Source organism: Somniosus microcephalus, unplaced genomic scaffold (genome assembly GCF_052327205.1).
Source record: "Somniosus microcephalus isolate GS21.2 unplaced genomic scaffold, FLI_Smic_1.0 unresolved_chr2, whole genome shotgun sequence".
NCBI lineage: Eukaryota > Metazoa > Chordata > Chondrichthyes > Squaliformes > Somniosidae > Somniosus > Somniosus microcephalus.
In genome coordinates this window covers 12,316,525-12,388,353 of record NW_028225180.1, presented here as the reverse complement: position 1 = coordinate 12,388,353, position 71,829 = coordinate 12,316,525, and the positions used below count along the sequence as shown (strand labels likewise).

Genomic DNA, 71,829 nt, shown 5'->3' with positions numbered 1-71,829 from the left:
CAGCCCTGCAACCCTCACTATCTCTGTAACCTCCTCCAGCCCCTACAACCCTCCCTATCTCTGTCACCTCCTCCAGCCCCTACAACCCTCCCTATCTCTGTAACCTCCTCCTGACCTACAACCCTCCCTATCTCTGTAACCTCCACCAGCCCTACAACCCACCCTATCTCTGTAACCTCCTCCAGCCCTACAACCCACCCCATCTCTGTAACCTCCTCCAGCCCCTACAACCCAGCCTATCTCTGTAACCTCCTCCAGCCCTACAAACCTCCCTATCTCTGTAACCTCCTCCAGCCCCTACAACCTTCCCTATCTCTGTAATCTCCTCCAGCCCTACAACCCTCCCTATCTTTTACCTCCTCCAGTCCCTACAACCCTCCCTATCTCTGAAACCTCCTCCAGTCCCTACAACCCTCCTGATCTTTGTAACCTCCTCCAGACACGACAACCCTCCCTATCTCTGTAATCTCCTCCAGCCACGACAACCCTCCCTATCTCTTTAAACTCCTCCAGTCCCTACAATCGTCCGTATCTTTGTAACCTTCTCCAGCCCCTACAACCTTGCCTATCTCTGTAACCTCCTCCAGCCCTACAATCCTCCCTATCTCTTCAACCTCCTCCAGCCCCTACAACCCTCCCTATATCTGTAACCTCCTCCAGCCCCTACAACCCTCCCTATCTCTGTAACCTCCTCCAGCTCTACAAGCTCCCTATTTCTGCAAACTCCTCCAGCCGCTACAACCCCCCAGATCTCTGTAACCTCCAGCCCTACAACCCTCCCTATCTCTGTAACATCCTCCAGCCCCATCAACCCTCCCTATCTCAGTAACCTCCTCCAGCCCCTACAACCCTCCCTATCTCTGTAACCTCCTCCAGCCCAGACAACCCACCCTATCTCTGTAACCTCCTCCAGCCCTACAACCCACCCTATCTCTGTAACCTCCTTCAGCCCTACAACCCTCACTATCTCTGTAACCTCCTCCAGCCCTACAACCCTCCAAATGTTTGTAACCTCCTCCAGCCCTACAACACACCCTATCTCTGTAACCTCCTCCAGCCCTACAACCCTCCCTCTCTCTGTAACCTCCGCCATCCCTACAACCCACACTATCTCTGTAACCTTCTTCAGCCCTACAACCCTCACTATCTCTGTAATCTCCTCCAGCCCTCCAACCCTCCCAATGTCTGTAACCTCCTGCAGCCTCTACAACCCTCCCAGATCTCTGTAACCTTCAGCCCAGATCCCTCCCTACCTCTGTAACCTCCTCCAGCACCTACAAACATCCCTATCTCTGTAACCTCCTCTGGCCCCTACAACCCTCCCTATCTATAACCTCATCCAGCTCCTACAACCCTCCATATCTCTGTAAACTCCTCCAGCCCTACAACCTACCCTATCTCTGTAAACTCCTTCATCCCTACAACCCTCACTATCTCTGTAACCTCCTCCAGCCCTACAACCCTCCCAATCTCTGTAACCTCCTCCAGCATACAACCCTCCCTATCTCAGGAACCTCCTCCAGTCCCTACAACCCTCCCTATCTCTGTAACCTCCTCCAGCCCCTGCAATCCTCCCTATCTCTTTAAACTCCTCCAGTCCCTACAAACCTCCCTATCTTTGTAACCTCCTCCAGCCCCTACAACCCGGCCTATCTCTTTAACCTCCTCCAGCCCTACAATCCGCCCTATCTCTGTAACCTCCTCCAGCCCAGACCACCCTCCCTATCTCTTCAACCTCCTCCAGCCCCTACAACCCTCCCTATATCTGTAACCTCCTCCAGCCCCTACAACCCTCCCTATCTCTGTAACCTCCTCCAGCTCTACAACCTCCCTCTCTCTGCAAACTCCTCCAGCCGCTACAAACCCCCAGATCTCTCTAACCTCCAGCCCTACAACCCTCCCTATCTCTGTAACATCCTCCAGCCCCATCAACCCTCCCTATCTGTAACCTCCGCCAGCCCAGACAACCCTCCTTATCTCTGTAACCTCCTCCAGCCCTACCACCCTCCCTATCTCTGTAACCTCCTCCAGCCCCGACAACCCTACCTACCTACCTCTGTAGCTTCCTCCAGCCCCTACAACCCTCCCTATCTCTGCAACCTCCTCCAGCCTCTACAACACTCCCAGATCTCTGTAACGTTCAGCACCGAACCCTCCCTATCTCTGTAACCTCCTCCAGCCCCTACAACCCTCCCTATCTCTGTAACCTCCTCCGGCCCAGGCAACCCACCCTCTCTCTGTAACCTCCTTCAGCCCTACAACCCTCCCTCTCTCTGTAACCTCCTCCAGCCCTACAACCCACCCTATCTCTGTAACCTCCTTCAGCCCTACAACCCTCACTATCTCTGTAACCTCCTCCAGCCCTACAACCCACCCTATCTCTGTAAACTCCTACAGCCCTACAACCCTCCCTCTCTCTGTAACCTCCTCCAGCCCTACAACCCACCCTATCTCTGTAACCTCCTTCAGCCCTACAACCCTCACTATCTCTGTAACCTCCTCCAGCCCTACAAGCCTCCCAATGTCTGTAACCTCCTCCAGCCCTACAACCCTCCCTATCTCTGTAACCTCGTCCTGACCTACAACTCTCCCTAGCTCTGTAACCTCCTCCAGCATACAACCCTCCCTATCTTTGTAACCACCTCCAGTCCCTACAAACCTCATTATCTCTGTAACCTCCTCCAGCCCCTACAACCCTCCCTATCTCTGTAACCTCCTCCATCCCTACAACCCTCCCTATCTCTGTAACCTCCTCCTGGCCCTACAAACCTCCCTATCTCTGTAACCTCCTCCAGCCTCTACAACCCTCCCTATCTCTGTAACCTCCTCCAGCCCTACAACCCTCCCTATCTCTGTAACCTCCTCCAGCCTCTACAACCCTCCCTATCTCTGTAACCTCCTCCAGCCCTACAACCCTCACTAGCTCTGTAACCTCCTCCAGCCCTACAACCCTCCCTATCTCTAACCTCCTCCAGCCCTACAACCCTCCCTATCTCTGTAACCTCCTTCAGCCCTACAACCCTCACTAGCTCTGTGACCTCCTCCAGCCCTAGAACCCTCCCTATCTCTGTAACCTCCTCCAGCCCTACAACCCTCCCTATCTCTGTAACATCCTCCAGCCCTACAACCCTCCCTATCTCTGTAACATCCTCCAGCCCTACAACCCTCCCTATCTCTTACCTCCTCCAGCCCTACAACCCTCCCTATCTCTGTAACATCCTCCAGCCCTACAATCCACCCTATCTCTGTAACCTCCTCCAGCACTACAACCCACCCTATCTCTGTAACCTCCTCCAGCCCTACAACCCACCCTATCTCTGTAACCTCCTCCAGCCCTACAACCCTCCCTCTCTCTGTAACCTCCTCCAGCCTTACAACGCACCCTATCTCTGTAAACTCCTTCAGCCCTACAACCCTCCCTCTCTCTGTAACATCCTCCAGCTCCTACAACCCTCCCTTTCTCTGTAACCTCCTTCAGCCCTACCACCCTCACTAGCTCTGTAACCTCCTCCAGCCCTACAACCCTCCCAATGTCTGTAACCTCCTCCAGCCCTGCAACCCTCACTATCTCTGTAACCTCCTCCTGATCTACAACTCTCCCTAGCTCTGTAACCTCCTCCAGTCCCTACAACCCTCACTACCTCTGTAACCTCCTCCAGCCCTACAAACCTCATTATCTCTGTAACCTCCTCCAGCCCCTACAACCCTCCCTATCTCTGTAATCTCCTCGAGCCCTACAACCCTCCCTATCTCTGTAACCTCCTCCAGGCCCTACAACCCTCCCTATCTCTGTAACCTCCTCCAGCCCCTACAACCTTCCCTATCTCTGTAACCTCCTCCAGCCCTACAAACCTCCGTATGTCTCTAACCTTCTTCAGCCCTACAACCCTCCCTATCTCTGTAACCTCCTCCAGCCCTACAACCCACCCTATCTCTGTAACCTCCTTCAGCCCTGCAACCCTCACTATCTCTGTAACCTCCTCCAGCCCCTACAACCCTCCCTATCTCTGTAACCTCCTCCAGCCCCTACAACCCTCCCTATCTCTGTAACCTCCTCCTGACCTACAACCTTCCCTAGCTCTGTAACCTCCTCCAGCACACAAACCTCCCTATCTTTATAACCTCCTCCAGACACTACAAACCTCCCTATCTCTGTAACCTCCTCCAGCCCCTACAACCCTCCCTATCTCTTTAACCTCCTCCAGTCCCTACAACCCTCCCTATCTTTGTAACCTCCTCCAGCCCCTACAACCTAGCCTATCTCTGTAACCTCCTCCAGCCCTACAATCCTCCCTATCTCTGTAACCTCCTCCAGCCCAGACAACCCACCCTGTCTCTTTAACCTCCTCCAGCCCCTACAACCCACCCTATATCTGTAACCTCCTCCAGCCCCTACAACCCTCCCTATCTGTGTAACCTCCTCCAGCTCTACAACCCTCCCTTTCTCTGCAACCTCCTCCAGCCGCTACAACCCCCCAGATCTGTGTAACCTCCAGCCCTACAACCCTCCCTGTCTCTGTAACACCCTCCAGCCCCTACAACCCTCCCTATCTCTGTAACCTCCGCCAGCCCAGACAACCCTCCATATCTCTGTAACCTCCTCCAGCCCCTACAACCCTCCGGTTAAGTCTGTGAATGATTGAGACACGGACTAGCAGGTGTGAAAACAAACAAGTCTTTACTGGTGGAAGTCAATCGTGAAAACTAACAAACAGAGGCTCTCTAGCACCTTTTATACAGGGGTGGTCACTGCCGGTACTGCAGTCTGAGACCAGTTATTCTCTTAAAGGTACATACACAACAATTCCTCCCCTTTTAGATAAACAGCACATAACATTCATTTAACAACTGAATGATAATGAATTACAATCACAATTACTGTTGCTAGATACATTGGTTAAGTTTAAGCAATTATAAGTTCAGTCTTTGAGGAGGCTTCCTGATTCTGTCCGGATAACGCCTCTTTGGGGTATCAGGTTCTTCTGGCAATGTTGAGTCGGGATCAATGTCGTTGTTTGGTTCATCTGCTTCCAATATTACTGGTTCTGCGGTAGCTGCAATTGGAACGTCGATTTCATTGTCAGGTGTATCAGATCGTGGTGTGGAGTTGACGCTTTCCAGTGACTCTAGAATCTGGTCAGTATGGCGTCTTACAATGCTCTCCCCAACGTCCACGGTATACATGAGAGGCCCTTGTCGTGTACAAATCGTTCCTGGCTGCCATTTCTCAGTGCGGTAGTCCCGGGCCAAAACTGGTTGACCTATCTTAAAACTCCTGGTCAGCCTTTCATTCATATTCTGAAACTGCCTGTTCTCCACATCTCTTCAGACGTTTGGCTTAACCAAATCCAAGCGGCATCGTAGTCTTCGATTGAAGAACATCATGGCTGGAGTTTGGTTGGTAACCGCATGTGTCTCCGGTAGGCAAACAAGAAGTTGTCCACCTTGTGTTGTCGGGGTATATCTTCATTACACATTGCCTTGATAGCCTTCTTGAAAGTTTGGACAAACCCCTCGGCCAATCCATTAGTGGCTGGATGATATGGGGCAGATGTGTAATGCTTAACACCATTGTTCTTTAAGAACCTCCGGAACTCTTCAGACACAAACTGTGGTCCATTGTCAGAGCAAATCTGTTCAGGCAGCCCATTCCTGGCGAATATGGTTCGCAAAACTGTGATAGTTTTTTCCGTGGTGGTTGAGGACATTTTTCTTACCTCTGGCCACTTTGAATGTGCATCCACCGCAATTAAAAACATCGAGTCCATAAAGGGACCAGCATAATCAATGTGCACCCGTTGCCATGGAGATGAGGGCCACTCCCATGGATGCAGAGGAGTTTGTGGTGGGGCGTTTTGGACCTTCTGGCATCCTGCACAGCTCTTGGTCATCTCTTCGATTTCTCTATCGATTCCCGGCCACCACACAAACGCTCTGGCTAAGTTCTTCATTTTTACCCCACCCAGATGACCCTCATGAAGCTCATTGAGCACTCTATCCGTCAACTTAGGTGGAATTACTACTCTGGATCCACACATCAAGGTCCCTCTGCACACTGACAGCTGTTCTCTTCTTGGCGAGAATGCTGGCAGCAGTGGTTCGCCATGTGCTGGCCATCCCTTCACCGTTAAATCATAGACCCGTGATAGTGTCGGTTCATTCCATGTTTCGTTTTCTATGTTTGCATTCGTCACAGGGAGACATTCGACTATGGTCGAGTGGAATAACTCCATTGGATCCACTGCAAGGTCTTCTTCTTCCACCGTCGGCAACGGTAGGCGTGACAATCCATCAGCATTTCCATGTTGTTTAGTTCCTTTGTACTCGATGTCATATTGGTGTGCCCCTAGGAAAAAGGACCATCTCTGCAGCCGTTGTGCCGTCATTATCGCTACGCCCTTCTGAGGGTTGAAAATGGAGACAAGAGGTTGATGATCGGTTAGTAGAGTAAATTTTTGACCGTGCAGGTAGTGATTGAACTTCTTCACCCCCCACACTAGGCTGAGGGCCTCTCTGTCAATCTGAGCGTAGTTACGCTCGGCAGAAGTTAATGAGCGTGACGCAAAAGCTATCGGCCTCTCTAACCCATCAAGGAACTTATGTGACAGTACCGCCCCAATGCCGTAGGGAGACGCATCACACGCCAGTCTGATTGGCAGTGCTGGGTTGTAGTGAGCCAATACTTCCCTTGAAGTGATTAAGTCCTTACTCTTCTGAAAAGCACGCTTACAATCATCGCTCCATTTCCATGCTACCCCCGTTCGTAGCAGGGCGTTCAGTGGGTGCAGAATTGTCGACAAATTCGGCAAAAACTTATGATAGTAATTCACCAATCTGAGGAATGACCTCAGTTGCGACACATTTTCAGGCGCTGGGGCCTTAACAACCGCTTCAATTTTGTCAGGGGACTTATGTAACCCCTCTTCATCAATCACGTGGCCACAATACGATATCTGTTTCTTAAAAAATTTGCAATTGGGGCGGTTGGCTTGCAGCCCATGTTCCCGTAGTCTAGTGAGCACCTGTTCTAGGTTGTTAAGGTGTTCACTGTCATCTTCACCTGTTACAAGGATGTCGTCCAAGTAACACTGAGTCCCCGGAATCCCTTGCAGGACTTGTTCCATCGCTCTTTGCCATATCGCCGGAGCCGATGCTACTCCGAATACCAATCGATGATACTGGTAAAGACCTTTGTGAGTGTTTATCGTGAGATACTTCCTAGAGGACTCTTCAACCTCCATCTGCAAATATGCTTGTGCTAGGTCAATTTTTGTAAAACGCTTCCCTCCAGACAGTGAGGCGAAGATGTCTTCTATCCTTGGAAGAGGATATTGTACTGTGTGAAGGACAGGGTTCACCGTCACCTTGAAATCCCCACAGATGCGAATCTTCCTTGGCTCTCCGGACTTATTGCTTAACGTTTTCTTCATGACAGGAACGATGGGTGTCGCCCACTCGCTCCAGTCGACCTTAGACAACACGCCCGCCTTCTCCAGATTCTCCAGCTCTGCCTCGGCGGCTGGGCAAATTGCATATGGTACCGGTCTTGCTTTGAAAAACTTGGGAACTGTATTCTCTTCTATTTTTATCGAGGCGGTTACGCCTTTAAGCGTGCCCAGTTCTTGTTGAAATACCTCTTTGGCGTTAGCTAAGATTGTTGACAATCGTCCAGGAGTGACGTCTTCATCTTTTTTACCGTCCACCGTCATTGCACGAATGGAATGCCAATCCAAGTTTATCTTCCTGATCCATTCCCGTCCCAATAACGGTGGTCCACCATTTGGCAGTATGTAGAGATACAATTTCCATATTTTCTTGCCATTTTATTCGACAGGCACCCTTATTTTTCCTCTGGGGTATACTTTTTGCCCCGTATACATCGTCAAGACGATGGATGTCTCTCTCAAGGGTATGTGTGAAAATAGCTGCTCGTAGTCTCGTCGATTCATGACGGTTAGCGCTGATCCTGTATCCAATTCCATTTTAACTTGGGACCCTGCTATCGTGAGGGTGACCCAAATGGTTCGGTGATCCTCTTTTGCGATTACATTGTGAAGTTTGAGACAGCTTAGTCTCCTGTTCTCGGATTCACAATCGCTCATCTGGTCTTCGGAACTACTGTCCATCATCTTTTGTACTTTCTTGTACGGTTCCTTAGTAGCCTTTTTGTTGTCGCTGGTCTTCTTCCCAGACCTGCAAACTCGTGCAATGTGTCCAATCTTCCCGCATTGCCTGCATATTTTGTCTTTGGACCAGCAGTCCTTCTGGTCATGGTTAGTTCTGCCGCAGCGATAACATTTTGCAAATCCCCGTGTTATTTCGTGGGTGCCGTATTCCTGTGGTTTTTGTTGAATTTCTGCAGCTCCCCTGGCTGCTGCTTCATACGATACTGCCACGCTGAAAGCCTTATCTAGCGTCAGCTCTTTTTCTGAGAGTAACTTCTTCTGTGTTCCTTCACTCAGGTGTCCACAGACAAATTTGTCCCGTAGGGTATCTGCCGGTCCTGCTCCGAACTGGCAGTGCTTTGATAGCTTGCGTAGTTCCGTAAGATACTCAGCATTGCTCTCATCTTTGTGCTGAGTTCCAGCAACAATTTCGTTAAAACTCTTCGCCTTCGGTTTGGCTGGAGTAATCAGGTCCCGCAATAGGCCGTACGTTCTAGCGCCCATTAAGTTTAGCAATATCAATGCCTTTTTCCCCTCCGCTATTTCGTTTGCCTCGAAATATACCTCGACTCTTTCCACATACGTGGTCCAGTCCTCTAATGTATTATCAAAAGCAGTGATACAGCCAGTCTTCGGCATCTTGCAAATCTAAAATGGCACCTCCCGCGCTTTGCCTTCTTCCCCGATTTAACAAAATGGCGCCTCCCGCGCTTTGCCTTCTTCCCCGCTGTTGTTAGCGCTGCTTTCCACGGTTTCTTGCATGTTAAATATTGATTCTTTTTCTTTTATTATTTTCCCGTCGTGGAGCGGGCCCTCTGGGACACTTCCCTCCCTCTTCTTAGGTCTGAACGCTGCCCGGCTTCGAAGTACTGGCCGCGCCCTGTGTGCTCCACCCTCTCTCTCTCTCTTTGCCTCCCGACTCGCTGCCCGGCCCCGTTGAAAAGCCACCCGATGGAGCTTCAGCCCGCCGCAGCCCAGGAAGGATCAGAGCACTACCTGCCACCAGCCCGACTAGCTGGGAAACCACAGACTGGTGAACCGAACCTGGCTCTTGACAGTCTCTCCTGCAAGTTTTCAAACCGATGATTGACGGTCGACGCCCGTTTCTCGAGTTTCTTTGGACTCAATTTATTTTTTTTCTTTCTTCTGGCTCCGACCTTCAACAACGTCGTCTGAGGTGCTGCCGAGTTGCAGGTAAGTTTGTTTGTTACTCGTCGCCAGTGTTAAGTCCGTGAATGATTGAGACACGGACTAGCAGGAGTGAAAACAAACAAGTCTTTACTGGTGGAAGTCAATAGTGAAAACTAACAAACAGAGGCTCTCTAGCGCCTTTTCTCCAGGGGTGGTCACTGCCAGTACTGCAGTCTGAGACGAGTTATTCTCTTAAAGGTACATACACAACACCTCCCTATCTCTGTAACCTCCTCCAGTCCCTACAACCCTCCCTATCTTTGTAACCTCCTCCAGCCCTACCACCCTCCCTATCTCTGTAACCTGCTCCAGCCCCTACAACCCCACCTACCTAGCTCTGTAACTTCCTCCATCCTCTACAACCCTCCCTATCTCTGTAACCTCCTCCAGCCCAGACAACCCTCCCTATCTCTGTAACCTCCTCCAGCCCCTACAACCCTCCCTATCTCTGTAAACTCCTTCAGCCCGACAACCCTCACTATCTCTGTAACCTTCTCCAGCCCTACAACCCACCCTATCTCTGTAACCTCCTCCAGCCCTACAACCCTCCCTCTCTCTGTAACCTCCTCTAGCCCTACAACTCACCCTATCTCTGTAACCTCCTTCAGCCCTACAAACCTCACTATCTCTGTAACCTCCTCCAACCCTTGAACCCTCCCTATCTCTAACCTCCTCCAGCCCTACAACCCTCCCTATCTCGGTAACCTCCTTCAGCCCTACAACCCTCACTAGCTCTGTAACCTCCTCCAGCCCTACAACCCCCCCTATCACTGTAACATCCTCCAGGCCCTACAATCCTCTCTATCTCTAACCTCCTCCAGCCCGACAACCCTCCCTATCTCTGTAACATCCTCCAGCCCTACAACCCACCCTATCTCTGTAACCTCCACCAGCCCTACAACCCACCCTATCTCTGTAACCTCCTCCAGCCCTACAACCCACCCTATCTCTGTAACCTCCTCCAGCCCTACAACCCTTCCTCTCTCTGTAACCTCCTCCAGCTCCTACAACCCTCCCTATCTCTGTAACCTCCTTCAGCCCTACAACCCTCACTATCTCTGTAACCTCCTCCAGCCCTACAACCCTCCCAATGTCTGTAACCTCCTCCAGCCCTACAACCCTCACTATCTCTGTAACCTCCTCCTGACCTACAACCCTCCCTAGCTCTGTAACCTCCTCCAGCATACAACCCTCCCTATCTTTGTAACCTCCTCCAGTCCCTACAAACCTCCCTATCTTTGTAACCTCCTCCAGTCCCGACAACCCTCCCTATCTCTGTAACCTCCTCCAGCCCTACAAACCTCATTATCTCTGTAACCTCCTCCAGCCCCTACAACCCTCCCTATCTCTGTAATCTCCTCCAGCCCTACAACCCTCCCTATCTCTGTAACCTCCTCCAGGCCCTACAACCCTCCCTATCTCTGTAACCTCCTCCAGCCCCTACAACCCTCACTATCTCTGTAACCTCCTCCAGCCCTACAACTCTCCGTATGTCTCTAACCTCCTCCAGCCTTACAACCCTCCCTACCTCTTTTACCTCCTCCAGTCCCTACTACACTCCCTATCTCTGTAACCTCCTCCATCCCTACAACCCTCCCTATCTCTGTAACCTCCTCCAGCCCCTACAACCCTCCCTATCTCTGTAACATCCTCCAGCCCTACAACCCTCCCTATGTCTGTAACCTCCTCCAGCCCTACAACCCTCCCTATCTCTGTAACCTCCTCCAGCCCCTACAAACCTCCCTATCTCTGTAACCTCCTCCAGCCCCTACAACCCTCCCTATCTCTGTAACCTCCTCCAGCCCCTACAACGCTCCCTATCTCTGTAACCTCCTTCAGCCCTACAACCCTCACTATCTCTGCAGCCTCCTCCAGCCCTACAACCCACCCTATCTCTGTAACCTCCTTCAGCCCTGCAACCCTCACTATCTCTGTCACCTCCTCCAGCCCTACAACCCTCCCTATCTCTGTAACCTCCTCCAGCCCCTACAACCCTCCCTATCTCTGTAACCTCCTCCAGCCCCTACAACCCTCCCTATCTCTGTAACCTCCTCCTGACCTACAACCTTCCCTAGCTCTGTAACCTCCTCCAGCACACAAACCTCCCTATCTTTATAACCTCCTCCAGACACTACAAACCTCCCTATCTCTGTAACCTCCTCCAGCCCCTACAACCCTCCCTATCTCTTTAACCTCCTCCAGTCCCTACAACCCTCCCTATCTTTGTAACCTCCTCCAGCCCCTACAACCTAGCCTATCTCTGTAACCTCCTCCAGCCCTACAATCCTCCCTATCTCTGTAACCTCCTCCAGCCCAGACAACCCACCCTGTCTCTTTAACCTCCTCCAGCCCCTACAACCCACCCTATATCTGTAACCTCCTCCAGCCCCTACAACCCTCCCTATCTGTGTAACCTCCTCCAGCTCTACAACCCTCCCTTTCTCTGCAACCTCCTCCAGCCGCTACAACCCCCCAGATCTGTGTAACCTCCAGCCCTACAACCCTCCCTGTCTCTGTAACACCCTCCAGCCCCTACAACCCTCCCTATCTCTGTAACCTCCGCCAGCCCAGACAACCCTCCATATCTCTGTAACCTCCTCCAGCCCCTACAACCCTCCGGTTAAGTCTGTGAATGATTGAGACACGGACTAGCAGGAGTGAAAACAAACAAGTCTTTACTGGTGGAAGTCAATCGTGAAAACTAACAAACAGAGGCTCTCTAGCACCTTTTATACAGGGGTGGTCACTGCCGGTACTGCAGTCTGAGACCAGTTATTCTCTTAAAGGTACATACACAACAATTCCTCCCCTTTTAGATAAACAGCACATAACATTCATTTAACAACTGAATGATAATGAATTACAATCACAATTACTGTTGCTCGATACATTGGTTAAGTTTAAGCAATTATAAGTTCAGTCTTTGAGGAGGCTTCCTGATTCTGTCTGGATAACGCCTCTTTGGGGTATCAGGTTCTTCTGGCAATGTTGAGTAGGGATCAATGTCGTTGTTTGGTTCATCTGCTTCCAATATTACTGGTTCTGCGGTAGCTGCAATTGGAACGTCGATTTCATTGTCAGGTGTATCAGATCGTGGTGTGGAGTTGACGCTTTCCAGTGACTCTAGAATCTGGTCAGTATGGCATCTTACAATGCTCTCCCCAACGTCCACGGTATACATGAGAGGCCCTTGTCGTGTACAAATCGTTCCTGGCTGCCATTTCTCAGTGCGGTAGTCCCGGGCCAAAACTGGTTGACCTATCTTAAAACTCCTGGTCAGCCTTTCATTCATATTCTGAAACTGCCTGTTCTCCACATCTCTTCAGACGTTTGGCTTAACCAAATCCAAGCGGCATCGTAGTCTTCGATTGAAGAACATCATGGCTGGAGTTTGGTTGGTAACCGCATGTGTCTCCGGTAGGCAAACAAGAAGTTGTCCACCTTGTGTTGTCGGGGTATATCTTCATTACACATTGCCTTGATAGCCTTCTTGAAAGTTTGGACAAACCCCTCGGCCAATCCATTAGTGGCTGGATGATATGGGGCAGATGTGTAATGCTTAACACCATTGTTCTTTAAGAACCTCCGGAACTCTTCAGACACAAACTGTGGTCCGCTGTCAGAGCAAATCTGTTCAGGCAGCCCATTCCTGGCGAATATGGTTCGCAAAACTGTGATAGTTTTTTCCGTGGTGGTTGAGGACATTTTTATTACCTCTGGCCACTTTGAATGTGCATCCACCGCAATTAAAAACATCGAGTCCATAAAGGGACCAGCATAATCAATGTGCACCCGTTGCCATGGAGATGAGGGCCACTCCCATGGATGCAGAGGAGTTTGTGGTGGGGCGTTTTGGACCTTCTGGCATCCTGCACAGCTCTTGGTCATCTCTTCGATTTCTCTATCGATTCCCGGCCACCACACAAACGCTCTGGCTAAGTTCTTCATTTTTACCCCACCCAGATGACCCTCATGAAGCTCATTGAGCACTCTATCCGTCAACTTAGGTGGAATTACTACTCTGGATCCACACATCAAGGTCCCTCTGCACACTGACAGCTGTTCTCTTCTTGGCGAGAATGCTGGCAGCAGTGGTTCGCCATGTGCTGGCCATCCCTTCACCATTAAATCATAGACCCGTGATAGTGTCGGTTCATTCCATGTTTCGTTTTCTATGTTTGCATTCGTCACAGGGAGACATTCGACTATGGTCGAGTGGAATAACTCCATTGGATCCACTGCAAGGTCTTCTTCTTCCACCGTCGGCAACGGTAGGCGTGACAATCCATCAGCATTTCCATGCTGTTTAGTTCCTTTGTACTCGATGTCATATTGGTGTGCCCCTAGGAAAAAGGACCATCTCTGCAGCCGTTGTGCCGTCATTATCGCTACGCCCTTCTGAGGGTTGAAAATGGAGACAAGAGGTTGATGATCGGTTAGTAGAGTAAATTTTTGACCGTGCAGGTAGTGATTGAACTTCTTCACCCCCCACACTAGGCTGAGGGCCTCTCTGTCAATCTGAGCGTAGTTACGCTCGGCAGAAGTTAATGAGCGTGACGCAAAAGCTATCGGCCTCTCTAACCCATCAAGGAACTTATGTGACAGTACCGCCCCAATGCCGTAGGGAGACGCATCACACGCCAGTCTGATCGGCAGTGCTGGGTTGTAGTGAGCCAATACTTCCCTTGAAGTGATTAAGTCCTTACTCTTCTGAAAAGCACGCTTACAATCATCGCTCCATTTCCATGCTACCCCCGTTCGTAGCAGGGCGTTCAGTGGGTGCAGAATTGTCGACAAATTCGGCAAAAACTTATGATAGTAATTCACCAATCTGAGGAATGACCTCAGTTGCGACACATTTTCAGGCGCTGGGGCCTTAACAACCGCTTCAATTTTGTCAGGGGACTTATGTAACCCCTCTTCATCAATCACGTGGCCACAATACGATATCTGTTTCTTAAAAAATTTGCAATTGGGGCGGTTGGCTTGCAGCCCATGTTCCCGTAGTCTAGTGAGCACCTGTTCTAGGTTGTTAAGGTGCTCACTGTCATCTTCACCTGTTACAAGGATGTCGTCCAAGTAACACTGAGTCCCCGGAATCCCTTGCAGGACTTGTTCCATCGCTCTTTGCCATATCGCCGGAGCCGATGCTACTCCGAATACCAATCGATGATACTGGTAAAGACCTTTGTGAGTGTTTATCGTGAGATACTTCCTAGAGGACTCTTCAACCTCCATCTGCAAATATGCTTGTGCTAGGTCAATTTTTGTAAAACGCTTCCCTCCAGACAGTGAGGCGAAGATGTCTTCTATCCTTGGAAGAGGATATTGTACTGTGTGAAGGACAGGGTTCACCGTCACCTTGAAATCCCCACAGATGCGAATCTTCCTTGGCTCTCCGGACTTATTGCTTAACGTTTTCTTCATGACAGGAACGATGGGTGTCGCCCACTCGCTCCAGTCGACCTTAGACAACACGCCCGCCTTCTCCAGATTCTCCAGCTCTGCCTCGGCGGCTGGGCAAATTGCATATGGTACCGGTCTTGCTTTGAAAAACTTGGGAACTGTATTCTCTTCTATTTTTATCGAGGCGGTTACGCCTTTAAGCGTGCCCAGTTCTTGTTGAAATACCTCTTTGGCGTTAGCTGAGATTGTTGACAATCGTCCAGGAGTGACGTCTTCATCTTTTTTACCGTCCACCGTCATTGCACGAATGGAATGCCAATCCAAGTTTATCTTCCTGATCCATTCCCGTCCCAATAACGGTGGTCCACCATTTGGCAGGATGTAGAGATACAATTTCCATATTTTCTTGCCATTTTATTCGACAGGCACCCTTATTTTTCCTCTGGGGTATACTTTTTGCCCCGTATACGTCGTCAAGACGATGGATGTCTCTCTCAAGGGTATGTGTGAAAATAGCTGCTCGTAGTCTCGTCGATTCATGACGGTTAGCGCTGATCCTGTATCCAATTCCATTTTAACTTGGGACCCTGCTATCGTGAGAGTGACCCAAATGGTTCGGTGATCCTCTTTTGCGATTACATTGTGAAGTTTGAGACAGCTTAGTCTCCTGTTCTCGGATTCACAATCGCTCATCTGGTCTTCGGAACTACTGTCCATCATCTTTTGTACTTTCTTGTACGGTTCCTTAGTAGCCTTTTTGTTGTCGCTGGTCTTCTTCCCAGACCTGCAAACTCGTGCAATGTGTCCAATCTTCCCGCATTGCCTGCATATTTTGTCTTTGGACCAGCAGTCCTTCTGGTCATGGTTAGTTCTGCCGCAGCGATAACATTTTGCAAATCCCCGTGTTATTTCGTGGGTGCCGTATTCCTGTGGTTTTTGTTGAATTTCTGCAGCTCCCCTGGCTGCTGCTTCATACGATACTGCCACGCTGAAAGCCTTATCTAGCGTCAGCTCTTTTTCTGAGAGTAACTTCTTCTGTGTTCCTTCACTCAGGTGTCCACAGACAAATTTGTCCCGTAGGGTATCTGCCGGTCCTGCTCCGAACTGGCAGTGCTTTGATAGCTTGCGTAGTTCCGTAAGATACTCAGCATTGCTCTCATCTTTGTGCTGAGTTCCAGCAACAATTTTGTTAAAACTCTGCGCCTTCGGTTTGGCTGGAGTAATCAGGTCCCGCAATAGGCCGTACGTTCTAGCGCCCATTAAGTTTAGCAATATTGATGCCTTTTTCCCCTCCGCTATTTCGTTTGCCTCGAAATATACCTCGACTCTTTCCACATACGTGGTCCAGTCCTCTAATGTATTATCAAAAGCAGTGATACAGCCAGTCTTCGGCAGCTTGCAAATCTAAAATGGTGCCTCCCGCGCTTTGCCTTCTTCCCCGATTTAACAAAATGGCGCCTCCCACGCTTTGCCTTCTTCCCCGCTGTTGTTAGTGCTGCTTTCCACGGTTTCTTGCGCGTTAAATATTGATTCTTTTTCTTTTATTATTTTCCCGTCGTGGAGCGGACCCTCTGGGACACTTCCCTCCCTCTTCTTAGGTCTGAACGCTGCCCGGCTTCGAAGCACTGGCCGCGCCCTGTGTGCTCCACCCTCTCTCTCTCTCTTTGCCTCCCGACTCGCTGCCCGGCCCCGTTGAAAAGCCACCCGATCGAGCTTCAGCCCGCCGCAGCCCAGGAAGGATCAGAGCACTACCTGCCACCAGCCCGACTAGCTGGGAAACCACAGACTGGTGAACCGAACCTGGCTCTTGACAGTCTCTCCTGCAAGTTTTCAAACCGATGATTGATGGTCGACGCCCGTTTCTCGAGTTTCTTTGGACTCAATTTATTTTTTTTCTTTCTTCTGGCTCCGACCTTCAACAACGTCGTCTGAGGTGCTGCCGAGTTGCAGGTAAGTTTGTTTGTTACTCGTCGCCAGTGTTAAGTCCGTGAATGATTGAGACACGGACTAGCAGGAGTGAAAACAAACAAGTCTTTACTGGTGGAAGTCAATAGTGAAAACTAACAAACAGAGGCTCTCTAGCGCCTTTTCTCCAGGGGTGGTCACTGCCAGTACTGCAGTCTGAGACGAGTTATTCTCTTAAAGGTACATACACAACACCTCCCTATCTCTGTAACCTCCTCCAGTCCCTACAACCCTCCCTATCTTTGTAACCTCCTCCAGCCCTACCACCCTCCCTATCTCTGTAACCTGCTCCAGCCCCTACAACCCCACCTACCTAGCTCTGTAACTTCCTCCATCCTCTACAACCCTCCCTATCTCTGTAACCTCCTCCAGCCCAGACAACCCTCCCTATCTCTGTAACCTCCTCCAGCCCCTACAACCCTCCCTATCTCTGTAAACTCCTTCAGCCCGACAACCCTCCCTCTCTCTCTAACCTCCTCCAGCCCTACAACCCACCCTATCTCTGTAACCTCCTTCAGCCCTACAACCCTCACTATCTCTGTAACCTTCTCCAGCCCTACAACCCACCCTATCTCTGTAACCTCCTCCAGCCCTACAACCCTCCCTCTCTCTGTAACCTCCTCTAGCCCTACAACTCACCCTATCTCTGTAACCTCCTTCAGCCCTACAACCCTCACTATCTCTGTAACCTCCTCCAGCCCTACAACCCTCCCTATCTCTGTAACCTCCTTCAGCCCCTACAACCCTCACTATCTCTGTAACCTCCTCCAACCCTTGAACCCTCCCTATCTCTAACCTCCTCCAGCCCTACAACCCTCCCTATCTCGGTAACCTCCTTCAGCCCTACAACCCTCACTAGCTCTGTAACCTCCTCCAGCCCTACAACCCCCCCTATCACTGTAACATCCTCCAGGCCCTACAATCCTCTCTATCTCTAACCTCCTCCAGCCCGACAACCCTCCCTATCTCTGTAACATCCTCCAGCCCTACAACCCACCCTATCTCTGTAACCTCCACCAGCCCTACAACCCACCCTATCTCTGTAACCTCCTCCAGCCCTACAACCCACCCTATCTCTGTAACCTCCTCCAGCCCTACAACCCTTCCTCTCTCTGTAACCTCCTCCAGCTCCTACAACCCTCCCTATCTCTGTAACCTCCTTCAGCCCTACAACCCTCACTATCTCTGTAACCTCCTCCAGCCCTACAACCCTCCCAATGTCTGTAACCTCCTCCAGCATACAACCCTCCCTATCTTTGTAACCTCCTCCAGTCCCTACAAACCTCCCTATCTTTGTAACCTCCTCCAGTCCCGACAACCCTCCCTATCTCTGTAACCTCCTCCAGCCCTACAAACCTCATTATCTCTGTAACCTCCTCCAGCCCCGACAACCCTCCCTATCTCTGTAATCTCCTCCAGCCCTACAACCCTCCCTATCTTTTACCTCCTCCAGTCCCTACTACATTCCCTATCTCTGTAACCTCCTCCATCCCTACAACCCTCCCTATCTCTGTAACCTCCTCCAGGCCCTACAACCCTCCCTATCTCTGTAACCTCCTCCAGCCCCTACAACCCTCACTATCTCTGTAACCTCCTCCAGCCCTACAACTCTCCGTATGTCTCTAACCTCCTCCAGCCTTACAACCCTCCCTACCTCTTTTACCTCCTCCAGTCCCTACTACACTCCCTATCTCTGTAACCTCCTCCATCCCTACAACCCTCCCTATCTCTGTAACCTCCTCCAGCCCCTACAACCCTCCCTATCTCTGTAACATCCTCCAGCCCTACAACCCTCCCTATGTCTGTAACCTCCTCCAGCCCTACAACCCTCCTTATCTCTGTAACCTCCTCCAGCCCCTACAAACCTCCCTATCTCTGTAACCTCCTCCAGCCCCTACAACCCTCCCTATCTCTGTAACCTCCTCCAGCCCCTACAACGCTCCCTATCTCTGTAACCTCCTTCAGCCCTACAACCCTCACTATCTCTGTAGCCTCCTCCAGCCCTACAACCCACCCTATCTCTGTAACCTCCTTCAGCCCTGCAACCCTCACTATCTCTGTCACCTCCTCCAGCCCTACAACCCTCCCTATCTCTGTAACCTCCTCCAGCCCCTACAACCCTCCCTATCTCTGTAACCTCCTCCAGCCCCTACAACCCTCCCTATCTCTGTAACCTCCTCCAGCCCCTACAACTCTCCCAATCTCTGTTAGCTCCTCCAGCCCTACAACCCTCCCTATCTCTGTAACCTCCTCCTGACCTACAACCTTCCCTAGCTCTGTAACCTCCTCTAGCACACAAACCTCCCTATCTTTGTAACCTCCTCCAGTCCCTACAACCCTCCCTATCTTTGTAACCTCCTCCAGCCCCTACAACCCAGCCTATCTCTGTAACCTCCTCCAGCCCTACAATCCTCCCTATCTCTGTAACCTCCTCCAGCCCAGACAACCCTCCCTATCTCTTTAACCTCCTCCAGCCCCTACAACCCCCCCTATCTCTGTAACTTCCTCCAGCTCTACAACCCTCCCTATCTCTGCAACCTCCCCCAGCCGCTACAACCCCCCAGATCTCTGTAACCTCCAGCCCTACAACCCTCCCTATCTCCAACATCCTCCAGCCCGTACAACCCTCCCTGTCTCTGTAACCTCCGCCAGCCCAGACAACCCTCCCTATCTCTGTAACCTCCTCCAGCTTCTACAACCCTCCCTATCTCTGCAACTTCCTCCAGCCTCTACAACCCTCCCAGATCTCTGTAACCTCCAGCTCTACAACCCTCCCTATCTCTGTAACCTTCTGCAGCCCCTACAACACTCCCTATCTCTGTAACCTCCTCCAGCCCAGACAACCCTCCCTATCTCTGTAACCTCCTCCAGCCCCTACAACACACCCTATCTCTGTAACCTCCTCCAGCCCCTACAACCCTCCCTATCTCTTTAACCTCCTCCAGCCCTACCACCCTCCCTATCTCTGTAACCTCCTCCAGCCCCTACAACCCTACCTACCTACCTCTGTAACTTCCTCAAGCCCCTACAACCCACCCAATCTCTGTAAGCTCCTCCAGCCCTACAACCCTCCCTATCTCTGTAACCTTCTGCAGCCCCTACAACCCTCCCTATCTCAGTAACCTCCTCCAGCCTCTACAACCCTCCCTATCTCTGTAACCTCCTCCAGCCCTACCACCCTCCCTATCTCTGCAACCTCCTCCAGCCCCTACAACCCTACCTACCTACCTCTGTAACTTCCTCAAGCCCCTACAACCCACCCTATCTCTGTAACCTCCTCCAGCCCAGACAGCCCTCCCTATCTCTGTAACCTCCTCCAGCCCCTATAACCCTCCCTATCTCTGTAACCTCCTCCAGCTCTACAAACCTCCCTATCTCTGTAACCTCCTCCAGCCCCTACAACCCTCACTAGCTCTGTAACCTCCTCCAGCCCTACAATCCGCCCTATCTCTGTAAATCTGGCCTCTTGCACATCCCCGGTTTTAATCGCCCCACCATTGGCGGCCGCGCCTTCAGCCGCCTAGGCCACTAAGCTCTGGAAATCCCTAGCTAAACCTCTCCGTCTCTGTCTCTCCTCCTTAAAACCGACCTGTTTGACAAGCTTTTGATCACCTGTCCTAATATCTCCTCATGTGGCTCGGTGTCAAATTTTGTTTGACAATCGCTCCTGTGAAGCACCGTGGGACGTTTTACTACGTTAGAGGCGCTGTTTCAATGCATGTTGTTGTTGTTGTATTCTGAATAAAACACACTGGCCTAGAAATTCAGTTGTTTGCGCCAGCCGCTAGCGCCTTAGGAGGAGATGTGGGGCGCTAGGCGGCTAGCGGACGGGCGCAGCGCGATCTGCGCCTCTCCCCAACTTCAGTGAAGATTTAGCGGTGGCGCAAAGCCTTTGCGCGCGCTCAGCTGCGCGCGCAGATCTTGACGTCATTTCATCGTGCAACGCCCTTTGTGCGCCCCAAACCGGAAATTCAGTGGCACCGGCCTATTGTGCGCCTGGCGCCCCTTGCGACTGGTAGAGGGGAACGGTTCCCAGTCGCTGCGGGGCGAGGGGGGCGCAAATTAAAGGGCACTTCTCCTGCAGTAGAAATGGCAGCCATTTTGCAACACTCCTTCTTTGTGAGAGACGGATCTTTGCAGAGAGACAAAGGTCGAGAGCTTTCTGGTTTGGCTCAACACTCGCACAGGTACTTGTGGCTTCAGGCCACAGCTTTGCACTTGGCTTTAACTTCAGAGCCATAGCATTGATTGGAAACATATAATGGGGGCTGCAATGGGTGCTAACGTTGGCCTTCTCCATAGTCCTGGGCGTTGTACAGATCAAGCAGCAGTGGTCAGGCCTTGCTTCAGGGCTGCAGTGTGCAGGGCGCGGCAGGCAAACAAATCCACCCTCCCCCTTTAAGAGCTCACCGGCGCCAGAGTGTCTGCCGTCAATCAGCAACTCGCCAAACCTGCGCTGCGCCCGCCCTCGGGGGTATCGCCCCGGGCCGCCGGCTTAGCACCTAATGATAGTCGTGCATCGCCTGGTTTAGCGCAGCAGCAACCTCTTGGGGCGATGCCACTGAATATCGGCGAAGGTGGCGCGAAGTTGCGCCGGGCGCAAACTTTAGCGGCCGCCCGGCTGTAGCGCCCCAAAAGTGGCTATACTGAATTTCTAGGCCACTATGTACTTTTCATAAGAGTTTCCATTTGGCTTCCACCTCGATAGAAACATAGAAAAATAGGAGCAGGAGTAGACCATTCGGCCCTTCGAGCCTGCTCCGCCATTCAATATGATCATGGCTGATCCTCTATCTCAATCCCATATTCCCGCTCTCTCCCCATACCCCTTGCTGCCTTTTGTGTCTAGAAATCTATCAATCTCCTTCTTAAATATATTCAGTGACTTGGCCTCCACAGCCTTCTGTGGTAGAGAATTCCACAGGTTCACCACCCTCTGAGTGAAGAAATCTCTCCTCATCTCAGTCCTAAATGTCCTACCCCGTATCCTGAGACTGTGACCCCTCGTTCTAGACCCCCCCAGCCAGGGGAAACAATGGGCTAAAAATTCAGTTGGGCGCCGTTTGGGGCGCCAAGCCCGCCTGGGCGCCGGAATTACCGCTGCGAGCGGAGCCACTTGCGCCATCCCGATATTCAGTTTCTGCACCCCAAACGGAAGCGGGCCGCTACTCGAGGCTCCCCACACCCCGCTTGGGGCGCTCACCCTGAATATCGGCGCGCTAAGGGCCGCAGCACCACACGCTGCGGCACGGCACACTGCGGTACTGCAGGCCTTCCTCTCGCTGTTAAGGGAGAGGTGCCTGCAACAGCGCGATCCCCGCTCGCGAGTGCCGGCAAATGAGCCCGGCACCAAGGAGAAGTGCCGGGCTCTCGGGAAACAGCCGGCAATGCCGCGGGGGGGGGGGGGGAGGGCGGTTTAGGAGGCCGGGGAGGGAGGTGCTGGCAGGCGGCCGCCCCGCACCTCCACCTTAACTAGCGCCACTACCGCCACAGAGGGAGCGCTGCACTGTCGGAGGGGCAGTACTGAGGGAGCACTGCACTGTCGGAGGGGCAGTACTGAGGGAGCACTGCACTGTCGGAGGGGCAGTACTGAGGGAGTGCTGCACTGTCGGAGGGGCAGTACTGAGGGGGCGCTGCACTGTCGGAGGGGCAGTACTGAGGGAGTGCTGCACTGTCGGAGGGGCAGTACTTAAGGAGCACTGCACTGTCGGAGGGGCAGTACTGAGGGAGCACTGCACTGTCGGAGGGGCAGTACTTAAGGAGCACTGCACTGTCGGAGGGGCAGTACTGAGGGAGTGCTGCACTGTCGGAGGGGCAGTACTGAGGGAGCGCCGCACTGTCGGAGGGGCAGTACTGAGGGAGTGCTGCACTGTCGGAGGGGCAGTACTGAGCGAGCGCTGCACTGTCGGAGGGGCAGTACTGAGGGAGCTCTGCACTGTCGGAGGGGCAGTACTTAAGGAGCACTGCACTGTCGGAGGGGCAGTACTGAGGGAGCGCTGCACTGTCAGAGGGTCAGTACTGAGGGAGCGCTGCACTGTCAGAGGGTCAGTACTGAGGGAGTGCTGCACTGTCAGAGGGTCAGTACTGAGGGAGCGCTGCACTGTCGGAGGGGCAGTACTGAGGGAGCGCTGCACTGTCGGAGGGGCAGTACTGAGGGAGCGCTGCACTGTCAGAGGGTCAGTACAGAGGGAGCGCTGCACTGTCGGAGGGGCAGTACTGAGGGAGCGCTGCACTGTCGGAGGGGCAGTACTGATGGAGCGCTGCACTGTCGGAGGGGCGGTACTGAGGGAGCGCTGCACTGTCGGAGGGGCAGTACTGAGGGAGCGCTGCACTGTCGGAGGGCAGTACTGAGGGAGTGCTGCACTGTCGGAGGGGCAGTACTGAGGGAGCGCTGCACTGTCAGAGGGTCAGTACAGAGGGAGCGCTGCACTGTCAGAGGGTCAGTACTGAGGGAGCGTTGCACTGTCAGAGGGTCAGTACTGAGGGAGCGCTGCACTGTCGGAGGGGCAGTACTGAGGGAGCGCTGCACTGTCGGAGGGGCAGTACTGAGGGAGCGCTGCACTGTCAGAGGGTCAGTACAGAGGGAGCGCTGCACTGTCGGAGGGGCAGTACTGAGGGAGCGCTGCACTGTCGGAGGGGCAGTACTGATGGAGCGCTGCACTGTCGGAGGGGCGGTACTGAGGGAGCGCTGCACTGTCGGAGGGGCAGTACTGAGGGAGCGCTGCACTGTCGGAGGGCAGTACTGAGGGAGTGCTGCACTGTCGGAGGGGCAGTACTGAGGGAGCGCTGCACTGTCAGAGGGTCAGTACAGAGGGAGCGCTGCACTGTCAGAGGGTCAGTACTGAGGGAGCGTTGCACTGTCAGAGGGTCAGTACTGAGGGAGCGCTGCACTGTCGGAGGGGCGGTACTGAGGGAGCGATGCACTGTCGGAGGGGCAGTACTGAGGGAGCGCTGCACTGTCGGAGGGCAGTACTGAGGGAGCGATGCACTGTCGGAGGGTCCGTCTTTGGGAATGAGACCCTAAATCAAGGTCTCGTCTGCCTTCTCAGGTGTACGTAAAAGATCCCACGGCCACTATTGGAAGAGTAGGAGAATTCTCCCCGGTGTCCCGGACCTAACATTCATCCATCCACCAACAGCACTAGTACAGATTATCTGGTCATTGTCACAGTTGTGGGAGCTTGCTGTGGGCAGATTGGCTGTAGCGTTTCCTACATTACAACAGTGGCCACACTTCAAAAGGCAGTTCATTGGCTGTGAAAGGGTTTGGGACGTCCTGAGGTCATGAAAGGCGCTATAGAAATGCAAGACTTTTTTTTCGCTATAAATTTAATGCTAATTATATTTGTACATAAGAACAGGGTATTTTACATAAGGTGGAAAACTAGGAAACAAGAACACATTGGTTTAATGCTTTATAATCACAGAGTCTAGAGCCATCTTCTGGTTCTTAACTTGTCCCATTACCATCTCCTTTTGCCTGGCACCATCTCTTAATGTCTCCTAATCTCTCCTGCCTTCCTTCCTATCACAGATGTTGTGTATGTAATATGTGTGCTACTTTGAACCTATGGACAGGACTGCACTACTTGTTGGGCGTAGTGATACGCAGTACCACTCCTGGCCATAGGGGTATAAATAGTACTGTGGGTACTGATCTCCCCTCAGTTCCCGCCTGTGGGCATGAAGTAAAGACCTATGTATAGTCCCTACCTCCAACCAGTAAAGACCTGTTTGAGTTATACGTTTAAGTCTTTGTGTTAATTGTTCAATACAATACACATACTTAACAACAGACTTTCCCTTTTGTTCTCTCCTCCCCTCCCCCCTTTCCCTGCCCCTACACTTTGCTTTATAAACCTGTTCCATCTCCAGCTGTTTCCAGTTCTGACGAAGGGTCATCGACCGGAAACGTTAACTCTGATTCCCGCTCCACAGATGCTGCCTGACCTGCTGAGTATTTCCAGCATTTTCTGTTTTCATTTCAGATTTCCAGCATCCGCAGTATTTTGCTTTTATTATATTGATATAATATCTGATTTTATCCATAGCTGGAGGATTCTGTAGAATTAACTGGACTGATTCCTGGGATGGGGGCGGGGGGGGATTATCCTACGAGGAGAGATTGAGTAAACTGGGCTGATAGTCTCTCGAGTTTAGAAGAATGAGAGGTGATCACATTGAAACAGACAAAATTCTTACAGGGCTTGACAGGGTAGATGCTGAGAGGATGTTTCCCCCTGGCTCCAGAACCAGGGGTCACAGTCTCAGAATAAGGGGTCGGCCATTTCGGACTGAGATGAGGAGAAATTCCTTCACTCGGAGGGTGGTGAATCTTTGGCTGTGGAGGCTCAGTTGTTGAGTATATTCAAGGCTGAGATTGAAAGATTTTGGGGCCCTAAGGGAAACGAGGGATGTGGGATAGAGCGGGAAGGTGGAGTTGAGGTAGAAGTTCAGCTTTGGTCTTTCTGAATGGCGGAGCAGGCTCGAGGGGCAGTATGGCCTTCTCAAGCTCCTATTTCTTATGTTCTTAATTCAGGCCACCACGCTTTAGGAAGGATGTCAAGGCCCTGGAGAGGGTACAGGGGAGGGTTAACAGGATGGTACCAGCACTGAAGGAGTTTATTCACGGGGAGAGACTGGAGAAGCTGGGATTGTTCTCCTTAGAGCAGAGAAGGTTAAGGGGAGATTGACCAGAATGGTACCGGGGATGAGGGACTTCAGTGATGTGGAGAGACTGGAGAAGCTGGGATTGTTCTCCTTAGAGCAGAGAAGGTTAAGGGGAGATTGACCAGAATGGTACCAGGGATGAGGGACTTCAGTTATGTGGAGAGACTGGAGAAGCTGGGATTGTTCTCCTTAGAGCAGAGAAGGTTAAGGGGAGATTGACCAGAATGGTACCAGGGATGAGGGACTTCAGTTATGTGGAGAGACTGGAGAAGCTGGGTTGTTCTCCTTAGAGCAGAGAAGGTTGTGCGGAGACCTAATCGAGGTGTTCAAAATTATGAGGGGTTTTGATAGAGCATGTCGGGAGAAACTCTTTCCTCTGGCAGTTGGGTCAGTAACCAGAGGTCACAGATTTAAAATAATTGGTAAAAGCACCAGAGGGGAAGATGAGGAGAGGTTTCTTCACACATAGGCTCGTTAAGGTCTGGAAGGCGCTACCTGAAAGGGTGGTGGAATCAGATTCAGTAGGAACCTTCAAAAGGCAATTGGACCTGTATTTGAAGAGGACTAGTTTACAGGCTAACAAGGAAAGGGCAGGGAGTGGGACTGATTGGACAGCTCTCTTCAAGGGCCAGCACAGGCACGACAGGCCGAATGGCCTCCTTCTAAGCCGTATGATTTTATATTAAAATCCTGTTATCAACCGTCAGTCCCTGTCAATGTTCCCCATTATATATTCTTATCCCCACATCTATAAGGAGATGACGGCCTAGAAATTGAGTTTTGGCTTAGCCAGGGCTTTAGCGCCGGAAGTTAGTGCCGGCGCTAAGTCCCCCTGCGCGCGCCAAAAATTCAGCAGGGCCGCGCCCAAACGGCTGCCGGCGCTACTGAAGGGTCTTTGCGGCGGTAAATCGGCGCTAACTGCCGTTTCGCGCCGCAATTCCGGCGCTGCGGCACCCGATGCGGTGCGGCAGGCTCGGGAAGTGCAGGCCTCCTCCTTCCCTTAAGGAGGAGCTGCCTGCACCCGATCGCGGCCCGCGAAAATCTTTTAAAAAATGAGCCCGGCACCTCGGACAAGTGCCGGGCTTGCTTCTGTTCCGGGGGGGGGGGGGGGGGGGGGAAGTCCGGGGAGGGAGCTGCGGCCAGGCGGCCGGCGGGAAAGCGGCCGGCCGCCGCGGGGCCTTTAATGCGCCGGCGCAAAGACTCGTAAGACTCTGTTGCCAGAGTCTTAGTTGCGGCTGTCGCGGGCGAGGCGGCCGCAACTGAATTTCGGCGCTGGGGCCCGTCGGCATGGCAACCGGGACGCTGCGCACACCGATGACGTCATCGGTGCCGGCGCAGCGCTACCGGTCTACCGCGGCGTAAGGGCCCCAGGCAATTTCGGCGCCGGGGCCAAATGCAGCGCTAGGCCCTCTAGCGCCGCAAAATCGGCGCTAAGGGCACTCAATTTCTAGGCCGTAGTGTTCATATAACCAAACAAATCACACCACCACTTCCAATCCGCCTTTCCGCAGTGATCCCAGGAGTCTCTTTCCGGATGAACTGAACCGATTCTCTCTCAGTCTGAAAAAGATGAAAGAGGAAATTAACAGATTGCGTTACAGTGTAAGTAACGTGTGTCATAAATCGCAACTTCTACAAGAAGTAACTCAGGGAGTACTACTGAACGGCCAGCTGAGGGCGCCGTCCGAGGAGTATAAATACTCCAGCGTGGGCCCACCTTGGCCAGAGACAATCTGGAAACAGGAAGCTAGTGACTACTAACTAGACCTCCATGTTTTGTTACAAGTCGATTAAAGCCGTGCTTTATGTACAACCAAGTGTGTAGTGAGTCTTTATTACGTCAACGTGTGTCAGCCGTGGCTCAGTGGGTAGCACTCTCGCATCTGAGTCAGAAGGTTGTGGGTTCGAACCTTGAGTACAAAAATCCAGGCTGACGCGCCCTGGTGCCAGTGCTGAGGGAGCGCTGCACTGTCACTCCCTCAGTACTGCCCCTCCGACAGTGCAGCACTCCCTCAGTACTGCCCCTCCCACAGTGCGGCGCTCCCTCAGTACTGCCCCTCCCACAGTGCAGCACTCCCTTAGTACTGCCCCTCCCACAGTGCAGCACTCCCTCAGTACTGCCCCTCCGACAGTGCAGCGCTCCCTCAGTACTGCCCCTCCGACAGTGCAGCGCTCACTCAGTACTGCCCCTCCGACAGTGCGGCGCTCCCTCAGTGCTGCCCCTCCGATAGTGCAGCGCTCCCTCAGTACTGCCCCTCCGACAGTGCGGCGCTCCCTCAGTACTGCCCCTCCCACAGTGCAGCACTCCCTCAGTACTGCCCCTCCCACAGTGCAGCACTCCCTCAGTACTGCCCCTCCCACAGTGCAGCACTCCCTCAGTACTGCCCCTCCCACAGTGCGGCGCTCCCTCAGTACTGCCCCTCCCACAGTGCAGCACTCCCTCAGTACTGCCCCTCCGACAGTGCAGCGCTCCCTCAGTACTGCCCCTCCGACAGTGCGGCGCTCCCTCAGTACTGCCCCTCCGACAGTGCGGCGCTCCCTCAGTGCTGCCCCTCCGATAGTGCAGCGCTCCCTCAGTACTGCCTCTCCGACAGTGCGGCGCTCCCTCAGTACTGCCCCTCCGACAGTGCGGCGCTCCCTCAGTACTGCCCCTCCGACAGTGCGGCGCTCCCTCAGTACTGCCCCTCCGACAGTGCAGAGCTCCCTCAGTACTGCCCCTCCGACAGTGCAGCGCTCCCTCAGTACTGCCCCTCCGACAGTGCAGAGCTCCCTCAGTACCGCCTTTCCAACAGTGCAGCGCTCCCTCAGTACTGAACCTCCGACAGTGCAGCGCTCCCTCAGTACTGCCCCTCCGACAGTGCAGCGCTCCCTCAGTACTGCCCCTCCGACAGTGCAGAGCTCCCTCAGTACTGCCCCTCCGACAGTGCAGCGCTCCCTCAGTACTGCCCCTCCGACAGTGCAGAGCTCCCTCAGTACCGCCTTTCCAACAGTGCAGCGCTCCCTCAGTACTGAACCTCCGACAGTGCAGCGCTCCCTCAGTACTGCCCCTCCGACAGTGCAGCGCTCCCTCAGTACTGCACTGGGGGTGTCAGCCTAGAGTTTTGTGCTGGACTCTCTAGAGTGGGACTTGAACAGACGACCTTCTGACTCAGAGGCGAGTGTGCTACCCACGGGGCCACACCTGGCAGCACGAAAATGGCGTCAGAAAAGGGACTGGATCCCATTGGTATTTTCGTGGTGACATTAAACATTCGCACTCACCCGATCAGCTGCAGACTCCTGCAGGTCTGGATGAGGCAGCGGAGAGGGCAGAAAGATTTATCCGTGAGGCAGTTCAGCCGCAGGGAGAGAACCGTCAGTGAGCGGTTTGTACAGAGAGCGGCGGAGAGATCTTCGGCACAGGAATCTGTGAGACCGTTGTCATCCAGCCTGCAGAAGGAGATGGAGAGAGAAAAATAACATCAAGGTAAATGCAGTCACGCACAGGAGGAGGTCATTCGGCCGATCGTGCCTGTCCCGGCTCTTTGATAGAGCTCTCCAATTAGTCCCACTGCCCCCTGCTCTCTCCCCAGAGCCCTGCAAAATTTTCCCTTTTCAAGCATTTATCCACTTTTGAAAGTTACTGTTGAATCTGCTTCCACCGCCCTTTCAGGCAGCGCATTCCAGATCACAACAACTCGCTGCGTGAAAATAAATTTTCATCTCCCCCTCTGGTTCTTTTGCAAATCACCTTCAATCTGTGTCCTCTGGTGACCAACCCGTCAGCCACTGGAAACAGTTTCTCCTTATTTACTCTTTCAAAACCCTTCCTGATTTTGAACACCTCTATCAAATCTCCCCTTAACCTTCTCTGCTCCAAGGAGAACAATCCCAGCTTCTCCAGTCTCTCCATGTAACTGAAGTCCCTCATCCCTGGTAACATTCTGGTCAATCTCCTCTCAACCGTCTCTGCTCTAAGGAGAACAATCCCAGCTTCTCCAGTCTCTCCACATAACTGAAGTCCCTCATCCCTGGTACCATTCTGGTCAATCTCCCCTTAACCTTCTCTGCTCTAAGGAGAACAATCCCAGCTTCTCCAGTCTCTCCACGTAACTGAAGTCCCTCATCCCTGGTACCATTCTGGTCAATCTCCCCTTAACCTTCTCTGCTCTAAGGAGAACAATCCCAGCTTCTCCAGTCTCTCCACGTAACTGAAGTCCCTCATCCCTGGTACCATTCTGGTCAATCTCCCCTTAACCTTCTCTGCTCTAAGGAGAACAATCCCAGCTTCTCCAGTCTATCCACGTAACTGAAGTCCCTCATCCCTGGTACCATTCTGGTCAATCTCCCCTTAACCTTCTCTGCTCTAAGGAGAACAATCCCAGCTTCTCCAGTCTCTCCACGTAACTGAAGTCCCTCATCCCCGGTACCATTCTGGTCAATCTCCTCTGCACCCTCTCCAAGTCCTGGACATCCTTCCTAAAATGTGGTGCCCATTACGCCGTCTCCTCGGGGAGATATGATTGAGGAAGGGAGGTGCTATTTAGCGCTACAGGGGAAAAGCCCCCATGCTGTGCTGCAAGAGGCTGTTTGGGAAACCTCACCGACCCCTAGGTGACCCCTCAATGACCTGACGTGGGTCGACAGAGAGGCGCTTTGGGCCACGATGTCAATTAGTGCCCATCTAATCACAGAGAGAACTGGGCACCACATCCACCAATCATCTTCTTCTTAGGCAGTCCCTCGGAGCCGAGGATGACTTGCTTCCACATTATAAATGAGTTCGCAGGTGACTGATGAGTCCAATGCGGGACCTACAGTCTCCGTCACAGGTGGGGCAGACGGTGGTTGAAGGGGCGGGTGGGTGGGGGTGCTTGGGTTGATGTGCGCTCCTCGCGCTGGGCTTCCGCTTGCTCCCGGCGAAGAGACTCGAGGTGTTCGGCGCCTTCCCGGATGCTTCTCCTCCACTTTGTGCGGTCCTGGGCCAGGGATTCCCAGGTGTCGGTGGGGATGTTGCACTTTTTCCAAGGAGGCTTTGAGGGTGTCCTTGAAGCATTTCCTCTGCCCACCTGGGGCTCTCTTGCCGTGACGGAGCTCCGAGTAGAGCGCTTGTTTTGGGAGTCTCGTATTGGGCATGCGGACAATGTGACCCGTCCATCGGAGCTGATTGAGCGTGGTCAAAGCTTCGATGCTGGGGATGTTGGCCTGAGCAAGAACACTGACGTTGGTGCGCCTAGCCTGCCAATGGATTTGCAGGATCTTGCGGAGGCAGCGTTGGTGGTACCTCTCCAGTGCTTTGAGGTGCCTGCTGTACATGGTCCATGTCTCTGAGGCATACAGCAGGGCGGGTATCACTGCTGCTCTGTAATTCGACGGGGAGTGACTGTCAGAAAGAAACCTCTCACACTCGCTCAGTGCTGGCGCTTCACGTGTCAGCTTGGATTATATACCGGCGAGTCCCCGGAACGGAACTTGAACCACAACTTTCCGACTGCGAGGCGGCAGTGCTGCCCACCGAGCCACGGCAATGTACAGTATTCATAGATTCATCATCGAATCATAGAAAGTTACGGCACGGAAGGAGGCCATTTCGGCCCATCGTGTCCGCGCCGGCCAACAAAGAGCTATCCGGCCTAATCCCACTTCCCCGCTCTTGGTCCGTAGCCCTGCAGGTTACAGCATCCCAAGTGCACATCCAAGTACTTTTTAAATGTGGTTAGGGTTCCTGCCTCTACCACCCTTTCAGGCAGTGAGTTCCAGACCCCCACCACCCTCTGGGTGAAGAAATTTCCCCTCAAATCCCCTCTAAACCTTCCCCCAATTACTTTAAATCTCTGCCCCCTGGTTTTTGACCCCTCTGCTAAGGGAAATAGGTCCTTTCTATCCACTTTATCTATGCCCCTCATAATTTTATACACCTCAATAAAGTCTCCCCTCAGCCTCCTCTGTTCCAAGGAAAACAGACCCAGCCTATCCAGTCTTTCCTCATAGCTAAGATTCTCTACTCCCAGCAACATCCTTGTAAATCTCCTCTGTACCCTCTCTAGTGCAATCACATCTTTCCTGTAATGTGGTGACCAGAACTGCACGCAGTGCTCTAGCTGAGGCCTAACTAGTGTTTTATACAGTTGAAGCATAACCCCCCCTGCTCTTGTATTCTATGCCACGGCTAATAAAGGCAAGCATTCCGTATGCCTTCTTAACCACCTTATCTACCTGGCCTGCTACCTTCAGGGATCTGTGGACATGCACTCCAAGGTCCCTTTGTTCCTCTACACTACTCAGTGCCCTATACATAGAAACCTGCAGCAGAGGAGGAGGCCATTCGGCCCGTCGTACCTGTGTCGTGCTCAGTCCCACGTCCCCTTAGCTTTCTCTCCGTAACCCTGCGAGTTCCTTCTCCTCAAGTTGCCCGTCCAACTCCGTTTTAAAATTATTGATGGTATCAGCTTCCAGCACCTTTCCAGGTACAGCGTTCCCGATCCGGACAACTCCCTGAGTGAAAACATTTCTCCTCACCTCCCCCTTCGATCTTTTCCCGGTGATTTTGAATCTGTGACCCCTGGTTATTGGCCCACTCGCCAGAGGGAAGATTTTTTTCCCCATTTACTCTATCAAAACCTCTCACCATCTCGTAAACCTCGATGAGGCCACCTCTTAACCTTCTCTGTTCCCCGGAGAACAGTCCGAACTTTTCCAACCTCTCCTCCGAACTGAAGCCCCCTCATCCCTGGTAACATCCTGGTAAACCTCGCCCGCAACCCTTTCCGAGGCCTTGACATCTTTCCTGAAGTGTGTGAGCTTCCGACCACATATCCGCAGCGTAAGTGAGACCGCCTAATTCCACCTCCGTAACATCGCCCGTCTCCGCCCCTGCCTCAGCTCATCCGCTGCTGAAACCCTCATCCATGCCTTTGTTACCTCGAGACCTGACTGTTATAAATCTCATCATCAAGAAACTACTTATGAAATAACGCTGGACGGCCAGCTGGTGGCGCCGTCCAAGGAGTATAAATACTCGGGCGTGGGCCCCAGCTTGCCAGGGACATTTTGTAAGACAAGAAGCTGGTGAAATACAACTAGACCTCCATGTTCTGAAACAAGTTGATTAAAGTCTTGCTTTATACTCAAACCAAGTGTGTGGTGAGTTTTATTACATCACTGACTGTTCCAGCGCACAAAGAAAATACTGCAGATGCTGGAAATCTGAAATAAAAACAGAAACTCAGCAGGTCGGGCAGCATCTGTGAAGAGAGAAACAGAGTTAACGTATCAGGTCGAAGACCTTTCATCAGAACTGGAAAAAAGCAGGAAATGGAACAGATTTTTAAGCAAGTGTAGGAGCTGGGAAAGGGGGGAGGGGATGAAAGAACAAAAGGGAAGGTCTGTGATAGGATGGAAGGCGGAAGAGGTTAAGAGACATTGAGAGATATTCAAGGCGAGAGGAGATGGTAATGGGACAGGTTAAGAAACACAGGATGGCTCTAGATGAAGTGTGAATTGTGCTGGCAGAATGGAAGACAGCTGCCATGTGGGAAGAGAAGAACAGAAGGCAACAAACAAAAAGTGTGGATAAAAAATATATATAGGATAGGGGCCGAGGTTATGATCTGAAATTGTTGAACTCGATATTGAGTCCAGAAGGCTGTAAAGTGCCTAATCGGAAGATGAGGTGCTGTTCCTCGAGCTTACGCTGAGCTTCTGTGGAACAATGCAAGAGGCCGAGGACGGCGAGGTCTGAGTGGGAGTGCAGCGGTGAATTAAAGTGACAGGCGACCGGAAGCTCGGGGTCACCCATACGGACTGAACGGAGGTGTTTCGCAAAGCACTCCTGGCTGGCCTCCCACGTTCTACCCTATGTAAACCTGAGGTCATCCAAAACTCGGCTGCCCGTGTCCTAACTCGCACCAAGTCCCGTTCGCCCATTTCCCCTGTGCTCACTGACCTACATTGGCTCCCGGTTAAACAACGCCTCGATTTCAAAATTCTCATCCTTGTTTCCAAATCCCTCCATGGCCTCGCCCCTCCCTATCTCTGTAATCTCCTCCAGCCCCACAACTCCCCCCTCCCCGAGATATCTGCACTCCTCCAATTCTGCCCTCTTGAGCATCCCTGATTATAATCGCTCCACCATTGGTGGCCGTGCCTTCTGTTGCCTGGGCCCTAAGCTCTGGAATTCCCTCCATAAACCTCTCCGCCTCTCTACCTCTCTTTCCTCCTTTAAGACGTTCCTTAAAACCTACCTCTTTGACCAAGCTTTTGGTCACCTGCCCTAATTTCTCCTTATGTGGCTCGGTGTCAAATTTTTTGTCTTTTAATACACCTGTGAAGCCCCTTGGGACGTTTTACTACTTTAAAGGCGCTATATAAATACAAGTTGTTGTTGTGGTCTTGCCCAATATTCCAGCTGAGGCCTAACCAGTGAGGAAGTGAGTGTTTGAAGACCAGGACCTCAAACCCGGCACCAAGCTCATGGTCTACAGAGCAGCAGTGATACCCGCCCTGCTGTATGCCTCAGAGACATGGACCATGTACAGCAGGCACCTCAAAGCACTGGAGAGGTACCACCAACGCTGGCTCCGCAAGATCCTGCAAATCCATTGGCAGGATAGGCACACCAACGTCAGTGTTCTCGCTCAGGCCAACATCCCCAGCATCGAAGCTCTGACCACGCTCGATCAGCTCCGATGGACGGGTCACATCGTCCGCATGCCCGACACAAGACTCCCAAAACAAGCGCTCTACTCGGAGCTCCGGCACGGCAAGAGAGTCCCAGGTGGGCAGAGGAAATGCTTCAAGGACACCCTCAAAGCCTCCTTGGAGAAAGCGCATCATCCCCACTGACACCTGGGAATCCCTGGCCCAAGACCGCACAAAGTGGAGGAGAAGCATCCGGGAAGGCGCCGAACACCTCGAGTCTCTTCGCCGGGAGCAAGCGGAAGCCAAGCGCAGGCAGCGCAAGGAGCGCACGTCAACCCAAGCACCCCATACACCCGCCTTGGTGAGACCACACCTGGAGTACTGTGTGCAGTTTTGGTCTCCTTACCTAAGAAAGGATATACTTGCCATAGAGGGAGTGCAGCGAAGGTTCACCAGACTGATTCCTGGGATGGCAGGACTGTCGTATGGGGAGAGATTGGGTCGACTAGGCCTGTATTCACTAGAGTTTAGAAGAATGAGAGGGGACCTCATTGAAACGTATAAAATTCTGACAGGGCTGGACAGACTGGATGTAGGGAGGATGTTTCCCCTGGCTGGGGGGTCTAGAACGAGGGGTCACAGTCTCAAGTTACGGGGTAGGACATTTAGGACTGAGATGAGGAGAAATGTCTTCACTCAGAGGGTGGTGAACCTGTGGAATTCTCTACCACAGAAGGCTGTGGCGGCCAAGTCACTGAATATATTTAAGAAGGAGATAGATAGATTTCTAGACACAAAAGGCATCAAGGGGTATGGGGGAGAGGGGGAATATGGTATTGAGATAGAGGATCAGCCATGATCATATTGAATGGCGGAGCAGGCTCGAGGGGCCGAATGGCCTACTCCTGCTCCTATTTTTCTGTGTTTCTTAATCATACCATTACTGATACTAATAATGCACAGTGTAAGGCACTCAGTCTGCTACTTACCGCAGTTTCTGCATTTTACAGTCCGGGTTCCCCAGAGCCGCAGACAGTACTTTCACTCCTGAATCTCCCAGTTTATTATTCCCCAGGTTCAGCTCCGTCAGTGACCTGAGAATGGAGGCGAGATCCTCGGCACAAGAATCAGTGAGACCTGCTTCGTACAGCCTGGGGATCAGAGGGTGACAACGTGAGAGAGAGAGTGAGAGAATAACATTTACACACAGCATTTCTTAATCGACGATGTACAGTGTTAGAGCTTAAGTCACGATGAACATAATCTTGGTCAAGTACTGACTTCAGTTCCTGGATTTTGCAGTCCGGGTTCCTCAGAGCCGCAGCCAGCAATTTCACGCCCGAATCTCCCAGTTTATTTTTACCCAGGTCCAGCTCCGTGAGTGAGCGGTTTCTACCGAGAGCGGAGGCGAGATCCTCGGCACAGGAAGCTGAGAGTTCGTTATCGGCCAGCCTGAGGATCAGAGAGAGAGAGAAAGCACAGCCGTCAGGGCACATCCCCAGTGTCTCGTCTTCAGCTGCTTCATCAATGACCTTCCCTCCAACGTAAGGTCAGAAATGGGAATGTTCGCTGGTGACTGATATCAAGAAACGGCTGAGCGCACTGGATACATCAAAGGCTATGGGCCCCGATAACAGCCCGGCTATCGTGCTGAAGACTTGTGCTCCAGAACTAGCCGCGCCTCTAGCCAAGCTGTTCCAGTACAGCTACAACACTGGCATCTATCCGACAATGTGGAAAACTGCCCAGGAATGTCCTGCCCACAAAAAGCAGGACAAATCCAATCCGGCCAATTACCGCCCCATCTGTCTACTCTCAATCATCAGCAAAGTGATGGAAGGTATCATCGACAGTGCTATCAAGCGGCACTTATACACCAATAACCTGTTCACTGATGCCCAGTTTGGGTTCCGGCAAGACCACTCGGCTCCCGACCTCATTACAGCCTTGGTCTAAACATGGACAAAGGAGCTGAATTCCACAGGTGAGGTGAGAGTAACTGCCCTTGACATCAAGGCAGCATTTGACCGAGTGTGGCATCAAGGAGCCCTAGTAAAACTGAAGTCAATGGGAATCAGGGGGAAAACGCTCCACTGGCTGGAGTCATACCGAGCACAAAGGAAGATGGTTGTGGTGGTTGAAGGTCAATCATCACAGCCCCAGGACATCGCTGCAGGAGTTCCTCAGTGCAGTGTCCTAGGCCCAACCATCTTCAGCTGCTTCATCAATAAACTTCCCTCCAATATAAGGTCAGAAATGTGGATGTTCGCTGATGACTGCACAGTGTTCAGCGCCATTCACAACTCCTCAGATAATGAAGCAGTCCATGCCCGCATGCAGCAAGACCTGGATGACATTCAGGCTTGGGCTGATAAGTGGCAGGTAACATTCGCGCCACACAAGTGCCAGGCAATGACTATAGATAGATAGAGTCATAGGCCTAGAAATTCACTTTGGGCCCGCCAGCTGGCGTGCGGCCAAAAGTTAGCGCTGAGCGCGGAGCCAGTTGCGACCGTCAGATATTCAGTTTTTGCGCCCCAAGTCGGAACCGGGCGCTATTCCAGGGTGTGCCCGCCCCCGCTTGGGGCGCTGAAACTGAATTTCAGCGCTCTAGGCGCCGCTGCACCACCCGCTGCGGAGCGGCAGGCTGCGGTACTGCAGGCCTCCTCCTTCTCTTAAGGGGGAGGTGCCTGCAACGGGGAGATCGCCGCTGGATAGTGCCGGCAAATGAGCCCGGCACCACGGAGAAGTGCCGGGTTCGCGGAAAGCAGCCGGCAATGCCGCGGGGGGGCGGTGGTGGAGGAGGCCGGGGAAGGAGGTGCGGGCAGGTGGCCGCCGAAAAAGCGGCCGGCTGCACCTCCACCTTAACTCGCCCCACTAAGGCTACAGGACGGCCCCGTTTTCTGATCGCTGTTTGCGGCCGCTGCGGAAGCAACTCAATATGGGGGTCGGGCCGGTAGCGGGGCGGTAGCGGGGCACTGCGCACACCGATGATGTCATCGGTGCCGGCGCAGCGCTAACGGCTACCGCCGCCATTACCGCTGCACTGAATATCAGCGCAAACTCCTCTATTGGCGCAGAAGCCCTCTTTGGGCGGTAACTGGGCGCAAAGCTGGCAGCGCCTTACTGAATTTCTAGGCCATAGAGTAATACAGCACAGAAAGAGGCCCTTCGGCCCATCGCGTCCGCACCAGCCATCAATCCCTGTCTAATCTAATCCCATTTTCCAGCATTTGGTCCATAGCCTTGTATGCTATGGTATTTCAAGTGCTCATCTAAATGCTTCTTGAATGTTGTGAGGGTTCCTGCCTCTACCACTCTTTCAGGCAGTGAGTTCCAGATTCCAACCACCCTCTGGGTGAAAAAGTTTTTCCTCAAATCCCCTCGAAACCTCCTGCCCCTTACCTTGAATCTATGCCCCCTTGTTATTGACCCCTCTACTAAGGGGAAAAGTTCCTTTCTATCTACCCTATCTATGCCCCTTATAATTTTGTACACCTCAATCAGGTCCCCCCTCAGCCTTCTCTGCTCCAAGGAAAACAACCCCAGCCTGTCCAGTCTCTCTTCATAGCTGAAGCGCTCCAGCCCAGGTAACATCCTGGTGAATCTCCTCTGCACCCTCTCCAAAGCAATCACATCCTTCCTATAGTGTGGCGACCAGAACTGCACACAGTATTCCAGCTGTGGCCGAACTAGCGTTTTGTACAGCTCCATCATAACCTCCCTGCTCTTATATTCTATGCCTCGGCTAATGAAGGCAAGTATCCCATATGCCTTTCTAACCACCTTATCCACCTGTTCTGCTGCCTTCAGGGATCTATGAACATGCACACCAAGGTCCCTCTGATCCTCTGTCTTTCCTAGGGTCTTACCATTCATTGTGTATTTCCTTGCCTTGTTAGTCCCTCCAAAATGCATCACCTCACACTTTTCAGGGTTAAATTCCATTTGCCACTGTTCTGCCCATCTGACCAACCCATCGATATCCTCCTGTAGCCTGAGGCTACCCTCCTCGCTATTTACCACCCCACCAATTTTTGTGTCATCTGCGAACTTACTGATCATACCTTTTACATTCACATCCAAATCATTAATGTAGACAACAAACAGCAAGGGACCCAGCACCGATCCCTGCCGTACCCCACTGGACACAGGCTTCCAGTCACAAAAACAACCTTCGACCATCACCCTCTGCCTTCTGCCACTAAGCCAGTTTTGTATCCAATGTGCCAAGGCACCCTGGATCCCATGGGCTCTTACCTTCTTGATCAGTCTCCTATGCGGGACTTTATCGAAAGACTTACTGAAATCCATGTAAACCACATCCACTGCACTACCCTCATCCACACACCTAGTCACCCCCTCGAAAAATTCAATCAAATTGGTCAGATATGATCTTCCCATGACAAAGCCATGCTGACTATCCCTGATTAATCCCTGCCTCTCCAAGTGGAGACTAATTCTGTCCCTCAGAATTTTTGGAATAATTTCCCTACCACGGAGGTTAGGCTCACTGGCCTGTAATTCCCTGGTTTATCCCTACCACCCTTCTTGAATAATGGTACTACGTCAGCAGTTCTCCAGTCCTCTGGCACGTCCCCTGTGGCCAGAGAGGTTCTGAAAATTTGTGTCAGAGCCTCTGCAATCTCCTCCTTTGCCTCACACAGCAGCCTGGGATACATCTCGTCCGGGCCTGGGGATTTATCCACTTTTAAGCCTGCTAAAGCCGCTAGTACCTCCTCCCTCTCGATGCTAATATGTTCAAGTATATCACAGTCCCCCTGCCCAATTTCTATGTCTACATCGTCCTTCTCCATAGTGAACACAGATGCAAAAAATTCATTTAAAACCCCACCTACATCTTCTGGCTCCACACACAGATTGCCACTTTGGTCCCTAATGGGCCCTACTCTTTCCCTAGTTATCCTCTTGCCTTTAATATACTTATAAAACACCTTAGGATTTTCCTTTATTTTGCACGCCAGTGTTATTTCATGGCCCCTCCTCGCTCTCCTAATTTCTTTTTTAAGCATCGCCCTGCACTTTTTATACTCCTCTAGGGCTTCCTCTGTCTTTAGTCCCTTGTATCTGCCAAAAGCCCCCCTTTTTTTCCCTAATCCATTCTCGTATATCCCTTGACATCCAAGGTTCCCTGGGCTTGTTGGTCCCACCCTTGACCTTTATGGGAACATGTTGCCATTGTACTCTCTCAATTTCCTTTCTGAAACTATCTTCAACAAGCGTGAGTCCAACCACGTCCCCTTGACATTCAACGGTATTACCATCGCTGAATCCCCCACCATCAACATCCTGGGGGTCACCATTGACCAGAAACTTAACTGGACCAGCCACATAAATACTGTGGCAACAAGAGCAGGTCAGAGGCCAGGTGTTCTGTGGCGAGTGTCTCACCTCCTGACTCCCCAAAGCCTTTCCACCATCTACAAGACACAAGTCAGGAGTGTGATGGAATACTCTCCACTTGCCTGGATGAGTGCAGCTCCAACAACACTCAAGAAGCTCGACACCATCCAGGACAAAGCAGCCCGCTTGATTGGCACCCCATCCACCACCTTCAACATTCACTCCCTCCACCACCGGCGTACCGTGGCTGCAGTGTGGACCATCTACAAGATGCACTGCAGCAACTTGCCAAGGCTTCTTCGGCAGCACCTCCCAAACCCGCGACCTCTTCCACCTAGAAGGATAATGGCAGCAGATGCATGGGAACACCACCACCTCCAAGTTCCTCTCCAAGTCACACACCATCCTGACTTGGATATATATCACCAATCCTTCATCGTCGCTGGGTCAAAATCCTGGAACTCCCTCCCTAACAACACTGTGGGAGTACCATCACCACACGGACTGCAGCGGTTCAAGAAGGCGGCTCACCACCACCTTCTCAAGGGCAATTAGGGATGGGCAATAAATGCTGGCCTTGCCAGCGACGCCCACATCCCATAAACGAATTTAAAAAAAATACGATCACTGATAATAATGTGGCGTTTCTCTGATCACTTCCTTGTTATCGCTCTCTACCCACATCCCCCTTCCCAACCCTACTTCATTCTTGCCATGGAGGGAGTCAGAAATCTATCGACTTCTGTTTTGAATATACCCAATGACTGAGCCTCCACAGCCCTCTGGGGTAGAGAATTCCAAAGATTCACCACCCTCTGTGTGAAGACATTTCTTCTCATCTCAGTCCTGAATGGCTGACCCTTTATCTTGAGGCTGTGGCCCCTGGTTCTAGACTCCCCAGCCAAGGGAAACATTCTCCCAGCATCCACCCTATCAAGCCCTGTAATAATTTTGTATGCTTCAATGAGATCCCCTCTCATTCTTCTGAATTCAAGGGAATACAGGCCTAGTTTACTCAATCTCTTCTCATACGACAGTCCCGCCATCCCAGGAATCAATCTCGTGAACCTTCGTTGCACTCCCTCTATGGCAAGTATATCCTTCCTTAGGTAAGGAGACCAAAATTGTACACAGAGCTCCAGGTGTGGTCTCACCAAGGCCCTGTATAACTGGAGTAAGACTTCTTTACTCCTGTACTCAAATCCTCTTGTAATGAAGGCCAGCATACCATTTGCCTTCCTAATGGCTTGCTGCACCTGCACATTCACTTTCAGTGACTCGTGTACAAGGACACCCAGGTCCCTTCGAGCATCTGCATTCCCCAATCTTTCACCATTTAGGAAATACTCTGCCTTTCTGTTTTTTCTACCAAAGTGGATAACTTCACATTTATCCACATTATATTCCATCTGCCATGTTCTCGCCCACTCACTGAGCCTGTCGAGATCCCCTTGAAGCCTCTTCACATCCTCTTCGCAACTGACACTGCCACCTAGCTTTGTGTCATCAGCAAATTTGGAAATGTTACCTTTAGTCCCCTCATCCAAATCATTGATATAGGTTGTGAATAGTTAAAGGCGCTGTATAAATGCAAGTTGCTGTTTCATACTATCACTAACACAATGTTAATTAATAACACGATTACTGATGATGTACAAAAAGAAAGTACAGCAGATGCTGGAAATCCGAAATAAAAACAGAAAATGCTGGAGATACTCAGCAGGCCAGGCAGCATCTGTGACGAGAGAAACAGAGTTAACGTTTCAGGTCGATGACCCTTTCGTCAGAACTGGAAAAAAGCAGGAAATGGAACAGATTTTTAAGCAAGTTTAGGAGCTGGGAAAGGGGGGAGGGGATGAAGGAACAAAAGGGAAGGTCTGTGATAGGATAGAAGGCAGGAGAATTAAAGAGACATTAAGAGATATTCAAGGCGAGAGGAGATGGTAACGGGACAGGTTAAGAAACACAGATCTAGATGAAGTGTGAATTGCGCTGGCAGAATGAAAGACAGCTGCCATGTGGGAGAGAAGAACAGAAGGCAACAAACAAAACAAAAAAGTGTGTGGAAAAAAAATATATATGATAGGGGCCGAGGTTATGGTCTGAAATTGTTGAGCTACTGATAATGTCGTGTTTATTAATAACACTACTGATAATGTACAGTGTATATTTAGAACAATGTGACTGATACTAATAGATATCCAGTTATTATTAACACAATCTGGTACTTCCCGCAGTTTCTGTACTTTACAGTCCGGATTCCTCAGAGACACACACAAGAGCTTCACTCCCGAATCTCCCAGCTGATTTCTCTCCAGAATAAATACAGACAGACAGAGAGTGAGAAACAACACTGATCTGTTGTCATTCTTCAATCGCCGTTAATGCAGAGAACATAAGAAGAACAGGAGTAGGCCATGTGGCCCCTCGGGCCTGCTCCGCCATTCAATAAGATCATGGCTGATCTTCGACCTCAACTCCACTTTCCCGCCCGATCTCCATATCCCTTGATTCCCCGAGAGTCCTAAAATCTATTGGTCTCTGTCTTGAATATACTCAACGACTCAGCATCCACAGCCCTCTGGGGCAGAGAATTCCAAAGATTCACAACCCTCAGTGAAGAAATTCCTCCTCATCTCGGTCTTAAATGGCCGACCCCTTATCCTGAGACTATGCCATGTAGTTCTAGACTCTCCAGCCAGGGGGAAACACCCTCTCAGCATCTACCCTGTCAATCCCCTTCAGAATCTTGTATGTTTCAATGAGATCACTTCTCATTCTTCTAAACTCCAGAGAGTATCGGCCCATTCTACACAATCTCTCATCATAGGACAGCCCTCTCATCCCAGGAATCAATCTGGTGAACCTTCGTTGCACCGCCTCCAAGGCAAGTATATCCTTCCTTAGATAAGGAGACCAAAACTGTGCACAGTACTCCAGGTGTGGTCTCACCAAGGCCCTGTACAATTGGAGCAAGACTTCCTTACTCTTATACTCCAACCCCCTTGCAATAAAGGCCAACATGCCATTTGCCTTCCTCACTGCTTGCTGTACCTGCATGCTAGCTTTCTGTGTTTCTTGCACGAGGACACCCAAATCTCTCCGAACGCCAACATTTGGAAGTTTCTCACCATTTAAAAAATATTCTGTTTTTCTGTTCTTCCTACCTCACATTTCCCTGCACAGAAACAAACTCCGGGAAATGAATAACCCGATTTTCCCGTCATGGAATCTCACTCAGTTCCAACGCCCCAGTTATTCGGGGAGACAGTCAGTAAAGGTGTTTATTAAATAAAGTGTGAAGCCTTTAAATGTCGCCCAGTCCGGTCTCATTGCCTGATGATCAGAACGACCCTCCTGGAGCTCAGTGAGCAGACCTGTCTCGTTATCTTTCGAGGAGACTGGGCCTATATTCTCTGGCGTTTAGAAGAATGAGAGGTGATCTCATTGAAACGTGTAAAATTCTTAGAGGGCTTGACAGGGTAAATGCAGGGAGGATGTTTCCCCCGGGCTGGGGAGTCTAGAACCAGGGGTCACAGTCTCAGGATAAGGGGTCGGCCATTTAGGACTGAGATGAGGAGGAATTTCTTCACTCAGAGGTGAATCTTTGGATTTCTCTGCCCCAGAGGGCTGTGGAGGCTCAGTCATTGAGTGTATTCAAGACAGAGAGCGATAGATTTTTGGACACTAACAGAATCGAGGGATATGGGGATCAGGCGGGAAAGTGGAGTTGAGGTAGACGATCAGTCATGATCTATTTTAATGGCGGAGCAGGTTCGAGGGGGCTGAATGGCCTCCTCCTGTTCCTATGTAACAGGCTCGAGGGGCTGAATGGGCCTCCTCCTGTTCCTGTGTAACAGGCGACAGGGGCTGAGTGGCCTCCTCCTGTTCCTGTGTAACAGGCTCGAGGGGCTGAATGGCCTCCTCCTGTTCCTGTGTAACAGGCGACAGGGGCTGAGTGGCCTCCTCCTGTTCCTGTGTAACAGGCTCGAGGGGCTGAATGGCCTCCTCCTGTTCCTGTGTAACAGGCGACAGGGGCTGAGTGGCCTCCTCCTGTTCCTGTGTAACAGGCTCGAGGGGCTGAATGGCCTCCTCCTGTTCCTGTGTAACACCCTCAAGGGGTTGAATGAGCCTCCTCCTGTTCCTGTGTAACAGTCTCGAGGGGGCTGAATGCTCTACTCCTGTTCCTATGCAACAGGCTTGAGGGGCTGAATGGTCTCCTCCTGTTACTGTGTAACAGGCTTGAGAGGCTGAATGGGCCTCCTCCTGTTCCTGTGTAACAGGTTCGAGAGGGCTGAATGGCCTCCTTCTGTTCCTATGTAACAGGCTCGAGGGGCTGAATGGGCCTCCTCCTGTTCCTGTGTAACAGGCTCGAGGGGCTGAATGGGCCTCCTCCTGTTCCTGTGTAACAGGCTCGAGGGGCTGAATGGCCTCCTCCTGTTCCTATGTAACAGGCTCAAGGGGGTTGAATGGCCTCCTCCTGTTCCTGTGTAACAGGCTCGAGGGACTGAAAGGCCTCCTCCTGTTCCTGTGTAACAGGCTCGAGGGGCTGAATGGCCTCCTCCTGTTCCTATGTAACAGGCTCAAGGGGGTTGAATGGCCTCCTCCTGTTCCTGTGTAACAGGCTCGAGGGGCTGAATGGCCTCCTCCTGTTCCTGTGTAACAGGCTCGAGGGGCTGAATGGCCTCCTCCTGTTCCTGTGTAACAGGCTCGAGGGGCTGAAAGGCCTCCTCCTGTTCCCTTTCATCTCACCCCATCATCATATCCTTCTATTCCTTTCTCCCACTTGTGCTTATCTAGCTTGCCCTTAAATGCAGTTATGCCTTTAGCTGAACTGCAATTTCACTTTTAAGTGGTGACAGCACCAACATAAAGAACTCAGATTAAGTTTACTGAATCAAAACAGTTACCCCAATTCCCGACATCTTAGCAGTGTGGGGAGCAACCTGTGGAGTCCTTCATGTCCAATGTAGCAGCTCTCCAGATCGAGTTCTTTTACAGTGTCACAGAGTCCAATGGCATGAGACAGGACCACACAGTCGATCGGGGTCAGTCGCAATAGTGCAAATGTAAGTGTCTCCACAGACCCCACTGTGGCCCGAGCCAGGGCTGTATTCTGAGACTCGAACAGGTAGTGCAACGTGTTGAGGAGGTCCCTTTGGCCGCTTTCACTCGCTGTCTTCCCAATCTGTCGTCCAATCTTCTCCTTCACCCAGTCAATCACTCGGCAGGTGGTTTGATGAAGAAATGGACCCAGAAACTCCTCTAGGGGATGAGCGGCCCTCGGGGAGGAGAGGCCAGCAACAAAACGGAGAAATATCTCAAATCACCCATCTTCCTCGCTGTGGGCTTCACGGGGGAGTTTCAGGATGTCCCCGGGATCTGGCGTCAGGAATTGTGCGAGTGCGGCTACAAACTCTTGGATGGTGAGGTGCGGGAATGTGTACACCACGCTCTGGGCAGAATCATCTCTCTCCAAAAGTTCCATCATGAACCCGGACAGGAACTGGGAAGGTTGCAGATTGTACTGGATCAAATCTCCATTTCTAAACACAATCTTCTTCTCGGAGACTCCCGTGAAGGCCATCGCACCAAGCTTCAGTAACACATCACGGGGGCTTTCAATCTCTCGGCCATGGTTTTTCAGAATGTTGTAGATATAGTAGGAATATAGTTGGGTGATGGTCTTGGGAACTTCTTGCTGATGTCTCCTGTCTCTTTGTGTAAAGAAGGGACCCAGTGACAGTCCGAGGATCCAGCAGTAGGAAGGGTTGTAGCTCATGGTGTACAGGATCTCGTTCTCCTCCACGTGTTTGAAAACAGCTGCTGCCACGTCCGATCTTCAAAACACTTGTTGAAATATTCCTTCCGCTCTTCACCAACAAATCCCAGGATTTCAGCACAGACACTGATCTCAGCCTTTTCCAATAAATGTAACGCAGTGGGGCAGCTGGTCACTAGCACTGAACATCCTGGGAGCAGCTTGTGCTGTATTAAACTGTACACAATGTCAGACACTTTGCACCGGTATTCGGGATCTGTGCACATGTGCTGAGGTTCTGTATTTCTCCGACTGTCAGCAAAATCGATCCTGTCCTTGAATTCATCCAAACCATCGAATATAAACAGCAATGCCTCTGGGATCTTCCCGAGCTCTCCCAGAACATTCCCCAAGTACGGATAGAAAACGAGTATCAGGTTCCACAAGTTTATTCGACAGTTAAGAGCGTTCAGCTGACGGAATTTGAAACTGAAAACAAATTGGAAGTGAGGGTAGATTTTCCCAGTGGCCCAGTCGTGCACCATCTTTTGTACCATTGTTGTTTTCCCAATTCCCGGGACCCCGCTCAATGATGCCGAACTCCCGGATTTGCATCTTCTCCGGGAGAAACTTCACTGGAACAATTGATGTGCTCGGATCTTTTCCAGTCTTCTCCGGAGGTGTTTCTCTCTCCACTTTTCGTGGTCCCGGCCTCTGGCCAGCAGCTCATGCTCGACAAGGGCGAGATGGCGAACAGCAGAGATGACCGTTAGCTCAGCATATCGATCAGGCAGCTGGAAAACCTTAACCTTCTCCTTCATTAGGATCGTGTTCGCCCTCAGTGTTTCGGTTTGGACCCGGAGAACTTCCTTGTGTTCCTCCTGAAGGCCTTCAATTAGAACAACAGCGGGCGTTGATCCAGTGCCTTTAACGTTGTAAAACGTCCCAAGGCGCTTCACAAGCGCATAAACCAGACAACAATCGACACCGAGCCACATGAGGAGATATGACGGACAAGTGACCAAAAGCTTGGTCAAAGAGGTAGGATTTAAGGAGCGTCTTAAAGGAGGCAAGAGAGGTAGCGAGGCGGAGAGGTTTAGGCAGGGAATTACAAAGCTTAGGGCCCAGGCAGCTGAAGGCACGGCCGCCAATGGTGGAGCGAAAAAAACCGGGGGATGCGCAGGAGGCCAGAATTAGAAGAGCGCAGAGATCTTGGAGGGTTGTAGGTGCTGGAGGAGGTTACAGAGATAGGGAGTGTTGTAGGGCTGGAGGGGGTTACAGAGATAGGGAGGGTTGTAGGGCTGGAGGAGGTTACAGAGATAGGGAGGGTTGTAGGGGCTGGAGGGGGTTACAGAGATAGGGAGGGTTGTAGGGGTTATAGGAGGTTCCAGAGATAGGGAGGGTTGTAGGGGCTGGAGGAGGTTACAGAGGTAGGGAGGGTTGTAAGGCTGGAGGAGGTTACAGAGATAGGGAGGGTTGTAGGGGCTGGAGGAGGTTACAGAGATAGGGAGGGTTGTAGGGGGTTATAGGAGGTTCCAGAGATAGGGAGGGTTGTATGGCTGGAGGAGGTTACTGAGATAGGGAGGGTTGTAGGGGGTTATAGGAGGTTCCAGAGATAGGGAGGGTTGTAGGAGCTGGAGGAGGTTACAGAGATAGGGAGGTTTGTACGGGCTGGAGGAGGGTGCTGAGATAGGGAGGAAGGACTGAGGACATGGGGGGATTTGAAAATAAGGATGAGAATTTTAAAATCGAGGCGTTGCCGGACCGGGAGCCAATGTAGGTCAGCGAGCACAGGGGGTGATGGGCGAACGGGACTTGGTGCGAGTAAGGATATGGGCAGCCGAGTTTTGGATGAGCTGAAGGGGTGATTTGATCAAAGTTTTCAAGATATTTCGGGGAACTGATAGGGTCGATAGAGAGGAACTATTTCAGCTGGTTGTGGGGGAGTCTAGAATTAGGGGTCATAGTCTAAAAATTAGAGCCAGGCATTTCAGGAGTCAAATTAGGAAACACTTCTACACACAAAGGGTGGTAGAAGTTTGTAACTCTTTTCTGCAAACTGCAGCTGATGTCAGGTCAATTGTTAAGTTTAAATCGGAGATTGATAGATTTTTGTTAATCAAAAGGTACTAAGGGATATGGAGCAAAGGCAGGGGATATGGGTTAGGTCACAGAGCAGCCATGATCTCATTGAATGGTGGAACAGGCTCGAGCGGCTGAATGGGCCTCCTCCTGTTCCTGTGTAACAGGCTCGAGAGGCTGAATGGCCTCCTCCTGTTCCTATGGTAACAGGCTCGAGGGGCTGAATGGCCTCCTCCTGTTCCTGTGTAACAGGCTCGAGGGACTGAATGGGCCTCCTCCTGTTCCTGTGTAAAAGGCTCGAGGGGCTGAATGGGCCTCCTCCTGTTCCTGTGTAACAGGCTCGAGGGGCTGAATGGGCCTCCTCCTGTTCCTGTGTAACAGGCTCGAAGGGCTGAATGGGCCTCCTCCTGTTCCTGTGTAACAGGCTCGAGAGGCTGAATGGCCTCCTCCTGTTCCTGTGTAACAGGCTCAAGGGGCTGAATGGGCCTCCTCCTGTTCCTGTGTAACAGGCTCGAGGGGCTGAATGGGCCTCCTCCTGTTTCTATGGTAACAGGCTCGAGGGGCTGAATGGGCCTCCTCCTGTTCCTGTGTAACAGGCTCGAGGGGCTGAATGGGCCTCCTCCTGTTCCTGTGTAACAGGCTCGAGAGGCTGAATGGGCCTCCTCCTGTTCCTGTGTAACAGGCTCGAGGGGCTGAATGGGCCTCCTCCTGTTTCTATGGTAACAGGCTCGAGGGGCTGAATGGGCCTCCTCCTGTTTCTGTGGTAGCAGGCTCGAGAGGCTAAATGGGCCTCCTCCTATTTCTATGGTAACAGGCTCGAGTGGCTGAATGGGCCTCCTCCTGTTCCTGTGTAACAGGCTCGAGGGGGCTGAATGGGCCAATCCTGTTCCTGTGTAACAGGCTCGAGGGGCTGAATAGGCCAATCCTGTTCCTGTGTAACAGTCTCGAGGGAGCTGAATGGGCCAATCCTGTTCCTGTGTAACAGTCTTGAGGGGCTGACTGGGCCAATCCTGTTCCTGTGTAACAGGCTCGAGGGAGCTGAATGGGCCAATCCTGTTCCTGTGTAACAGGCTGGAGGGAGCTGAATGTGCCTCCTCCTGTTCCTGTGTAACAGGCTCGAGGGAGCTGAATGGCCTCCTCCTGTTCCTGTGTAACAGGCTCGAGGGGCTGAATGGGCCTCCTCCTGTTCCTATGGTAACAGGCTCGAGGGGCTGAATGGGCCTCCTCCTGTTCCTATGGTAACAGGCTCGAGGGGCTGAATGGGCCTCCTCCTGTTCCTATGGTAACAGGCTCGAGGGGCTGAATGGACCTCCTCCTGTTCCTATGGTAACAGGCTCGAGGGGCTGAATGGGCCTCCTCCTGTTCCTGTGTAACAGGCTCGAGGGGCTGAATGGGCCTCCTCCTGTTTCTATGTTTAATGGTCAGGGACAAGCCTCCTGATAATCAGGACCAAAAATCAACGGATTGAAATCTTCACTCCGTTGCCTACCTGCTAACTGACGTGGCACATCAGATAAACAGCCATGTCCATGTAATCAAACGGATGGGAACCTGCTTAAATCAATTAGTTTTAATAAAACCAGAGCTATGCACTATTTTGCTGAAGTACATCATACAATCACAGAGCAATACCTCACAGAAGGAGGCCACTTGGCCCATCGTGCCTGTGCCGGCTCTTTGATAGAGCTCTCCGATTAGTCCCACTTCCCCTGCTCCTTCCCCACAGCCCTGTAAGTTTTTTCCCTTCCAGTATTTATCCAATTCCCCTTTTGAAAGTTACTATTGAATCTGCTTCCACCGCCCTTTCAGGCAGCGCATTCCAGATCACAACAACTCGCTGTGTAGAAAGAATTCTCCTCATCTCCCCCTCTGGTTCTTTTGCCGATTATCTTCAATCTGTGACCTCTGGTTACCGACCCTCCTGTCACTGGAAACAGTTTCTCCTTATTTACTCTATCAAAACTATTCATTATTTTAAACACCTCTATTAAATCTCTCCTTAACCTTCTCTGGTCTAAGGAGAACAACCCCAGCTTCTCCACGTAACTGAAGTCCCTCATCCCTGGTACCATTCTGGTCAATCTCCCCTTAACCTTCTCTGCTCTAAGGAGAACAACCCCAGCTTCTCCAGTCTCTCCACATAACTGAAGTCCCTCATCCCTGGTACCATTCTGGTCAATCTCCCCTTAACCTTCTCTGCTCGAAGGAGAACAACCCCAGCTTCTCCACATAACTGAAGTCCCTCATCCCCTGGTACCATTCTGGTTAATCTCCTCTTAACCTTCTCTGCTCTAAGGAGAACAACCCCAGCTTCTCCAGTCTCTCCACATAACTGAAGTCCCTCATCCCTGGTACCATTCTGGTTAATCTCCTCTGCACCCTCTCCAAGGCCTTGACATCCTTCCTAAAGTGTGGTGCCCAGAATTGGACACAATACTCCAGCTGAGGACTAACCAGTGTTTTATCAAGTTTTGGAATAACATCCTTGCTTTTGTACTTTATTCCTCGATTAATAAAACCTGGGATCCCGTGTGCCTTGATCTTCCACCTTCAGAGAGTTGTGTATGTACACCCCCAGGCCTCTCTGTTCCTGTGCCCCCTTTAACATTGTACCATTTAGTTTATGTTGCCTCTCCTCATTCTTCCTACCAAAATGAATCACTTCACACTTCTCTGCATTAAATTTCATCTGGCCACGTGTCTGCCCATCTCCCCAGTCTGTCCATGTGTCCTCCTGAAGTCTGTTACTGTCCTCCTCACTGTTTCCTACATCGCATTTACAGCACTGAGATTGTATTCGGTGTGAGATTGTACGGTCATAGCGAGAGGATTCGAGTACAGGAGCAAGGATGTCTTGCTGCAGTTGTACAGGGCCTTGGTGAGACCACACCTTGAGTATTGTGTGCAGTTTTGGTCGCCTTATCTGAGGAAGGATGTTCTTGCCATGGAGAGAGTGCAGCGAAGATACACCAGACTGATACCTGGGATGGCAGGAATGACGTATGGAGAGCGATTGGGTCGATTAGGCTTGTACTCGCTGGAGTTTAGAAGAATGAGAGGGGATCTCATTGAAACTTATAAAATTCTAACAGGACGAGACAGACTAGATGCAGGAAGGATGTTCCTGATGGTCGGGGAGTCCAGAGCCAGGGTTCACAGTCTAAGGATAAGGGGTAAGCCATTTAGGACTGAGATGAGGAGGAATTTCTTCACCCAGAGAGTGGTGAACCTGTGGAATTCTCTACCACAGAAGGCAGTTGAGGCCAATTCATTAAATATATTCAAGAAGGAGTTAGATATATTTCTTAAGGCTAAAGGGATCAAGGGGTATGGGGAGAAAGCAGGGACAGGGTACTGAATTTGGATGATCAGCCATGATCTCATTGAATGGCGGAGCAGGCTCGAGGGGCGGAATGGCCGACTCCTGCTCCTATCTTCGATGTTTCTATGTACCCTGCTCCTCCATGTCTTTCAATACTTGCTCCAACTTTGGTACTTTGTGACGCATTTCCACAAAGGAGGCCCACATCACACGTTGCGCCCGAGAACCTGTCTCCATCACCAGATTCAGAAGCAGTTTGGCAGCGGCAGCCCTGTCTCCGTTCTCCGCCAACTCACTGACACTCTGGAAAAAAAAATAACAATCAACATATTACACGGTATCTACAGCACAGGAACAGGCCCATTCGGCCCAACTGCTCCGTGCCGGTGTTTACGCTCCACATGAGCCTCCTCCCACCCCTCTTCATCTCACCCCATCAACATATCCCTCTATTCCTTCCTCCCTCGTGTGTTTATCTAGCCTCTCCGTAAATAGCATCTGTGCTGTTCGTCTCAACCGCTCCCTGTGGTAGCGAGTTCCGCATTCGCATCACTCTCTGGGTAAAGTGACATCACTCCCTGGTGTCCTGGCCAATATTTAACCCTCAATCGACGCCATTAAAGCAGATTATCTGGTCATTATCGTGGGAGCTTGCTGTGCGCAAACTGACTGCTGCGTTTCCTACATTACAACACTTGCTCTTTGCTATTCCACTGCCGAATATGCCTGCCCTGCATGGGAAAGATCTACTCATGCCAAGAAGATGGATGCCATTCTGAATGCAAGCTGCCGATTTATCACAGGTTGCTTAAAACCAACAAACACCAACAGCCTATATATCCTGGCGGGAATCGCTCCCCCTGATATAAGAAGAACGGTAGCCAGCAAGAAAGAGCGACTCCATCAAACATCAGATGAGAGACACCCTCTGCATTGTCATACACCTACACCCAGCCGCCTAAAGTCAAGAAAGAGCTTCATGAACAGTGTTGTTCCATTACAATCGACCTCATCTGAAGCCCGCATCGCCTTGTGGAAAGACCGGCTCGCCAGTCTTGAACAACCCCCAGCGATGGAAATTTTACCTGATGAAAGCCTTCCCCCAGGAGCTAATTGCAACTGGGCAACCTGGAAGTGCCTTAACAGACTTAGGACCGGTGTAGGTTGCTCAAAGGTGTCACTAAGCAAATGGGGATATTCAACCAGCCCGACAACTTGTGAATGTGGAACTGAGGCACAGACTATGCAACATCTCCTGCAATGCCCATCGTTAGAGGAACCCTGCACTGTTGCCGATCTTGTCGAATCCAACAACAAGGCGCAAAAATGTGTCCAGTTCTGGCTGGGCTATGTATAGACTGTCCGTGGACACGATAAGAAGAACAGTGACTACACCTCACGGCTAACTAACAGAAAGCAGAGAGTCGGGATAAATGGGTCATTTTCCGGTTGGCAAACTGTAACTAGTGGGGTGCCACAGGGATCAGTGCCGAGGCCTCAACTATTTACAATCTATGTTAATGACTTGGACAAAGGGACAGAGTGTAATGTAGCCAAATTTGCTGATGATACAAAGATAGGTGGGAAAGCAAATTGTGTGGAGGACACAAAGAATCTGCAAAGGGATATAGACCGGCTAAGTGAGTGGGCAAACATTTGGCAGATGGAGTGTAATGTGGGAAAGTGTGAGGTTATCCACTTTGGTAGGAAAAATTAAAAAAACAAAATTATTTAAATGGAGAGAGATTACAGAGGGACCTGGGGGTCCTTGTGCATGAAACACAAAAAGTTAGCATGCAGGTACAGCAAGTAATCAAAAAGGCTATGGAATGTTGGCCTTTATTGCAAAGGGGGTTGGAGTATAAAAGCAGGGAAGTCCTGCTCCAACTGTACAGGGTATTGGTGAGACCACACCTGGAGTACTGCGTACAGTTTTGGTCTCCTTATTTAAGGAGGGATATGTAAAGTCTGTGGGTTGTTTAGTTAATTAATACACAGACTCCAAGAGTAACTTAAAACAGGACTTTACTATTCGAAGGTCAGGGCGAATCTGCCCAATAAATCCTGACACAGCACTTATATACCGGTGTGGTCACCGTCGGTATTACAGTATACAGAAGCCAACAAAGTAGTGCAACACCTAAAGTAGTTCTCTTAAAGGTGTACGGTTACATACAATAGTTCTCTTAAAGGTAGACGGGTACATACACTACAATCCTCCCTTTTTAGCTTACAACATACTGATTCCCCATTAAACATACATTATAACATATATACAACTTTATGCAAGACAGTTCACAGATTCAGTCTCTCTGGAGGTTTCCGGACTCTGTCCGGATAACGCCTCGGTGGTGTCGTAACTCCCGGCGGGGTAGCAGGTGCTTCTGGCAAGGTCGATTCGGCTTGAAGGACAATGTCAGGTTCATCTGATTCCAGTATTACCAGATCGGAGGTAGGTGTTCTGGGTATCTCTGTCTCAACATTAACCGTGTAAGGTGGTGGAGTAGGTTGGCCATTTGTGGCTGACCCTATGATCTGGTCAACATGGCGCCTTATTATACTGTCCCCAATGTCCACCGTATACATCAACGGCCCTAGCCTTTTTCCAATAGTTCCAGGCTGCCATTTCTCGGTACGGTAGTCCCGGGCCAAAACTTGTTGACCTATCTGAAAAGATCTAGTTGGCCTTTCATTCATGCCCTGGAATTGCCGGTTCTCTACGTCCCTTCTGACGTTTGGCTTAAGCAAATCCAGCCGGCATCTTAGTCGTCTATTAAAAAACATCATGGCGGGAGTTTGATTTGTGACCGCATGTGTTGCATTCCTGTACGCCAACAAGAAGCTATCCACCTTATGTTGTAAGTTAATGGCTTCATTACCCATGGCCTTTATGGCCTTCTTGAAGGTCTGGACAAACCTTTCAGCCAATCCATTGGAGGCGGGATGGTATGGGGCTGACGTGTAGTGCTTAACCCCATTGCTCTTTAAGAATTTCTTGAATTCTTCGGACACAAATTGCGGTCCATTATCAGAACAGATCTGTTCCGGCAGCCCATTCCTAGCAAACATGGTCCTTAACACTGTGATGGTTTTTTCCGTGGTGGTGGTGGACATCTTTATTACCTCCGGCCACTTGGAGTGTGCATCCACCGCTATTAGAAACATTGAGTCCATAAATGGACCAGCAAAGTCGATGTGTACCCTTTGCCAAGGAGATGAGGGCCACTCCCATGGATGCAGAGGAGCCTGTGGTGGCGCGTTTTGGACCTTCTGGCATCCTAGACAGCTCTTAGTGATTTCTTCGATGTCCCCATCAATGCCTGGCCACCACACGAACGCTCTTGCTAGGTTCTTCATTTTCACTCCACCCAGATGTCCCTCGTGCAGCTCCTTTAACACCTTCTGTTGAAGTTTGGGTGGAATCACCACTAGATCCACACATCAGGGTTCCTCGACACACTGACAGCTGTTCTTTTCTCTGCGAAAATGCTGGCAGCGTTGGTTCGCCCTGTGCTGGCCATCCCTCCACCGTTAAATCATAGACTCGTGAGAGAGTCGGGTCATTTCTTGTTTCGTTTTCGATCATCGAATTTGTTACTGGTAGACATTCCACTATGGATGAGTGGAACATCTCTACCGGGTCCACTGTAGTCGCTTCTTCTACTATCGGCAATGGCAAACGCGATAACCCATCAGCATTTCCATGCTGTTTGGACCTTTTGTATTCGATGTCATATTGGTGTGCCCCAAGTAACACGGACCACCTCTGTAACCTTTGCGCTGTCATGGTGGAAACGGCCTTGTTAGGGTTGAATATGGACACCAACGGCTGGTGGTCTGTCAGTAATGTGAACTTCTTGCCCTGCAGGTAATGATTGAATTTCTTTACGCCCCACACAAGGCTGAGGGCCTCCCTATCTATTTGAGCATAATTTCGCTCCGCGGAGGTCAATGATCGGGACGCGAATGCCACTGGCCTTTCCGAGCCATTTGGTAACTTGTGTGAAAGTACTGCTCCAATTCCATAGGGGGAAGCATCACAAGCTAGACGAAGAGGTAACGTTGGGTTGAAATGAGCCAACACTTCTTCAGAGGTAATCAACGCCTTGCTTCTGCGAAAGGCCTTTTTACATTCCTCACTCCACTTCCATGGTACTTCTTTCCGCAACAGAGCATTCAGCGGATGCAGCACCGTGGATAGATTCGGTAGAAACTTGTGATAATAATTAATCAACCCCAAGAATGATCTTAACTGTGATACGTTTTCCGGAGCGGGGGCCTTCACGACAGCTTCTATCTTGTCAGGTGACTTGTGCAGCCCCTCTTGGTCAATGACATGACCGCAGTACGAGATCCGTTTTTGGAAGAACTCACATTTCTTGCGATTAACTCGAAGGCCATATTCCTTCAACCTAGTGAGCACCAGTTTCAAATTTGTGAGGTGTTCTTCCTCGTCTTGTCCCGTAATCAGGATATCGTCTAAGTAACACTGCGTGCTTGGAATTCCTTGTAATACCTGCTCCATGGCCCTCTGCCAAATTGCTGGAGCCGAAGCTACCCCAAAAACCAGTCTATTATAATGATACAAGCCTCTGTGTGTGTTGATGGTGAGGTACTGACGCGACTCTTCCTCGACTTCCATTTGTAAGTATGCCTGTGCCAGGTCTATCTTGGTGAAGTGTTTCCCTCCAGCCAACGAAGCAAAGATATCTTCAATCCGCGGAAGCGGGTATTGTACCGTGTGAAGCACCGGATTCACTGTGATCTTGAAGTCTCCGCAGATGCGGACCTTCCCCGGTCCCCCTGGCTTGTTACTTGGTGAAGACTTCATGACGGGAACAATGGGCGTGGCCCACTCACTCCAGTCCACTTTTGACAGTACCCCTGATCGTTCAAGTTCTTCCAGTTCTGCCTCCACAGCAGGTCGTATCGCGTAAGGTACCGATCTGGCTTTGAAAAATTTTGGGCTTGCATGTTCTGCAATCTTAACCTTTGCTTTAATTCCTCGCAGTGTTCCCAGTCCTTGCTGGAATACCTCTTTAGCTTCGTCCAATATTCTGGACAACCGTTCAGGTTTGACATCTTCCTTTCCGGAATCTACCGTCATGGTGTTTAGTGAATGCCAGTCTATCTTTATTTTCCTGATCCACTCCCGTCCCAGAAGTGGTGGACCTCCCTCAGGCAACACATACAGGTCCATCCTTTGGTGATCTTTGTCCTTGTATCTCACCTTGACTTCTATCTTTCCGATGGGGTATACTTTGTGCCCCGTGTATGTCTGCAATACTAGTTCCGTATCCCGTAGGGGAATATGCTTGAATAACTTTTTATAATCATGCTTATTCATGACCGTCAACGCCGATCCGGTGTCCACTTCCATTTTCACTTGGACTTTTGCAATCTGTAGTGTGATCCAGATAGCTTGTCGGTCAGCTTCATTACTCACATTGTGAATTCTCAGACTATCCAGTTCCTTGCAGTTGGAGTGTGAGTCCGAATTCTGTCCTTCCGGACTCTTCCTAGTCACCTCATGTACCTTTCTGTACCTCTTTTGTGGTGACTCATTATTGTTGGTCTTCTTTCCTGACCGGCATACCTTAGCTATGTGACCGAGCTTGCCACATTTCCTACATTCCTGGTTTTTAAACCAGCATTGGTTCTGGTCGTGTGTTGTCTTCCCACAACGATAGCATTTCGTTGTACCCGAAGTAATTTACTGCACACTGAGTGCCGCTGCCTTTAGCTGCATTTCCGCCGTTCCTTTCGCTGCGGCTTCGTTCGATGCAGCAATAAGGACAGCCTTATCAAGTGTAAGATCGTTCTCTTCGAGCAGTCGTTTTTGTGTTTCTTCCTTTGACATTCCGCACACGAATTTGTCTCTGAGTGCCTCTGCCAGATTTTCCCTAAACTGACAGTGTTTCGCTAGCCTACGCAGTTCAATCAGGTACTCCGCGTTGCTTTCCTCTTTCCGTTGCGTTCTCGCGTAAAATTTGGATCGTTCCACTAACATCAGTGGTGCGGGGTTAAAATGATCCTTCAGGACAGCAACAATATCATCGAAAGTCTGATCCGCCGGTTTAGCTGGTGCTAGTAGATGCTTCAAGAGCCCGTATGTCTTCGCGCCCATCGAGTTTAGCAAGGTTATAGCTTTGTCATCTTCTTCTATTTTATTGGCCTCACCATAGATCTCAATGCGTTCCACATACGTGGCCCAGTCTTCTACCTCGGAATTAAAATCGTTGATGTTACCATGCTTAGGCATCTTCCTCTCTTCCTGATAACACCACGGATTATTTCTTTAAATTTTCTTTTTTTTTCAAGATGGCGGTTCCCGCGAAAATGGCGGTTTCCCGCGCTTATCTTCTCTCCCCGCCCACTTCAATGGCGGTTCCCCGCTTCTGTCTTCTTCCCCGCCTAATGGCGGCTTCCCGTGTTTCTTCCCTGGCGGGAGGGGTACACTTTCCCCACGGGCGACGGCCACTGGCTTTCAGGTTCACAGCCTGCGCGTCGGCTTCAGTGCTTTCCCTTTCCTCGGCAGGGCAACCGGCGCTGGGTACACCCCGTTGACGGCGAACAGTTTCAGCCGCTGGGCTGGCTCTCGCTCAGTTCCCCTTGCTCGGGCTCTGTCTCTCTCCCGCTCGCTCGGCTCTACCGGCGCTGGGTACACCCCGTTGACGGAGAACAGTTTCAGCCGCTAGACTGGCTCTCGCTCAGTCTCCCTTGCTCGGCTCTGCCTCTCCCGCTCGCTCGGCTCCCAATCGCGCCTCCCAGCCCTCTCGCAGTCCGGTGCTTCCCTCCCCGGCTGCGGCTGAGTTTTTATATCTTCCCGCGCCTACGCTCCCGGTCGCAGCGCTTCGTGGCTTCGGTCGCTGCCCGGCCTTTTTCGCCGGTCGCGGTCTAGCTGTCTCACGACGCCGTTGCGTCCCCAGCCTGTCTGTACCGCGGCTTCCTTGCTCCACGCTGCCCCAGTCTCAGCGCCTCTGGGCCCGACTTCTGTCCGGCTCCTTTCCCCCTCGACTGTGGTCGAGTGCACCGCCCTTATCCTCCGGTTATTCTTTTTACTTTTCCCTTACTCACAGTCACCGCGGCCGGCTTGCTTCTCGTGCTGATCGGCTCACTCCTCACCGTGGCAGAAGGGACAGTCAGTGCCTGTTGCTGATGGAAGTCTTTGTCTCTAAATTCTTCCTCTTTTCTAGTTCTGCAGCCTCGAGTTTTCTCCCAGCAGAATGACGAGGGCGGTTGCCTCTTCTCGACGCTCGTTAACTGCTTCGGAAGTATTGTTGCCGCAGGGTATGATCGGACTCGTCGCCACTGTAAAGTCTGTGGGTTGTTTAGTTAATTAATACACAGGCTCCAAGAGTAACTTAAAACAGGACTTCACTATTCGAAGGTCAGGGCGAATCTGCCCAATAAATCCTGACACAGCACTTATATACCGGTGTGGTCACCGTCGGTATTACAGTATACAGAAGCCAACAAAGTAGTGCAACACCTAAAGTAGTTCTCTTAAAGGTGGACGGTTACATACAATAGTTCTCTTAAAGGTAGACGGGTACATACACTACAGGATATACTTGCATTGGAGGCAGTTCAGAGAAGGTTCACGAGGTTGATTCCTGAGATGAAGGGGGTTGTCTTATGACAAAAGGTTGAGCAGGTTGGGCCGATACTCATTGGAGTTTAGAAAAACGAGAGGTGATCTTATTGAAACATATAAGATTCTGAGGGGGCTCGAAAAGGTAGAAGCAGAGAGGATGTTTCCCCTTCGTGTGGAAATCTAGAACTCGGGGGCACAGTCTCAGAATAAAGGGTCGTCCATTTAAAACTGAGATGAGGAGGAATTTCTTCTCTCAGAGGGTCGTAAATCTGTGGGATTCTCTGCCCCAGAGAGCCGTGGAGGCTGGGTCATTAAATACATTTAAGGTGGAGAGAGACAGATTTTTGAACGGTAAGGGAGTGAAGGGTCATGGGGAGCGGGCTGGGAAGTGGCTTTGAGCCCAAGATCAGATCAGCCATGATCTTATTGAATGGCGGAGCAGGCTCGAGGGGCCGAGTGGCCGACTCCTGCTCCTACCTCTTAGGTTCTTATGTTCAAAAGTACTTCATTGGCTGTAAAGCACCTTGGGACGCCCTGAGGTCGTGAAAGGCGCTATATAAATGCACTTACTATTTTTTCTTCCGATTATTCCCAAAACTTTAACCTATCTTTTCTCTTAACAGATGTTGACGGACCCATTTGTGCCTTTTCACCTTTTGCCACAGGTAAAATCATAGAAAGGTGTAATTTTAAAGGGGGTGCAAGAACAGAGAGACCTGGGAGTGTTTGTGCACAAATCTCTGAAGGAAGCAGGACAGGTTAACAAAGCAGTTAATGCAGTGGATGGCATCTGGGCTTTATAAATAGAGGCACAGAGAACAATAGCCAGGAAATTATTGTAAACTTATATAAAACACCAGTTTGGCCCTAAATGGAGTATTGTCCCCAGTTCTGTCAAGGTCTTGGTGACGGTGCAGAGGAGATTGACCAGAATGGTACCAGGGATGAGGGACTTCAGTTACGTGGAGAGACTGGAGAAGCTGGGGTTGTTCTCCTTAGAGCAGAGAAGGTTAAGGGGAGGTTGACCAGAATGGTACCAGGGATGGGGGACTTCAGTTATACGGAGAGACTGGAGAAGCTGGGATTGTTCTCCTTAGAAGAGAAGGTTAAGGGGAGATTGACCGGAATGGTACCGGGGATGAGGGACTTCAGTTATGTGGAGAGACTGGAGAAGCTGGGATTGTTCTCCTTAGAGCAGAGAAGGTTAAGAGGAGATTTGATAGTTAGTATGCAGGTGCAGCAAGTGATCAAGGCCAATGGAATGTTGGCTTTTATTGCTAGGGGGATAGAATATAAAAACAGGGCGGTATTGCTGCAGTTGTACAAGGTATTGGTGAGACCACACCTGGAATACTGCATACAGTTTTGGTGTCCGTACTTAAGAAAAGACATACTTGCGCTCGAGTCAGTACAAAGAAGGTTCACTAGGTTAATTCCGGGGATGAGGGGGTGGACATATGAGGAGAGGTTGAGTAGATTGGGACTCTACTCATTGGAGTTCAGAAGAATGAGAGGCGATCTTATTGAAACATATAAGATTGTGAAGGGGCTTGATCGGGTGGATGCGGTGAGGATGTTCCCAATGATGGGTGAAACTAGAACTAGGGGGCATAATCTTAGAATAAGGGGCTGCTCCTTCAAAACTGAGATGAGGAGAAACTTTTTCATTCAGAGGGTGGTAGGTTTGTGGAATTTGCTGCCCCAGAAAGCTGTGGAAGCTACATCATTAAATAAATTTAAAACAGAAATAGATAGTTTCCTAGAAGTAAAGGGAATTAAGGGTTACCGGGAGCGGGCAGGAAATTGGACATGAGTCTAGGTTCGGAATGGTCATGGCCCTGTGGGTGGTGGAGCGGGCCCAGGGGCCGTGTAGCCTGGTTCTGCTCCTACTTCTTGTGTTCTAATTCTGTGTTAGATTTCAGGAGATGGTTTTATTGCTGTTCCTGGCTGGGGTGGAGATCGCCTTTACAGAAGGTAAGTACTGTAGAAAATATAGGGACAGAGTGATCTCCTGGAAGAATTTCGATCGCCTAGATGGGTCGGAGAGGAATTTCCCAGATTTTTTCTCCCAAATTGGCCATTGGTTTATTTTTAACTGGTTTTTTGCCTCTCCCGGGAGATCACATGGGTTCGGGTGGATGGAGAGTGATAGTGTATTTGAGGTTAGGATCAGATCAGCCATGATCTTATTGAATGGTGGAGCAGGCTCGAGGGGCCGATTGGCCTACTCCTGCTCCTATTTCTTATGTTCTTCTTATGTTCTTGAAGGTCTCCTAGCTGGCAGCCTGTTCCCGAGGTCTCCACTAATCCCTGTGAATAGAACCATCTCCTGAAATCTAACACAGAATTAGAACACAAGAAGTAGGAGCAGAACAAGGCTACACGGCCCCTGGGCCCGCTCTGCCACCCACAGGGCCATGACCATTCCGAACCTAGACTCATGTCCAATTTCCTGCCCGCTCCCCGTAACCCCTAATTCCCTTTACTTCTAGGAAACTATCTATTTCTGTTTTAAATTTATTTAATGATGTAGCTTCCACAGCTTTCTGGGGCAGCAAATTCCACAAACCTACCACCCTCTGAGTGAAGAAGTTTCTCCTCATCTCAGTTTTGAATGAGCAGCCCCTTATTTTAAGATTATGCCCCCTAGTTCTAATTTCACCCATCATTGGGAACATCCTCACCGCATCCACCCGATCAAGCCCCTTCACAATCTTATATTTTTCAATAAGATCGCCTCTCATTCTTCTGAACTCCAATGAGTAGAGTCCCAATCTACTCAACCTCTCCTCATATCTCCACCCCCTCATCCCCGGGATTAACCGAGTGAACCTTCTTTCTACTGACTCGAGAGCAAGTATGTCTTTTCTTAAGTATGGACACCAAAACTGTATGCAGTATTCCAGGTGCGGTCTCACCAATACCTTGTACAACTGCAGCAATACCTCCCTGTTTTTATATTCTATCCCCCTAGCAATAAAAGCCAACATTCCATTGGCCTTCTTGATCACCTGCTGCACCTGCATACTAACCTTTTGAGTTTCGTGCACCAGGACCCCCAGATCCCTTTGTACTTCAGTACTTTCCAATTTCTTGCCATTAAGATAATAGCTTGCTCTATGATTTTTCCTGCCAAAGTGCATAACCTCACACTTTCCAGTATTGTATTCCATCTGCCAAATCTCTGCCCACTTACTTAGCCTGTCTATGTCCCTTTGCAGGTTTTTTATGTCCTCCTCACTCACTACTTTCCCTCCCATCTTTGTATCATCTGCAAACTTTGATATGTTACACTCGGTCCCCTCCTCCAAATCGTTAATATAGATTGTAAAGAGTTGGGGACCCAGCACTGACCCCTGCGGAACACCACTAGTTACTGATTGCCAGTCTGAGAATGAACCATTTATCCCAACTCTCTGCCTTCTGTTAGATAGCCAATCCTCCACCCATGCCAGAACATTACCCCCAATCCCGTGGTTTTTTATCTTGAGCAATAATCTTTTGTGTGGCACCTTGTCAAATGCCTTTTGGAAGTCTAAATACACTACGTCCACTGGTTCTCCTTTATCCACCCTATATGTTACTTCCTCAAAGAACTCAAGCAAATTAGTCAAACATGACTTCCCCTTCATAAAACCATGCTGAGTTTGTCCTATTAAATTATGTTTATCCAAATGTCCCGTTACTGTCTCCTTAATAATGGACTCCAAAATGTTACCAACCACAGATGTTAGGCTAACTGGTCTATAGTTTCCAGCCTTCTGCCTGCAGTGCTCTCTCAGTACTGTCCCTCCGACAGTGCAGCGCTCCCTCAGTACCGCCCCTCCGACAATGCAGCCCTCCCTCAGTACTACCCCTCCGACAGTGTAGCACTCCCTCAGTACTGTTCCTCCAACAGTGCGGTGCTCTCATTACTGTCCTTCCGACAGTGCAGTGCTCCCTCAGTACTGCCCCTCTGACAGTGCAGCACTCCCTCAGTACTGCCTCTCCGACAGTGCAGCGCACCCTCAGTACTGACCCTCTGACAGTGCAGCGCTCCCTCGGTACTGCCCCTCCGACAGTGCAGCACTCTCTCAGTACTGCCCCTCCGACAGTGCGGCGCTCCCTCAGTACTGTCCCTCCGACAGTGCAGCACTCGCTCAGTACTGCCCCTCCGACAGTGCAGCGCTCCCTCAGGGCTGACCCTCCGACAGTGCAGCACTCCCTCAGTACTGCCCTTCCGACAGTGTAGCGGTCTCTCAGTACTGACCCTCCGACCGTGCAGCGCTCCCTCAGTGCTGACCCTCCGACAGTGCAGCGCTCTCCCAGTACTGACCCTCCGACAGTGCAGCACTCTCTCAGTACTGCACTGGGAGTGTCAGCCTAGCTTTTTGTGCTAAAGTCTCTGGAGTGGGACTTGAACCCACAGCCTTCTGACTCAGAGGCGCGAGTGCTGCCCACTGAGCTACGGCTGACAGGGTAAGAGCAGAGGGGGCTGGGGATAATTGGATATATCTTTCAAAGAGCTGGCACAGGAACGATGGGCCGAATGGCCTGCTTCTGTGCTTTACCGCTTTTATAGTTTAAATCCCCCTTTTTCTACTGGGCCTTGATCCTGTTCTGCGACATTTGAAGATTGCAACACCTCACGTGCTGTGATACTGAAGCGAATCAAACTCGTTCCGTGTCCACCGCCCGCTGCGACTTACCCGATCTTCTTCACTGCTGAAATGCTTCTTGCTTGTTAAAGCCAGGCTGACCTCTCTCACCCCTTCTTCAACCGCCTGTTCTAGTCTGTCCCGATAGTATACCGTGCATCTGTACAGCTCGAAATCATCTGACAGGATCTCACGGATTGTAGTGCCTGGACCTGTGAAATTTCGAAAACGAAACGCTGAACAAAATTTGGGCTTTTGTTACTTCTTTGAAAGGAGACTTAAATAATGGACTGGTAATGAACCCCGTGCTTTCTTGACAAACAATGACTTGCATCTATACAACGCCTTTAACATCACCAAACGTCCCAAGGTGCTTCACAGGAGCTTTAGAAACCAAAATTTGATGCTGAGCCACATAAGGAACAACGTCCCCGAACTTGTGTATCACTCTTGCTTTTCGAAACTTGCTCTTAAAAATGAAGGGGGAGAAATTCGGTCTTGCCCCATTTGGGGCGCAATTATCGGCCGGGCGCAAAGTTTAGCGCCTGGCGCTAATTATCCCTTCCGGCTGCAAACTTGGCCTCTATCGCCCCTGGAGGTGATTGGAGCGCTAAATCAGGCGCTTCACACCTGTCTTAAGGCGCTAACGCCGAGGAGCGAGGCGCTACCTCAGAGCGCTGGCGAAGCTCATGTGATGTCAGTCAGTAATGGAACACAGAGACACTGGCGCTGGCCAGTTCTTAAAGGGGAGGGTCGATCTTGCTCTCCATCCACATCCTGCTCATTGCAGCCTTGAATCTCGGCCTGGAGAGACCTGTACATCAAATCTGCTGGAAAGAACAATGGAGAGACCCAGGGAAAGAGCTCAGAGTGCAGCCCCCACAGTCTCTTCTAAATCGATGCAAGGAAGGTCAAATCAAAATGAACCTGCAAAGTGCTGCTCAGTACCTGAAACTCCTTCACACAGCGTTGAATCTGTCCAGAAGTCTCTCTCTCTCTCAGAATGCTTGGTGCAAAAATGTCGCCAACAAAAAAAGGCAGGAAGTGGCCGCCTTTAAATAGCGCTCCCCCAGTCCCTTCCCGACTGCAAAACGCTCCCCTCAACCTGTCGTTGCTAGCGGCAGGCGGAAAGGCAGGGGGCGCCACTCAATATCTGGTCCGGGGCGCTACCGGGGCGTTGCACGCTCGACTGACGTCACGATCTGCGGGCGCAGGAGATCGTGGCGGTAGTGTTTAGCGCCGCCGCAACATGTCTGGTTAATTTCGCGAGCGGCGCAAACATCGCCACACCCGGGCGCTAGTTGCTTTGTGCCCCATTAGCTCCCTCTTAAGGCGCTAACGAAAGGCGCAAAGCAACCGAATTTTTCCCTCAGTTCCTTAAAACGTCACTGTAGCCTGTGGATACTGCTGTAATACTGAGCGGGATTGTTACATAGGCCATTAGAGCCCATTGAGCCTGTTCCGCCATTCAATGAGATCATGGCCTGATCTGCGACCTGACTCCATACGGGCGGCCCGTATCCCTTAATACCTTTGGTTAACGAAAATCTATCAATCTCCGATTTAAAATTAACTCGGAGCTATTAGGACAGGTGACCTAACCCTGGTCAAAGAGGTAGGTTTTAAGGAGCGTCTTAAAGAAGAAGAGAGAGAGAGGTGGAGGTTCAGGGTGGGAATTACGGAAGAAGCTGTTTCCACTGGCAGAAGGGTCAGTAACCAGAGGACACAGATTTAAGATAATTGGCAAAAGAACCAGAGGCGACATGAGGAAACATTTGTTTATGCAGCGAGTCGTTATGATCTGGAATGCGCTGCCTGAAAGGGCGGTGGAAGCAGATTCAATAGTAACTTTCAAAAGGGGGAATTCAGCACAGGAGGACACGGATCTAAGGTGACTGGCAGAAGAACCAAAGGCGACATGGGGAAAAACATTTTTACGCAGCGAGTGGTTAGGATTTAGAAAGCACTGTCTGAAAGAGCGGTGGAGGCAGACTCAATTGTGGCTTTCAAAAGGAGAATTGGATAAGTACCTGAAGGAAAAAAATTTGCAGGGCTCCGGGGAAAGGGCGGGGGAGTGGGGCTAGCTGAATTGCTCTTACAGAGAGCCAGCACGGGGCTCGATGGGCCGAATGGACTCCTTCTGTGCTGTAACCATTCTATGAATCCAGGAGGCCATTCGGCCCATCGTACCTGCGCCGGAATTGGATAAATACTTGAAGGGGCGAAGAAAAATGACAGGGCTATGGGGAGAAAAAGAGCAGGTGTGTGAGACAAAATCGAGAGCTCTTTCAAAGAGCCGGCGCAGGCGCGGTGGGCCGAATGGCCCCCTCTGCGCCATGTGGTCCCATGGCTGTGAGGAGACGGTCGACTACTGAAGGGTTTCTCTCTGAACCTGCCTGTGTCCAATCTCTTCCGTTTCGCAGTGGCCGCATCCTCTGTGGAGAGTGGACCTTCAGCCATGGTGAGGACGAGTGACGTTCCTCGACTCCGGTGCTCTGAAATATATATAACAGGAGAGGGAATTGGTCACAGAATCATAGAATGGTTATAGCACGGAAGAAGGCAGCCATTCGGCCCGTGCCAGCTCTCAGCTAGTCCCACTCCCCCGCCCTTTCCCCGGAGCCCTGCAAATTATTTTCCTTCAGAAACTTATCCAATTCCCTTTTGAAAGACACGATTGAGTCTGCCTCCACACTCAGCTGCGTTCCAGATTCTAACCAATCGCTGCGTAAAAAAGTTTTTCCCCATGTCGCCTTTGGTTCTTCTGCCAATCACCTTAAATCTGCGCCTTGACCCTTCCGCCAATGTGAACGGTTTCCCCCTCTGTCTGGAGACCTCATAATTTTGAACACCGCTGTCAAATCTTCTCTCCTCCAACCCCCAGCTTCTCCAGTCCATCCACGTACCTGAAGTCCCTCATTCTTGAAATCCTTTCTGCACCTTCTCTAAGGACTTCAACATCCATTCCTAAAGTGCGGTGCCCAGAATTGGACATTACTACTCCAGTTGTTCCTGTTTTATACAGGTTCATCCTAATTTCCACACTTTGCTGCTCTATATTTCTATTTATATGACATTTACCTTTCTCCACAGTCTGTACCAGAGAAACCATCATCACTTTTCTCTGAAATAACTTTACATTTCCAGCATTTACTACCCATTTCAAAACTTCAGGGTCAACACTGCTGAGTGTGAATTGATTTAATTACCTGCGGTGGCGAGATTTAAATTACCTGCGCTGAGTGGGATTTGAACCCCCCACCCTCCGGCTAACCAACCCAGCGCACTCACCACTCTGCCACCCAACTCCTGCGCAGGAGCACAGTTAACCTTCAAAGTGGTGACCTTCCTGCGTCGAGATTCAAACCGGCTGCAGATTCCCGCCCAGCGAAAGGCAGCACTGCGCCTGCGTGACAGCATGAGGGGGCGGAGCCATCGGGCGGCACTGCGCCAACGTCACAGCAAGAGGGGGGGGCGGAGCCATCGGGCGGCACTGCGCTTACGACACAGTAAGAGGGGCGGAGCCATCGGGCGGCGCTGCGCTTACGTCACAGCAAGAGGGGGCGGAACCATTCGCAGCACTGCGCTTACGTCACAGCAAGAGGGGGCGGAACCATTCGCAGCACTGCGCTTACGTCACATCAAGAGGGGGCGGAGCCAGACGGCAGCACTACGCCTACGTCACAGCAAGAGGGGGCGGAGCCAGACGGCAGCACTGTGATGCGTCACCGCACGGGGGGGGCGGGCGGAGCCCTACGGCAGCATTGCGCATGCGTCATTTGGCAAGCGAGCAACTGCGCCTGCGTGTTACCTTGGGGGGCGGGGCTTGTGTGACATCTTTTTCAGGCCATTTAAAGCTGGCCAAGGGGAGAGAAGCTGAGGGTCAGAGAGAGAGTGACCCAGCACAGGAAGAGGCCACTCAGCCCAGCCTGACTGTGCTGGCTCTGTGAAAGAGCCCCCCAGTTAGTCCCACTGCCCCCCCCCACCCCCCCATAGCCCCGGCAAAAATGTCTCCCTTTTTCCAGTATTTATCCAATTCCCCTTTTGAAAGTTACTATTGAATCTGCTTCCGCCGCCCTTTCAGTTAGCGCATTCCAGATCACAACAACTCACTGCGTAAACAAATATCTCCTCATGTCATAGAGTCATAACGGCACAGAAGGAGGCCATTCGGCCCATCGAGTCCGTGCCGGCTCTCTGTAGAGCAATCCAGTCAGTCCCATTGCCCCGCTCTCTCCCCGTAGCCCTGCAGGTTTATTTCCCTCAAGTGCCTATCCAGTCTCCCCTTGAAAACAGTGTCTCTGCTTCCACCACTTCCGTTGACAGAGAGTTCCAGGTCATTGCCAATGTTTCTCCTCACATCCCCCCTGTATCTCTTGCCCAAAACCTTAAATCTGTGTCCCCTAGTCCTTGTACCATCAACTAGTGGGAACAGCCTTTCCCCGTCTAGCCTATCCAAACCCGTCATAATCTTGTACACCTCGATCAAATCACCCCGCAACCTCCTTTGCTCTAATGAAAACAAATCCAGCTTCTCCAACCTGTCCTTGTAGCTAAGACCCCTCATCCCCGGAACCATTCTGGTAAATCTCCTCTGCACCCTCTCGAGGGCCTTCACATCCTTCCTAAAGTGTGGTGACCAGAACTGGACGCAATACTCCAGTTGTGGCCTAACCAGCGCTTTATAACTTCTCTACTTTTGTACTCAATACCTCTATTTATGAAGCCCAAGATCCCATATGCTTTGTTAACCACTCTCTCAATATGTCCCGCCACCTTCAAGGACCTATGCACATTAACTCCCAGGTCCCTCTGTCCCTGCACACTCTTTTAAACTGTGCCATTAAGTGTATATTGCCTCTCCGTGCTCCTTCTGCCAAAATGCATCACCTCACACTTCTCTATTAAATTCCATCTGCCACTTGTCTGCCCATTCTGCTAGCCTTTCTATGTCCTGTTGCAGTCGATTGCTATCATCCTCACTGTTTGCCACACCCCCAAGTTTGGTGTCATCGGAAAATTTAAAAATTCTACTCTGTATTCCAATATCCAGGTCATTTATATATATCAAATAAAGCAGTGGCCCCAGCACTGACCCTTGGGGAACATCACTGTCTACTGTCCTCCAGTCTGAAAAACAGCCATTTACAACTTGCTGTTTTCTGTCCTTAAGCCAATTCCTTATCCAAGCTGCCACTGATCCACCTATTCCATGAGCTTCAATTTTGTTAACCAGCCTACTGTGTGATACTTTGTCAAACACCTTCCGAAAATCCATGTAGACATTTTCCATTGCATTCCCCTCATCAATCCTTTCTGTTACTTCATCAAAATATTCAATTAGATCAGTCATACACGATCTGCCTTTTACAAAATAACAACAGAAAATGCTGGAAAAACTCAGCAGGCCAGGCAACATCCGTGGCGAAAAATTAGAGTTGACGTTTCGGGTTTAACCCTTTTACAAATTTGTGTTGGCTCTCCTTAATTAGCTCATTAATTTTTTCCTTGATTATTGTTTCTAAAACTTTACCCACCACTGATGTTAAACTGATCAGCCTGTAGTTACTAGGATTGTCCTTACACCCTTTCTTGAACAATGGTGTCACATTTGCCACTTTCCAATCGCCTTAAATCTGTGTCCTCTGGTTACCGACCCTCCTGCCACTGGAAAGTTTCTCCTTATTTAATCTATCAAACCCCTTCATGATTTTGAACACCTCTATCAAATCTCCACTTAACCTTCTCTGCTCTAAGGAGAACAATCCCAGCTTCTCCAGTCTCTCCACATAACTGAAGTCCCTCATCCCTGGTACCATTCTGGTCAATCTCCCCTTAACCTTCTCTGCTCTAAGGAGAACAATCCCAGCTTCTCCAGTCTCTCCACATAACTGAAGTCCCTCATCCCTGGTACCATTCTAGTTAATCTCCCCTTAACCTTCTCTGCTCGAAGGAGAATGTAATGTATACAACATTGAAGGGACTACTTTGTTTTACGGATGTACATCCTTAGTTGCGAGCGTATATAACAGACGCGTATCGATTTGTATAGTCAGTGCCGAAGTTCCAGTTAACCAGTAAAGATCACTTGAAGTTACTCTCAGCCTCTGCTGCTTTATTATTTTATGTAGTTGTGTATAAAGGTACAAACACAACAAATTGGCGACGAGAATTATGAACCTACGTCTTCCTATTCTGGCATCGCATCCAGAGGACACCGAAACTTGGAAGAAAGGAGCGAGAAAGCAGAGAAAACGGAGCACGCTTGCTAAGCTAGGCAGGGGATACGTAAGTCAAGTGAAAAGTGCACAGTGACTTGCATGACGCTAGCTAACTAGTAAAGAAAGAAAAACGGGTTTGGAAAAAAAAAATGGTGATGATTGGCACTATTGCAGCATTTGATAGCAGCATTGAAGACTGGGCAACTTACATTGAAAGAGTGGAGTTGTACTGTGAGGCTAACGGAGTGGAGGTAGAAAAGAAAGCCACTGATTTGCTGAGTGTTATGGGCGCAAAGACATATGGGCTGCTACGTAGTTTATTAACCCCTGAAAAGCCAGCAAACAAAACATTCAAACAAATACTGGACACACTCCAAGACCATTTAAGCCCCAAACCACTGCTCATAGCTGAAAGATTTAAATTCCATAAACGGAACCAGAGCAAAAATGAAAGCATTTCTGAATATTTGGCAAAGTTGCGTAAATTATCAGAACATTGCCAATTTGGAGTGGGCTTATCAGACACATTGAGGGACAGATTTGTGTGTGGCATGCAAAATGAAAGCACACAAAAGAAGCTCTTGTCTGAAAAAAACCTCACATTGGAGAAGGCTCTGAGTATCGCAATATCAATGGAAGCAGCAGCACGTGGCGCTTTAGAAATTCAACAAAAATCCCTGGAATATTCAACTAATAAAATGTCACTGAAACAAGAAAAGAAGTGTTATCGCTGTGGCAAAATGTCACGACCACAATGACTTGGTTTAAAGACAAAGACTGCAGACAATGTGGCAGACGAGGGCACATTGAAAGAGTCTGCAAAGCAAATAAGAAGCAGAAAACTGATACAATACAGAGTAACAAGAAGGTACATCAAGTGACTGACAACAAGAAACCTTTCAAAGAAAGATACAAGAAGGTACACCACGTGACTGGAAACAGTTCAGATAAAAAAAAGTGACAGACTCAGAGGAAGAGGATTTGGCTTGTCTGAAACTACACAGTGTGAAAGAGACAGAGGATCACAGAATAATATGGATTACTCCAGAAGTGGCAGGAATTAGGCTGAAAATGGAGTTGGACACAGACTCAGCTTTAACAGTGATCTCTGTACATGACTACAAACGACTGTTTTCACACATACTGCTAAGGCCAACTAAAGTACTGTTAAAGACATACACAGGACAAAGAGTGTGCCCCAAAGGTAAAATAAAAGTGACAGTGACATACAAAGAAAAGAAAATACCACAATTGAACCTCTATGTACTGAAAAATGAAGGACCACCATTGCTGAGACGCGAATGGCTCAGGAAAATACAGTTGCATTGGCACACCATCCAAGCACTGTTTGTGTCAGCAAAGGAGGACAGCAACGCCACTCCTGAGAGACTGTCACAAATACTCTCTGACTCTCAGGAAGTGTTCAAGAAGGGAATAGGAACACTTAAGGGCATGAAAGCAAAAATTAAGATTGAGGAGAACGCAAATCCAAAGTTCCACAAGGCCAGACCAGTGCCTTATGCAATTCGCCCTTCAGTAGAAGCAGAGCTGGAGAGCTTGGAGAAGTTAGGGGTCCTGTCCAAGGTGGATTGGAGTGAATGGGCCACACCTATAGTTCCAGTGATGAAGAAAACCTCCAGCACAAAACCAGGAAAGCCAAGAAAAGTGCGCATCTGCAGAGACTTTAAAGTGACTGTTAACCCAGTCCTCCACACTGTACAGTACCCATTGCCTCGCATTGAGGACATCTTTGCTTCCCTGTCAAGAGGGGAACGCTTCACAAAGATTGACTTGGCCCAGGCCTATCTCCAAATGGAAATTGATGATGCATCAAAGAAGTACCTGACAATAAATACGCACAAAGGCCTTTACCAGTACAATCGGCTGGTATTCGGAATAGCATCAGCTCCTGCAATCTGCAAAGGGCAATGGACCAAGTCCTGCAGGGGATCCCAGGTACTCAGTGATATCTTGATGACATCATCATTACTGGCAAGAATGACAATGACCACCTTTCCAACCTCGAACAGGTGCTCATCAGGTTACGGGAGTATGGGCTCCGAGCGAACCGAGACAAGTGTGAGTTTTTCAAAAAGGGAATCTCATACTGTTGACATGTGATTGACAAGGACGGTTTACACAAGTCTCCAGACAAGATTGAAGCTGTGATTAATGCACCAACACCTGAAAATGTGTCTCAGTTGAGATCATATCTTGGACTGGTGAACTACTATCACAAGTTCTTGCCCAACCTATCCACAGTGTTACATCCACTAAATGCACTGCTACAGACAGGGTCACAATGGAAGTGGAGTGACAGCTGTGAACAAGCTTTTCAAGAGAGTAAAAGACTCATTACTTCAGAAGAGGTGCTAGCTCACTTTGACCCATCCTTACCTATTCGACTGGCATGTGATGCTTCACCCCATGGCATTGGTGCCGTGTTGTCACATAAGTTCCCAGACGGCTCAGAAAGACCAATAGCCTTTGCCTCAAGATCATTGACTACAGCTGAACGCAATTATGCACAGATTGACCGAGAGGCCCTCAGCCTTGTGTGGGGAGTCAAGAAATTCAACCACTACTTGTATGATCAACAGTTTACACTGTTAACTGACCACCAGCCTCTCGTTTCAATCTTCAACCCAAGGAAGGGCATTCCAGTGATGATGGCACAACGGCTGCAGCGATGGTCACTCTTCCTAGGGGCTCACCTGTATGACATTGAATACAAGGGGACCAAGCAACATGGCAACGCCGATGGTTTGTCACGTTTACCACTGCCGACCTCAGAGAGAACTACAACAGTTGACTCAGCAGAGGTATTTC

At 50.6% G+C, this 71,829-nt stretch overlaps 1 pseudogene across 1 annotated transcript; it reads right to left on the bottom strand.

Annotated features, from left to right (window-relative positions):
• Positions 1-26,418: 26,418 nt before the first annotated feature.
• On the bottom strand, positions 26,419-65,891 carry LOC147092119 (NACHT, LRR and PYD domains-containing protein 3-like; annotated as a pseudogene). Its single transcript, XR_015074991.1, has 12 exons — positions 65,861-65,891; positions 65,176-65,274; positions 62,831-62,991; positions 50,677-50,848; positions 48,713-48,774; positions 44,291-46,030; positions 41,616-41,699; positions 36,111-36,113; positions 35,298-35,468; positions 35,006-35,167; positions 28,659-28,826; positions 26,419-26,957 (listed from the first exon to the last, which is right to left on the bottom strand). The product of XR_015074991.1 is annotated as an NACHT, LRR and PYD domains-containing protein 3-like (transcript).
• Positions 65,892-71,829: the final 5,938 nt, after the last annotated feature.